The 72,089-nt window shown below is 42.6% G+C and overlaps 2 protein-coding genes across 3 annotated transcripts in view; one reads left to right on the forward strand and one right to left on the reverse strand.

The window, feature by feature from the left end:
- The first annotated feature begins 18,191 nt into the window (after positions 1-18,191).
- LOC126323049 (uncharacterized) lies at positions 18,192-31,521 on the forward strand. Its single transcript, XM_049994603.1, has 2 exons — positions 18,192-18,279; positions 30,278-31,521. Exons 1-2 carry the CDS (start codon positions 18,220-18,222, stop codon positions 31,109-31,111), a joined length of 894 nt encoding a protein of 297 aa, XP_049850560.1. The 5' UTR covers positions 18,192-18,219; the 3' UTR covers positions 31,112-31,521.
- A 17,973-nt stretch (positions 31,522-49,494) lies between these two features.
- LOC126323065 (uncharacterized) overlaps positions 49,495-72,089 on the reverse strand; it is a 27,649-nt gene continuing 5,054 nt past the window's right edge. Inside the window, exons 1-2 of one of the 2 annotated variants that reach the window (XM_049994605.1) lie at positions 65,448-65,495; positions 49,495-52,048 (exon numbers count right to left, since the gene is read on the reverse strand). In XM_049994605.1, coding sequence (XP_049850562.1) covers positions 51,416-52,018 — 603 coding nt within the window. In that variant the 5' untranslated portion in view covers positions 52,019-52,048; positions 65,448-65,495 and the 3' untranslated portion in view covers positions 49,495-51,415. Of the gene's footprint in view, positions 52,049-65,447; positions 65,496-72,089 lie in introns of those variants that run through there. The other variant, XM_049994604.1, reaches the window with a different exon arrangement.

Below are 72,089 nucleotides of genomic sequence, written 5' to 3' on the forward strand. Positions count from 1 at the left end.
AAATTAAAAGTACGTAGTGTGGAAAGCGATTTACGCCCGTGAAAATTTTTTCAAAGGTCAACATAATCGATCTAGATAAATTTAATATCGTATGCTACAATAGCGTGACGTTATGCGACGTTAACATATTGAGCAATGGTACGTTATAGCCACAAAAAAATGGGCCCAATTTTAAAAATAATCTGTTGCATGGTGTACGTATGCAATAAGAGTTCTATTGTGGTGTGAAAGGTAACCCATCTTACTACAACAAAACAACTAGTTATCGTTACGAAACAGTTATATTCACTGTGTGTGAAGAATTTTTCAGTGAGTTTTCGATAGCCAGAATACGTTTAAGCGTTTTTTTCATTTCAGAAATTTCGTATAGTCGTCCCCCTATCAAAAAGGGACGAAAGACTGCACACTCGTACAGTCTGTGCGTCAGTAATACTTTATAAAGCAACACAACATGCCAACGGTTTCTGCAGATCGACACTTGCTGTCGCCTGTTTCTACTTTTAAAAGAAGCGACGAGCGTCCTAGGGGCACGACCTGAGCAAAGTTTGTTTTGTGGGGATCAAATTTCAGCAGGCAGGTCATTTTATAGATAAGGAATACTGATGAATGTCGCGACAAGATGTGTTTTCTAAAATAGTACAAGATTACTATAGATTAGTTTTCATACCGTAATAGTTTTCGGGTGGAATGGTTCAAATGGCTCTGAGCACTATGGAACTTAACGTCTATGGTCATCAGTCCCCTAGAACTTAGAGCTACTTAAACCTAACTAACCTAAGGACATCACACCCAGTAATCACGAGGCAGAGAAAATCCCTGACCCCGCCGGGAATCGAGCCCGGGAACCCGGGCGTGAGAAGCGAGAACGCTGCCGCACGACCACGAGCTGCGGACTTTTCGGGTAACAAAACCTTGTCAGTGAATGAATAACATTGAACTGAAGAGTCTGCCGTTTACGGAATTACGATAAAACCAGGTGGAAGAAGATTGCCTACTGGTTTAGAGTTGCCACAGTCTGGATTTCTCTGGATTTGTCTTCACATTGACCGCAACCGATGCTGTCCGTTGCGGGGAGGGACTGTCTGTGATAATCTCGGACTTGTTTCTGTTGTCGGAGAAATTGGAATGATTGAAAACAACACATTAACAAACACACTCTGCTAAAAATTCACTAAATGATGACAGTTGTTCAACGGGCATTAAAAAAAGGGAGTGCCACGCACACTTAACCGCTCTCCTGTAAACGCATTTATTTCTCCAGTTACAGCGAAATATAGTTTTGAGTCCTGTTCACGTGCTTTATTAGTCTGTAACTGGTGCCAGAGACATCTTTGCTTTGTATATTTTTATACTTCGACTAGCTTTTACCCGTGACCTCGTTCATATATAAAAGACTCCGGCGCAGACGGCGGCTCACAGAGCTTTGCCATCCTGCAGGCACATTTGATTGTTTGCAGCAAGCGACAGTGTCCTACTGTGTGTAACAGCAAACAGCACATACTTTTATGGCAAAACTCAGACAACTTTTATTCTGCCCGGCGTGTCAAAATGAAATCAGTATCACATTTTAAGTTAGACCTTGCAAAAATACAACTGAAAATTGCACCCAATTCCGTGCATTAGTTTTTGCGTGGTGCGCGAACAGACATACACACAAAACTTCTAAACATAATTTTTTTCGCTTCGAGAGCTGTTATAAAACTCATCCTCATATTCAGCTTTCTCAAATATCTCATACGTACAGACATCTTCAAGTTATAATTTCAATCACAATGCAGTGGAAACCACTGAGAGTATCATTCAAAGAGTACCGTTTTATATGTTGAATGATTTTCGCTGCCAATGTCGTAGAGTAGCTGGGTGGACGTCACTCCAGATCACCATCCTTTGAGAAATTGTTAGAGGTACCGTTAAGGGAATTCTTCCTTCGCATTGTAAAGCTGACAATAGTAATGTGAAATACGGATTCAGGAGCTACACCATTCTTCCACGATACGGATTTGTAAATTGAAAATTATTAACCTATTACTAAAATAATTATGTAACCAATTAGCTGCGTTCGTGTTTCACGTTTTATCATGAAGAGGATACAGTGAGGTGGGGTGTCGCAACGTACTAAGGCTTAAAATGTACATCACAGATGGTCAAAGCTGCGCATTGTCAAAATTATTACTCAAATTTTGACGCAAAATCGATTGCAAGGTTGTTATTCCACCAGTGTTCTGTTTTCTTCTTTAAAATATGACTTCAAGTCGATGACGTTTCATTGTAGTCTAAACACTCTCAAGTCTATACCAGTACTAAGGGCGAACAAATTCTAGCGCTAAATAAATGTCTACAGTATTCGAAATCATCCATATAAAAACTACAGTGTTTTGTGATGATATCAAACACAAATAGCTGATTCCTACATAGTTACATACTGAGAACCAACATACTTTTCTATTGTTTAAACTTCGAGGTATATATGAACAGATAAGAACCTTACCTTATGCTTCAGTGGGTCCTTCTTTTCAGTCAGTAACTTCGGAATCACTATTCTTTTTCTTCTGACTCGTTTGATGCGGCCACCCACGAATTCCTCTCCTGTGCTAATCTCTTCATCTCAGACTGATTCTGCGTAGAACCTCCTCATTCCTTACCTTATCAGTTCACTTAATTTTCAACATTCGTCTATAGCACCACATCTCAAATGCTTCGATTCTCGTCTGTTCCGGTTTTCCCACAGTCCATGTTTCACTACCATACAAGGCTGTACTCCAGACGTCCATTCTTAGAAATGTTTTCCTCAAATTAAGGCCTATGTTTGATATTAGTAGATTTCTCTTGGCCGAGAATGCCTTTTTTTCCCATAGCTAGTCTGCTTTTGATGTCCTCCTTGCTCCGTCCGTCATTAATTGTTTCACCGCCTACCTAGCAGAATTCCTTAGCTTCATCTACTTCGTGACCATCAATCCTGATGTTAAGTTTCTCGCTGTTCTCATTTCTACTACTTCTCATTACCTTCGTCTTTCTCCGATTTACTCTCAAACCATACTGTGTACTCATTAGACTATTCATTCCGTTCAGCAGATCATTTAATACTTCTTCACTTTCACTCAGGATAGCAATGTCATCAGCGAATCGTATCATTGATATATTTTCACCTTGAATTTTAATTCCACTCCTAACCCTTTCTTTTATTTCCATCATTGTTTCCTCGATGTACATATTGAACAGTAGGGGCGAAAGCCTACATCCTAGTCTTACACCCTTTGTAATACGAGCACTTCGTTCTTGGTCGTCCACTCTTATTGTTCTTTCTTGGCTGTTGTACATATTGTATATGCCCCGTCTCTCCCTGTAGCTTACCCCTCCTTATTTCAGATTTTCTAACATGTTGGATAATTTTACATTGTCGAACGCTTTTCTCAGTTCTACGAATCCTGTGAAGGAGTCTTGATTTTTCTTTAGCCTTGCTTCTATTATTAACCGTAACGTCAGAAATGCCTCTCTCGTGCCTTTACTTTTCCTAAAGAAAAAATGATCGTCATCTAGCGCATCCTCAATTCTATTTTCCATTTTTCTGTATACTATTATTGTAAGCAACTTGGACGCATGAGCTTTCAAGTTGATTGTGCGATAATTCTTGCACTTGTCAGCTCTTGCCGTCATCGGAATTGTGTGGATGATGCTTTTCCGAAAGTCAGATGGTGTCACCAGACTCACACCAACTTGAACAGTAGTTTTGTTGCCACCTCCCCCCAATGATTTTAGAAATTCTGATGGAGTGTAGTCTATGTCTTCTGCCTTATTTGACCTTAAGTCCTCCAAAGCTCTTTTAAATTCTGATTCTAATACTGGATACGCTATCTCTTCTAAATCGACTCCCGTTTCTTCTACTATCACATGAGACATATCGTCCCCCTCAAAGAGACTTCCAATGTATTCTTTCCCCCTATCCGCTCTCTTCTCTGCATTAACATTGGAATTCCCGTTGCACTCTTAATGTTACCAACCATCCTTTTAATATCACCGAAGGCTGTTTTGACTTTCCTGTATGCTGAGTCTGTCCTTCCGACAATCATTTCTTTTTCGATGTCTTCACATTTTTGCCGCAGTTATTTCGTCTTAGCTTTCCTGCACTTCCTATTTATTTCGTTCCTCAGCGACTTGTATTTCGTATTCCTGAGTTTCCAGGAACATTTTTGTACTTGTACTTTGTATCAATCAACTGAAATATTTCTTCTCTTATCCATGGGGTCTTCGCTGTTACCTTCTTTGTACCTATGTTTTCTTTCCCAACCTCTGTGACGGCCCTTTTTAGAGATGTCCATTCCTCTTCAAATGTACTGCCTACTGAGCTACTCCTTATTACTGTATGTATAGACTTACAGAACTTGAAGCGTATCCCGTCATTCCTTAGTACTTCCGTATCCTACTTCTTTGCTTATTGATTCTCCCTGACTAATTTCTTAAAATTCAGCCTACTCTTCATCACTACTATATTGTGATCTAGGTCTATATCTGCTCCTGCGTACGTCTTACAATCAAGTATCTGATTTCTGAATCTCTGTCTGACCATGCTGTAATCTAACTGAAATCTTCCCATAACACCCGGCCTTTCCCAAGTATACCTCCTCCTCTTGTGATTCTTGAACAGGGTATTTGCTATTACTAGGTGAATCTTGTTACAGAACTCAATTAATCTTTCTCCTCTCTCATTCCTTGTCCCAAGCCCATATTCTCCTGTAACCTTTTTTTCTACTCCTTCCCCTACAATTGCATTCCAGTCCCCCATGACTATTAGATTTTCACTATAGAAAATCTGTCTAATGAGGAGATATTGGATAGAATTTGGAAGGGATCGGTTGGTAGGACATATTCTGAGACATCGAGGGATCATCAATTTAGTACTTGAGGGCAGCGTGGAGGGTAAAAATCGTAGAGGGAGACCAAGAGATCAATACGCTAAGCAGATTCAGAAGGATGTAGGCTGCAGTAGGTACTGGGAGATGAAGAAGCTTGCACAGAATAGAGAAGCATGGAGAGCTGCATCAAACCAGTCTCAGGACTGAAGACCACAACAACAACAACAACAACAACAATAGAAAATTGATATCACCCACTTAATAATCTGCTACTTTGTAAAAGAAGTTGACAATTGACAGTCAAGCACCGATTGGTAGACGTCTGTACCTCAAGGGACTTGTGTCGAGTGCTCTTTTTGAATCGCTGTTGCCAAAGTCAACAGTCCCGCGCTTTTACATTTCTAATTGTTGTGCTGTATGACGTTGGTTGCATACAAGGTCTTTATTGCATGAACTAAATGTCACTAAGAAACTATTGCTGGCCATCGCGGTTAGCTCCGACCCATCTATTACCCTGTTCTTCATCGTAACGCCAGAAACATTATTAATCAGTTGGCAGAATATTGCGTACTTAACCAAATGGTGAGATTATTCACCTTTTTCATTAGTCTACTTGCAACAAATAAATGCTGTACTTGAAATGACTGTCAGAAAAACAGAAAAAATCTCTAAATTGAGTTGAGTTTTTACGCAAGTCGCGGGGCCCTCAATGCCCGGGGCCCGTAGCATCTGCTGACTCCTGCTATGTGGCTAATCCGGCACTGTGGGTATGTGATACTTTTCAGTTAAGTAATAAAACCAAATGCTTAAAAATATAAACGTTCTTTACTGTCGTTTCTTGTTAAAAATATTACCTTATTCCCAAGAATTAACAGCTTTCACTCAGTTAATACTAGGCAGAATTCCAATCTGCATTTGGTTCGCACTTTCGTAACTCTTCTACAGAAAGGTGCGCAGTATACTGCTGCATCAATTTTCAATAAGCTACCACAAGGATTCAAAAATTAGAGCAAGTAATCGATTTGCCTTCATATCGAAACTGAAGAGTTTCCTCATGGGAGACTACTTATATTCTGTCGAGGAGTGCTTGGAAAATAAAGCTGATTCCTATGTTATATTGTTGATTGCGTTTACTTAAACTTATGACTGACTTCTTATGGTACATAAACATTTCATTTTATCTGTTATTATTTTTGTTGTAATTTCATGTACTGTCACGTTCCATGGCTGGCCGTTTTGGCCGAGCGTTCTAGACGCTTCAGTCCGGAATCGCGCTGCTGCTACGGTCGCAGGTTCGTATCCTGCTTCGGACATGGATGTGTGTGCTGTCCTTACTTTTAAGTAGTTCTAAGTCTAGGGGACTGATGAGCTCAGATGATAACTCCCATAGTGCTCAGAGCCATTTTTGAACGTTCCATGTTCTTGGAGATTTGCTCCGCAATTTAGTGCTACAGAACTACACGTGAATAAAAAATAAAACGAAAAGAAAAAATCAGAACTACTTTGGTTTAAACCACTAGTTGTTCGGAATTAAACTGAAACAGAACTCATCTACTCACTCAGTTATGTCAGCACAAGTACCCATCGCTCATACTTACGCACACACACCATTTTCAAAATTTTTGAGTCAGTAACGGTCAACATCCGTTATTACCAGCAATACTTCAGTACTGCTGTTACACTTTATACCTTATCAAGTGTTAAGAGCAATGCAACAGTAAACTTTATTATAAAGAAAATTACCTCTTGCATGAAATTGGAATCTTGCATGGCTGAGCTTAGGATTACTGAAAGTAACTATTATTCGTGACAGAGAAATTTTGTTGCTCCGGGTATAATGAATTTCACGAAACTATTTTCTATTTTGTATATGTGAAAATTTTTAAAGCTTCGCATAGAAAACCAACGTTATTAACGTACTACATCTTTATTCTTCGTGTCTACATTTTTATTTCTCAACATAGTCACTGGCGACGAAAACATTTCTCCCACCGAGAGAGCAGTTTGTTGATACCGTCACTATAGAATGTCTGAATGTAATGACAGATGGACAACCTGACCTTGGTTGGCACTGCTTCATCGCTATCAAAATGAACTCCTTGGAGGTGTTCTTGAAGTTTTGGAAACGGATGAAAACTACATAGAGCCAAATTGGGAGTGCATAGGATGATCGGTGACAGTGAACCCAAGGCGTCGAATGTTACGTATGTCGCAGCGCAAGTGTGGTCTGGCATTGCCATGCTGGAGAAGAGTGTGCTCCATGTGTGTATGAACTCTTTGAACCCTAATCTTGATTACAGCACACTGTTTCTCACGCATCGACACAGTTACTTTACACACGGCCATGATACACAACACAATTCAGAGCCCTCTAGCGGCAGAATGCTCAAATACATAAACACTAACAATAAAGATGTAGAATGTTAATAACGTTTCTTTTATTTAAAAAGCTTTAAAAATTTTCATTTAAAAATCTGGGCCATTAATTTTCAGCACGTCATCGTACGTACTTATATCCATCCGCCTGGATCTCTTCCGCAAATGAATGGACAGTTTCTGTAGTTACATATCAAAACTGAAAAGAGATAATTTTTAACTGTGAACTCGTTATTATCTGATTTAAAGTGAATGTATAAATAAAATTACACATAAAAACGACCTGTTGTAGGATACTATGTAAGAGGCTATAATGCAGAGCGAACAAATAAGTTTCCCTTTCTGGTTAGTGCCTGAAGACGGACTTATACACGCAGACGATTAGTAATGATTTCTCAAACCGACGATACTTGAACAGCGGTACAGTTATTATACATTCGTACGTGATCTCTATTTTTCAGCACTTTACCTTATTAGCATTTATAGGGACAATGTCGATCGGTCATATTCTGCGAATAATTACTTGATCACAAACTTGTGCATTAACGAAAACAAAAAGTATAAGAAATATCACACATAAATATTGTAGGAGAAAATTAGAACACAACACCAGGTACAACTTTCGTCCAGCTATTTAAGAGCATTATGTTACATGTTGGTACTGAGCTTTACTGTATCTCTTCCGAGTCACCATCAATAACAACAATACATGAGGCAGTCAGATATATTTTTTTAACCCTGTTCATATCACTACACTTAAAAACTAGGGCTCTTTTTTTTCTTCCTACTTCCTAATGCGTTGCATCAGGCCCCAAAGTTAAGGAAGTAAGTGAAATACTGTTTCTGTTTCTCCTCCAGGAAACAATGTTTTAACTAATCTGGGTTTCTAAAGATTCCCGACACTGGGGAGGCTATTTAAATATACAGCCATAACGTGTGCTGGACAATGAATTACAGACGACTGATATATTCTGTGACTTGTCAAAGACATTTTCTCAATTTCATGAACCCTTTTGGCTATCTTCTCTGGAGTGTGCGGTGTCATATGGGAGAGCTGAAACCGCTACCACCCTATCCTCTACTACCGTTGGCTTTTCGCGAACTTCGCCATATGGGAGAGCTGAAACCGCTACCACCCTATCCTATACTACCGTTGGCTTTTCGCGAACTTCGCCAATTTCGGCCTTTTGCAAATTCACCTGCAGGATTAATTCCTTGTTCACTCCCTCCCTTCTCCCTGTTTCTCTTTTACTTTTTCTGTTTGTTCGTTTACGTCCTTTCTTCATGTTATTATTAAGCTGTTAATTGTTCCCTTCGATACTACTGATGCCATTGGTGCCTGCAGTTCTTCAAAATTTTCCTTCATGAATTCGATGATCTGTTTGATAAAAACCTCTTGTTTTACTCTTCTTATTGGTGTTTCTACCACTGTACTGTAGCCTTCTCCCATTGTAACTACCATTTCCTACTCTACCGCGTTTTCGTTAAGGGTGTGTTTTGACGTTTTGCGCTTTTTAATTGCAGTGCTCCCATGTTTCCCACGCTGCCCATTTTCGCTCTGTTTCCTACCATTATTTTTGTAGAATTTCCAAACGGACTTTCCACTATACCCATGGACTTATTTCACTTTCACTTTCGGTTAAAGACTGATTTGAAATATTTCCCCCTTCAGAAAATCCATTCTCATCATCTGCTTTTCCCTTTTTAGCTATATATAAGGGAATGCGCGGTACCATTTTGTTTCAAAAACGTTAAACAACGAAAGAAACACTTTCCGATATTACTGAAAATGCTATGTTCGTCACACGAACTTTTCCTCACACGCCTTCCTATTTCAGCCCTATTGCCAAGTGCATTGCGCTGTGGTTAGTTCCTTTCCTAGCGTTTCACAAACTGTTAGTGGCCTAGGCATTTGTGGTACTTACTTTACGTTGTCTCCCGCCGGCTGCTGCTTTGCTATGGCTCCTATTGTTCCCGTGGTTGGCCATCCGCAATCGCTGGCGCCAATCCGTTCAGCTCGATCACTGGCGTTTACCCTGGCAGCAGTACTGCTGAGCTAAGCCGCAACGTGTAAGGTACAGTTACTGTGTCTGTAAACTTAAAATGTAGCATTGTTTTGTATTACTGAGATTGCAGTAACGAAGCTCAGATATTAGGATTGTTACATTGATTGCTCTGATAGTAAGATGAGATTCCCTTTCCTTACAGTTATTTCTTAAAGTGACGTTATGTAAATACTGTTGTGAACATTCATTAATTTTTTAAAGGGTTACTTCTGAATATAGAGTTTCATTCTAATTTTGCCAGAAGTCATTTCTTATAAGTTAAAATTATCACTTTTTATTCAGTTTATTATGTATGTACGGCAACGGCCTTGCCGCTGTGGTAACACCGGTTCCCATCATATCACCGATGTTAAGCGCTGTCGGGCTGGGCTAGCACTTGGATGGGTGACCATCCGGTCTGCCGAGCGCTGTTGGCAAGAGGGGTGCACTCAGCCCTTTTGAGGCAAACTGAGGAGCTACTTGATTGAGAAGTAGCGGTTCCGGTCTCGTAAACTGACATACGGCCGGGTGAGCGGTGTGCTGACCACATGCCGCCCTGTAGCCGCATCCAGTGGGCAGAGGATGACGCGGCGGCCGGTCGGTACCGTTGAGCCTTCCAAGGCCTGTTCGGAGGGAGATTAGATTATGTACGTATTCACATTGTACATCGTGATACGGAATTTTCAGTCGTAGGTTTTAATGTCGCTTTGCTGCTGTATACCGTGCGCTGTTTACGAGACATCTACAAATATGTTAGAGAGGACACAGGGTAAATTGATACATCATCATCTTAGAAACTTTGTAACACCAATACTGAATCACATTATCTACACGATACACACATTTGCAAGTACCAGCGGATGTAACCTTCATGATCTGTAGAGTTGGTTCAAATGATTCAAATGGCTCTGAGCATTATCGGACTTAACGTCTGAAGTCATCAGTCCCCTAGAACGTAGAACTACTTAAACCTAACTAACCTAAGAACATCACACACTCCATGCCCGAGGAAGGATTCGAACCTGTGACCGTAGCGGTCGCGCGGTTCCAGACTGAAGCGCCTAGAACCACTCGTCCACAACGGCCAGCGCAGCTGCAACTAATAACGATAATAATGAAAATAATAATAATGATGATGATAGTGACAGATATGAAAAGAATTCATAGACGTAAATAAGAGATATTTCCTGAAGCAGGGAAATTTTAAAGTACTCAGCACCTAAGAAAATTGGTTAATGAGGAAGATGTGGTTGGATAGAAGAATGTTCAAAGGTAATGGGAGTCGCTTCAGTAAATATGTCATTAAATATATTTTGAAACTAAAGATGTTACTCAGCTCTCTAATATAATGAGGGATATTATTGCAGAGTCAGCTTCCTGCTACTGATAATGACTTCGAGAAAGTGGTTGAGCGATGGAATGGGACAGAAAGGATTTTGCTTTGAGAGGAACAGGTATTCCTACCATGTTGTTCACACAAGAGCGTTAAGGTTAAGAACTGCTATGAGGAACAGTGTACGTTCATGAGACAACACAGGAGAGAAAATGTATGGAAATCTCTTCTCTTGTCTGCGCGCATGTGATGGTGAATTACGGTCGAAGAATCGAACATCACAGGTATGTCGAGCATAAACGTTCATAACCAATTCCAGAAGCCCTTAGTTTTCCTGAGAAAGACCTTTCAAGATAATATCGCTGTAATCAGTGGTTGGAAGTGTAGGTGTTTGTAGAACCTTTATCCGGTCAAGTGGGTAGAGGTTCTTAAATATTTTTGTAGGTAATGGAGAGATGCTGATGCCTTCTTGCACACTGTACTCAAGTGCTCAGTATAATTTAGATTTTTATCTATTATTACTCCTAGAGCCCTTGCTGAGGGAGAGAAGTTCATATTTGTCCCATAAGCACTGTCAAGTACCGGTTCAGTTCTTCTGCTGGTACAGTATGGTCAGCTGCAGATTTCCCATTTCCTATATCAAGACCACACAGGTTTTTCCGGAGGACAGCTGGTCTATGTCTGCTGTCGGTTAATGTATGAGAATACCTGAGTTTAGGATTTATCACAGCTTGACTGACTGTATTCCGCATCTGCTTGTGAGCAATATGATTATCAGGAGTAAATCTTGTGTGGTTTGAAAAGCCATTGTCACGGCGAAACGCCTCAGACGGGCACATGAGGAACTGATATCCCTGCCCTCTCTTGATTTGCCGACTACGAAAACATCGGAAATTTGGGTCAAATCGGATTACTTTCCCGGACACATCGACAGTAAGTGGGCTGACAACACGTGCGCGTGCTCGCCTCGTAGCAGTCGGCAGCTGGATGTAAATTACACGCGGAAGTAATAAGCGCGTTATCCAAACGTTCATTTCGATTGTGGGCGGATGCTCATTCTTCTCAATAAAGAAATATGGACAATATGTGTACGGGACAGCGTCTAAGCGGACTTCTCGATGTTCTTTTTAAAATTCATTTATTTATTTCTTTTTAATAAAAAGCGAACGCAACTACCTACACGTCAGTCCTCACTATGTGAAATTTAACTGAGATGTACTGAAATCTATTTACTTCCAATCAATCAGATACTTCCGAAGAAAAAGAATTAAATTACTCCGGACAGTTGTATAAGTATCTCCCCCCCCCCCCCCCTCCCCGGGCGCTCTCATAACTACGACAAATGCGGAGGAACAGCGTTAGGAACGGCTAGCTGTCGCCTGGCACGAGGACTGGATGTCAAACGACAACAGTACTACATGTAAATCTCTATTTACTGCGCTCTGTGTGTTGAACCAACACGCGGGGTACACATGTACATTTCAGTTTACGTCAAGAACTGCTGGAGCCCTTGTCTAATGTTTTGATGTTTAGGAGGTGCCGTCACCGTCCCGTATTCCTGACGAAACTCACGTGACGATTGTAAACGTTAAGACCGGCTCAGTGTTGGCAGTGACTCAAAATCAGAAGAAGAAATCGGTGAATACTAAACAAATTTCGACCATAAAGAGCCCCACTCTTATTCTTCTTATCGTTAATACCGTCTAATATGGCGTCCCCTGCACTCGGGATTTACCACATTTATTTTATTTTGGTAGTAAATTTATCAGGATTGATCACAAAAAGAAAAGATGTTTTATTTATGATGACCGATTTTAATCTGTTCAGATCATCTCCAGCCCGTAAGGAATCTACTTCAGTGATCCGTTTGTACGGTTGAAGAGTGCGCCTTCTAACATACAGCTCGTCCGTGGTCAGCGTGTCTGTAGACTACTAAAGGAGATGTCTTACGGTCTGAAGACGATCTTTATAGACTGAAACCGGTCACTATTAATAAAACATCTCTACTATTGTGCGATCATTACTTATTATTATGACAAAATCTCAGGAAACTACATATCGGTAGGTAAAAGCGTCCTATAGTTGATATTTCCAGTGTTACAGCTTGTGGGCTACGAAAGTGCACTGTTTAAGTGCTACGACACGATGATTATTTATCAAAAGCGCATCTTTTGGGTACAATTCGCGTATTAAATTTCAAATAATGACATTTGTAGATACAGTTTTCAGACAGTTAAAAGGAGCGTTAATTGTCATGTCGAAGTTTCAGCACAGCTGACAGCGTCACGAGCTTAGAGTTGTGAGGAGGAAGGTGACATCTTCCAGTCCACCACGTTTCAGATTGTTTTCGCCGCTTGTTTTCTTACAGATTCTGTGTCTTTGTTATTCATTTAATAGAAATATTATGACAAAAGTTGATATCATTTGTTATAAATAATGCATTTGCTGGAATTCTTGTTGCAAAGGCCTGAAATCTTAAAGTGACTGTCTATGTCTCAAAATAAACACAAGCTACACAGTTGACGTTTTTGATCGAGCAATGTAGTGCAATGGTTAATACACTTGACTTGCATTCAGGAGGTCGACGGTTCAAACCCGCGTCCGGCCATCGTGATTTAATTTTCCCGTCTTTTTCCTAAATCGCTTCAGGTAAAAGCCCGGGTGGTTTCTGTGAAATGGCACTATCGACTTCGTTCCCCATTCTTCCCTAAACCGATGGGACCGATAACCTCGCTGATTGGTCCCTTCCTCCGAATCAACCATCCGAAGCTTTTGCTATTACGAAAGTTTCTATAAAAGGCTCATGTTTGTATCTTGCCTGTAAATGTGTTTTTCAGTGAAGGTGAGCAGCTATCGAACAATCTCCTCTTCCATACGAATGAAATTACGAAACGTATCCCCGTCTGGAAATCGATATGAAGGTAAGTTTGAGAGTGTTGGTGGTCAACGCAACATCGAGAATGTGGATATTACGCATGCACAGACTGACATTACACACTATACATTAACCATATCTAATTTTAATCCGGAAATGGCATGAAAATTAAATTGAGTTAAGGAATAACTTGGTTCAAATGGCTCTCAGCACTATGCGACTTAACTTCTTAGGTCATCAATCGCCTAGAACTTAGAACTAATTAAACCTAACTAACCTAAGGACATCACAGACATCCATGCCCGAGGCAGGATTCGAACCTGCGACCGTAGCGGTTGCGCGGTTCCAGACTGTAGAGCCTAGAACTGCACGGCCACTCCGGCCGGCAAGGAATAACTTGTACAGTATCTATCTTAGATCGTTGTACCGCTCTATAAAGTGTTCCTCCACCAGCAATTCGCTGTTCAAACCATCGACGAGTCAGAATCTTCTTCGTGATTTTCTCCGCTCTTCTTCGCTAAGTGCTAACAGAATTAACGCAGTTGTTTTACGTGCGGCCATTTTCTTAAGGAAACTGTGGTTCACGAGCCAAATAAAACCCACAACGGCTGCTGGAGAACGCGTGAGGTCGGATGTTACGTCCGCGTCCACGTCCACGTCAACGTTAGCTGCCTCGTCCCATGTGAGGACGGCTTAAGGGAGGGAAGCCGTGCGCGCCACCTGGCTGTGACTCGTGTAAACTGTATGATCTCATTTTAACTGTCGGTGTACCTGAGGCGGAAATTGCGGAACAGCCCTGAATTTGCCTAAACGAGCGTGAGATACCGCCTAGGAGCCACAGTCATGCTGTCGGGTGCAATAGTCCCTGCTGTTAATCCGCCGCGTTAATTCGATCCGGGTCTGTCTCACCATCCTGTCTCGCAAGCAAGCGCGCTGTGTATTACGCTATCCTAGCAGATCACGATGAAGTACCACTCTGGAAGCTATAATGATATGTTTATGAAGTATATCTATAAATAGGATGATGGGTCTGCCCGTAGCTTGGATGAATCGATTTGGAACGTCTCTTGAAAATTATATATCTCCGAGATGAATCACTGCCCTCCTCGTCGAATCCTAACGTGTTGCAAACGGAAGCAGTCGACAAGCAAGAAACTGTTATCTCCAAAGCGCAAATCAGTTACCTTAGAATTTTATGCGTGCTTTTCTATCGCACCAAACAGTTTATTCTCTAGGCGAATTATCTGACTTGAAAGGGGCAATGTCCGAAACGACTCTAACAACGGCTGTAACAATTCTTTATCTCAGCAGCGAGTGCAAAGACATTCGCTACGATAAGGCAGGCTCTGTTTAAGGCATCCTAAACACGTACGGAAAAATTCCACGTGACATGAGTTCGATGAACGATAGGGCGGTTTCTGTGTGAGACCAACATTCCACGTAAGTCACTGCTCTTACGGAGGCAGAGTGCGGCAGAACGGACTTGCACAGTCTTCTGCGACACATCGTCAACACCATTTTCTTTAATGCACTAATCTGCAATGTAAGTACTCGACCTTTCGAAATGTGCGGCTATTTGTTAAGTGTCGTACGGTTTCCTTATGCTGAATATATGTGTTTACAATTGCGGAAGACTGATCTCATAATTATGTGGAAAGAAGGCAATTGGTAATGCAATGCCCATTATTAGGCGTCTTTGTCTTTGTTTTTTTTTTTCTTTCCTCACACTCTAGCTAATGCTCGTGTTTATATGTGAAACCACTTGAATCATTTCTGTGTCGATCTATATATTGTGTTTCATATGCAACTGCAGCGAAGATGATTGGCAGCTGAATGTAAAGGTTAGATCGAATTCGACGCGTGATCAATTTCCATATTTTTAACAGCGTTAGTTCCCCTTTCGTCCCAACTTGCATTATATTACATTGATGTCATACCTGATGATTAAAAATCAAACAATGGAAAATCCTAGTTGGAGTATGACAATATTATGACAAGGAAAGTTGCTACTCACCATATAGCAGAGATGCTGTGTCGCAGATAGGCACAGCGAAAAGACTCTCACAATTATAGCTTTCGGCCGTTAAGGATTTCGTCAACAAAAGACAGACATGCACAAATACCCCCCCCCCACACACACACACTCACACACACATACACACACTCATATGCGCGCAGACACGCAAACGCAACTCGCACACTCGACTGCAGACTCAGGCAACTGTGACAGTCTGGTTTCAGTTGCCTGAGACTGCAGTCTTGTGTGTGAGTTGTGTATGTGTGTGTGTGTGTGTGTGTGTGTTTTGTTGACGAAGGCCTTAACGGCCGAAAACTATAATTGTGAGAATCTTTTTGTTGTGCCTATCTGCGACTCAGCATCTCTTCTCTGCTATACGATGAGTAGCAACTTTCCTTCTCATAATATTGATGATTAAAAAGTAGATTAGCACGTGCAGAAAACATAATATCTGATTCTAGATCATAACAATGAATGACGGTATTTGGCAACAAATACTTTTTAAATTATTGAGATGAACAAACGGTAAATGATAGTACAAACATAATAATTCGTTTTGAACAGACAATGCGACTTAATCGTCGCACTATATAGCGGTCTCTACGACTATAAGAGGAGAGCTATCGGCTGATAGTATATGGGATGATACAGAAGTTCTCCGTGTCTGTGCACTCTGTCGTGTGCCCTAGTTATGCTTGCTTAAAATGTCCGTGACGCTTCTGTAAGTTGATATATTTTCTGAGAGGGATGACATAGGGGATTCAGTATTATAATCAGAATTTACAAGGAATTCGGAAGACTTAAGATCAAATAAAGCAGAAGCGATAGATAATATTCCATCGGAATTTCTAAAATCACTGTAGGAAGTGGTAACAAAAAGACTACCCACGTGGGTGTGTGGAATGTTGAGACTGGCGATATACTAGCAGACTTCCGCAAAAACATCATCCACGCAATTCCAAAGACAACGAAAGCCGACAATTGCGAGAATTGTCGTACGAACAGCTTGACAGCTCATTCGTCAAAGTTGCTGATACAAGTAAAATACAGAAGAACGTAAAAGAAACTTTAGGATCTGACAGATGACGATCAGTTTGGTTTTTGGAAAGGTAAAGGCACCACAGAGGCATTTCCAACGCTGCGGATGATAACAGAAGCAAGACTAAAGAAAACTGAAGATACATTTATTAGATTTGTCAACCTGGAGAAAGCGATGTAAAATGGTGCAAGATGTTCGAAATTTTGAGGAAAGTAGGGGAATCAATAGGGAGAGACAAATAATTTACAAGAATCAAGAGGGAACAAAATATCGGAAGACAAGAACGATTTTCTCTGGTTAAAAAGGTTATAAGACAGTGATGTAGTCTTTCGCCCCTAATGTTCAATCTCTTCATCGAAGAAGCAATGACGAAAATAAAATAAGGTTCAAGAATGGGATTGATAAAATTCGGCGATGACATTGCTGTTCTCAGTGAGAGTCAAGAAGAACTGCAGGATCTGTTGAATGGAGTGAACAGTCTAATGAGTACAGAATATATAACGGGTCAGATATCACTAAGATATCGTTCCGAGCTAGTGGCCTGAGGACATGGAGAGGTTGCCCGACAGCCACCGCCAGTTTTATAAACACAGGCAGTGATGAATAAGTCAACGGCAAATCGCACGCCTGTATGAAGCATGATTCTGTCAAATACCGCCTAAAGGATCATGAAATTTAATGCCTTAAAAAGTCGCATATATTCAGAGAAACTGACAGATTGATGGTAGAAATGAATAAATTCTTGTCTTCGCCAGTATAAGGGTGCTGATTAACCTCATGAAGAGAGATAAAACTGTTCAAACTATTCTTGTGTAGTAGATATAACAAGAAATATAACAAGAAATAACTGTTGCGGCCGGTTAATACGAATGAAACTCGTTATGAGTTTTCGAAGTTGTAAGACCTATTTCTTTTTTCAGGCAGCTTTGACAGGTTATCAGGCTACAAAACTACTAATCCTACTTCTCCTGTACCCACTCCCTCTATTCTACTGTCGCCCATTACTGATTTACTGATATGGAAAATTCAAAACACATAATCGCGAATGATCTCTGTTAAGAAACGGTGCCGGAATTCGTTCCTTCTGACTAAAAAGGCCAGACTGTTAAGAATAGACATTTTTTTATAGAATATGCGACCAGGTTGTTGCCTGAAATTTCCTGGCAGATTAAAACTGTGTGCCGGACCGAGACTCTATCGCGGGACCTTTGCCTTTCGCGGGCAAGTGCTCTGAGCTACCCAAGCACGACTCACGACCCGTCCTCACAGCTTCAATTCTGCCAGTACCTTGTCTCCTACCTTCCAAAGTTTCATATCAGCGCACACTCCACTGCAGAGTGAAAATCTCATTCCAGCTTTTTGACTGTCTAACTGCCATCTGTACATGCGTAACAGACCAACGGAGTTTCGAAGCAAGCTGTTGCGGCAGCAGAAAACCGAGGAAGAATTCCATTCTCTGCTCTCCCATTGTTACCGGAACTGTCTCCATTGATATTAGAACAAACCTACTTCAGTTTTTTTCTAAAATTGTTAACGCTGCAACTGTGTTTCTGTGGACAACATTCTTTTTGTAGTGACATTTATGTTTCCTAATTAGCCAGCCGTCTACAGTACACTGACTGGTGTTTGCTGCTGTGTTCCTCCTTGTAGACCCGGTGCGCTGTTATCTGCCAGATGTCACACTATGAAGACGTCCGTGGCTCTGTACGTGCTGAGCGCTGTTACCATCACTACTGCCAACCAGGTGAGGATGTTAACCTTGTTTCACTCACTGTCTGTGACCGTAAGAAAACTGTCGGTCTACAAATGTAAGAGCACTCTCAGAGGTGTACCTCTTACTCTCGTCTTGTCTTAAGCTAGCTCTAAAGTTTCCCTTAAAGTGTGCACTCTTATACACAATACACTCATAACAGATTCTGCTTGCTTGTTTCTTTGCCTCGCTAACTCCAGTAGGTGAAAAATCCCATTTTCCATAAGTGTTCAAATTTGCCTTTGTGTTAACAGTATCGCTAGCTAAGAAATCCAGCGAGAAACGAGTTAAATTCTTAGAGGATTCTTGTGTATTTTCTTGTTTGAGGATAGCTAATTACATGTACTCTATAGACAAATTTAATGAAACGAGTGTCTACAGATTAAAAAAAAAAAGAACGACTTTGAAACAAGAAAAGCCACACTAGAGAAAATATTAAACGTTCGTTCATAAGAGAGGCGGTTGGCCGAACACAAAAAGTGTGGTTTTCGTGTACCTGCAGTGTTCGAGTCATCGTTGTTCATGTCCTCCAGTTGTGGTTGGAGAAGACACGGAGCCTAGGAAATAAAATTTCAGAATCAAATATGACAGTTTTCTGCTCTGTAGGACTACATACACTATGTGATCAAAAGTTTCCGGACACTCCCAAAAACGTACATTTTTCATATTAGGTGCATTGTGCTGCCACCTATTGCCAGGTACTCCATATCAGCGACCTCAGTAGTCATTAGACATCGTGAAAGAGCAGAATGGGGCTCTCCGCGGAAATCACGAACTTCGAACGTGGTCAGGTAATTGGGTGTCACTTGTTTCATACGCCTGTACGCGAGAATTCCACACTCCTAATCATCCGTAGGTCTACTATTTCCTATGTGATAATGAAGTCGAAACGTGGAGGGACACGTACAGCACAAAAGCCTGCAGGCCGACCTCGTCTGTTGACTTAAACAGACCGCCGACAGTTGAAGAGGGTCGTAATGTGTAATACGCAGACATCTGTCCAGACCATCACACAGGAATTCCAAACTGCATCATAATCCACTGCAAGTACTATGACAATTAGGAGGGAAAAGAAAACTTGGATTTCATAAGCCACACATCACGCCGGTAAATGTCAAACAACGCCTCGCTTGGTGTAAGGAGTGTAAACATTGGATGACTGAACAGTGGAAAAACGTTGTGTGGAATGACGAATCACGGTACACAATGTGGCAATCCGATGGCAGGGTGTGGATATGGCGAATGCCTGGTGGACGTAATCTGTAAGCATGTGAAGTGCCAACAGTAGAATTCGGAGGCGGTGGTGTTATGGTGTAGTCGTGGTTTTCATGGAGGGGGCTTACACCCCCTGTTGTTTTGCACAACACAGGCTTACATTGACGTTTTAAGCATCTTCTTGCTTCTCACAGTTGAAGAGCAATTCAGGCATAGCAATCGCATCGTTTAACACGATCGAGCACCTGTTCATAACGCACAGCCTGTGGCGGAGTGGTTACACGACAATAACATCTCTGTAATGGACCGGCCTGCACAGAGTCCTGACCTGGGTCCTACAGAATACCTTTGCGATGTTTTGGAATGCCTACTTCGTGCCACGCCTCACCAATGGACATCAATACCTCTCCTCAGTGCAGCACTCCGTGAAGAATGGGCTGACATTCCCCAAGAAACCTTCCATCTCCTGATTGAACATGTGCCTGCGATAGTGGAAGCTGTCATCAAGGCTAAGGGTGGGCCAAAACCATACTGAACATCAGTATTACAGATGGAGGGCGCCACGAACTTGTAAGTCATTTTCAGCTATCTGAGTGGATAGTTTTGATCACATAGTGTATTTGTCTCCAAAAGATCCGAGATAGTTCAATAACACTTTAAAATCTCGCGTGATACCCAAACATTCTTGTACATAGTTTAGGAACAGCAAAACAAAAAAGAAATGGTTGATTAAAGTGAAGTATTTACTAAAATAACACAACTGTGCATTCTGAATAATTTTAATCAAAATTTAGATTACTGTTTATATAAACTTAGAGAATATTCTTACTTAATGAGGCTGTGAATTAAACAGTATTAGTGCTAGTATTATATTTTCTGTGAATTGTCGAATGTGACAGTAAGTATCAACCACTTATTCTTATAATGTAGTCAGTCAGGATACGCTGCGAAATGTTTATCGTATTCTTTTTACAGAAAACTATGTCAATAGAGACAACTCATGTGTTTAAAAACAAATCTTCTGATATGGAAGTAATGTCAGCGCCTTTTCGTTGCCTTTTCCAGTGCGTATTAATGTCCTTTCCATAATAACATTCCTAGGCGATACAGTAATTTACTTTACTTGGAGTGGTACAAATATCGTTATTGATAGGAGACCAATGACAGATTTAGAAAGACCTAAAAATGAAGTTTTCTTGAAAGTTGAGATGTGGTATGTGACCAATTCAGCGTTATCAAAAGTTTTTAAGGACTTGCTATATGTGGTTGAGAATGTGAAAAATGTTTCTACCAGCTTTTGAATAAAAACACGAAGGCATGTATTTACGAGAAGCAAATAGCTTCAAAATTATTCAGTGTACAACTTCATAGGTCCATAAAAAAGAAATACTGAAATATTTAAGCAAACCACTACTTACAATTGCGAATACTGTCAGACATATTCGATCGAATCTGGCATACTTAGCTTACTTTCGTACCATCATATCATATATTCTCAGTTCCATGAGGCTGCTCATAATATCACTGCCTTTAACGACAAGTACAGGGAATGTCAGTTAGTATTGGAAACGTATTTTTTTCGAAATTATAATATTTTCTGAACGATGTATTGGAATATTCTTCAATGATATGATGCGTGAGAAAGGGTACTTAACAGCATTATAAAAGTCGGTGCCATAAAAATACACGTTCTTCGACTTTTTAAATACCTTTCCATACATACTTGTTCTGTTTTGTTTGGGCATAAAGACCTAAAATCACTTACCTTGGTCCAAAAACGGCTCCAATATTCAAGAACATATATTTTCAATACGTTGCCAGCAACCAGCAACTTGGTTTCAGATAAAGCGCAGTTTTAAACAGATTTTGAAAAATATTTTGGTTCGCAATTCCTTCTACTCTGTTGATGAACATCTTAACAAGGACTATTAGATCAGCTTAAGTAAAAAATGTCTGTTAGATTTCAGTCTTGACAGCACTTGGTCACAGTAGTCAAGGTTAGTTATTTTGTGTATGATACATTTAAAAAAATCCATGACTATGTTTCATTCTGACTGCGTATTAATTCTGTACCTTTTAGCAGTTTCAGTTTAGTGTAACGTATTCACGTACGTGTATTCACAATCGCTTGACAGATGATCAGGGAAGTGAGTATTTGTTCAGACGTTCTATGTTTTTTATGTTATACTTTCTGACATGTTCCACAACCCACGAGAATCGTCTCATATGGCCTATGGAACGAAAACTGAAAATAATATAATGTAATCAGTAGACCCAGAGATATGAGCCCCTGAAAAATTGCATACCGCGCGGTGTTTTGGAACGTTAGTATTGTGCACTGTTGTACAAAGAGCAATTCCCTTTGTTATTACTTGAGGCGGGAAGTGTCACAGCCTAAAATATAAGTATTAGTTTTATATAAAGACAGAATAAAAATTTAATATTACTTATTTGAAATCAAAATACAGCACCGAAAAACACACTAGGACAGATAACTTATTGCCACTTTTGAAACATACTTTTTTTTACCTGAAATCGTATGAGTGCCGTTCCTTCAGTGTTAAATCCGAGTGGTGCTCTTAAGTTTTCCCGCTGGCGCATGAGTTTAGAAACAGCTCTTGTCCAATACAATACGCTGTCCGATACTGTCTGTCATTTCTCTATGTACAGTCCAAGTGAGAAAGTATCTGACTTTAGGAATAAAAACAGAATTATGAGAAATTATGAACAACGGGGATACTGCTGACAGACATTTTAAGTCAAAACTAACTCCTGCACCCCACGAAGACTACAGGGTACAGCAATGTCTTCTTAAAACCAAAACCAGAGGCGTTCATTCAGATGTGAGAAACGGTATGAGCCCTGGTCCTAGTCGATCACCATGTTGCAATAAACTATCATCCGCCCGCCTACAAGTCTAACGTAGACATTCTACGACGAAAACATGTAACTGATACAGAGGAAAGCGAAGCAGTCTTACAAGCGAATGTTCCAGAATGTTGCAGAAAGCATAACACAAGACTTACCGCACAAGTCAGATTTTTTCTTTGTGGGCGGGATACATTCCACTGAACAAAATGGAGAACAGTCCTATGCATCAGCAAGGAAAAAACCACAAATGCAAGTCCTCACTGAATTTGAAGTCTTGGAATATGTTTTCCCGGAACAACTGACGGCTGTTTCCACTCTTTCAAACTATGCAATAAATATCAAATCAAATTTCTTGGACATCATAGCACGAACTCTGCTTTAATTAAAGTCACTGGTGATCTCACATAAGCCATAAACAATCATATACCGTGATATTGACGTCAACAAGACATTTGGTGCTCGTACAGTATGGATATGAAAGCAAGTTCTTTTAGAAGCGTGGTAAGATGAAGACATCTACACGGCGTTTGTTCATGTCAATAACAATTTATGTTCATTATTCAGATAGACACAGGGCCTAGGTTAAAATTAAGCACATAGAGATTTGGCAACACCTATTAAAACTTGTTCAAGAAAACAGGGAAGAATCTCTGTGGGAACCACAAGTGAGGAGAAAAGCACTGTGCTCACACGAAGTATGATTTCCCCTTGTTTCTGCCCTCATAAGGTTTTGTAACATAATCCTACGGGATGTGAAACAGAAACTTGTGCTGTCACTCGTTCTGTCGAACCTCCTCTGTTAAGATCCAAAACAGCACGACTAGCGAAACCTGTGCAGGCTTGGCAGCATATTTATTACGCCTGCTACAGTCCCCTGTTCGATCATTTCTGGACCACACACGCCAAGTTCGGGTGACTATGATCAAAAACTACTACTCACTGATCACACAAAATCAAATACAAATAAACATACTCGTGTTACATCTGAAGACGTGAAATACGAATATCCATTCCACCTACCAGCTGTATATTCAACAGCATTCATGTTAAGAGTAAGAACAATCGACATACGAATTTTAAAGGGCATTCTGTAGTCCCAGCATATCGCCATTATTCAGGAACAAAGATTTGCATTGACTTCCCAGCAACAATAATAATATTAGTTACTAATAAAATCCAGTTTAAGAGAAGAGGGAACAATGCATTGTTAGACAACTCTTTCTACACCATTTTAAAAATTATTATTATACGTAACACAAATGATGATGTGAGTATATGTAATTAGCAACTTTTCATTTTGAGTAGCATGATTAGTGTAAATGAACAGCGTACAGGTTTTCTAAGGGGTAACTAGAATTTATTTTGCAGAATTTAATATGTATACAGCTAGATGTTTAAGATGATTATTGCATCGATTTTTAAACGAATATGCTTTCGTACTCTGTGATTTAAAGCTCATCCTTACTCTTTCCATGTAGGATATGCGTAACGGATAGTAAATGTAAGCGTGTCAGTTCTTGCTTAGTAGTTTGTTTTGATCCTTTTAAACATCAGTCTCGTCTATGTGCGTTCGTAGAATGAGCAACGTATCTAATTCCTGTATCGGGTAGCGCGGAAGTTGAATGCCCGCCGGGACAAATGGATCTCGATGGCCGACAGAGGACAGTATCGCCGTAGCGTTGCACACGCAACCGTCCCGACGCGTGAATACATGACCAATAGTGTCCCTCTCAGCTGGCATAAATATCGCAGCACATTAGCCCCTTATCCATTGTGGCTTCCGGCCTTCCTTCTCAGCCGACGACCAGCTCCTTAACCTTACCAATCTTCTTTCCCTCCAACTTAACTCCCGTCGCTCCGCTATCTTAAGTTTCCCGTGAACTCCAGAACGCCTATGACCGTGTCTAGCATCCCTATCAATTTCGTCCGTCTCGCTTCCTTCTTTTCTCCCGTCGTCCCTCCTACGTCACTATCCCCAACTCCAACACCCGTACCTTCTATGACTCCGCCGGCGTGCCCCAAGGCTCCGTCCTTTCCCCTCTCCTCTATCTCCTGTACACTGCTGATATGCTCAAACCTCCCCTGCCTGTTCATCGCCTCGAATTTGCCGATGTCACCGCCTTCCTAGCCCTTTATCCTACCCTTTAGCGGTCCCAACGTACCCTCCAAACCCACCTGGACCAGTTCACGACTTGGTGCAACCAGTGGTTCCTTCATATCCACGCCTCCAAGACCCAGGCGATCATCATAGGCCGCACCACCCGCTCCTTCTATCTTCAAGATTTCTACCTAACGGTTTATGGCTGTCTTATGCACCTCACTCTTACAGTCAAATACCTTGGCCTCAACCTCAACTGCCACCTCACATGGACTCCCCATCTCATTACAATCCAACACAAAGCCCACAATGGAATCCGCCTCCTGAAACTCCTGTCCAGCCAGACATGGGGACTGCATCCTTCCACCATCCTTCACACCTACAAATCCTTGATCCGCCCCATCCTTTGTTATGTCAACATTGCTTGGATTTCAGCCTCTCCCAGGTTCTATAACGCCCTCCAAATCCTCGAGTGCAATGCACTCCGCCTTGCCTTCCGTGTCCTTATTCCGCCCCCACATGCATCTTCTACGACCTCATCCCCTTCCCCCATCTTCTCCTTTTCCTTGAACACATCCACACCCTGTATATTGCCCACCAACTCGGTTCGCCCCCACCCCATCGTGTCCCCCTTCCTCTCCATCCCCAGCCTGTTGCTACGCCCTTACCATTGTGTCACACCCTCTCTCAATCTCCACACCCTCCACCTCCTTTCCCAACACAACTTCCAGCAGCTACCCTTCCTGGATGATGAACTTCGCCCTGATGTGTAACCCTTTTCTTTTTTTGTTTGGTCATCAGTCTACTGACTGGTTTGATGCGGCCCGCCACGAATTCCTTTCCTGTGCTAACCTCTTCATCCCACAGTAGCACTTGCAACCTACGTCCTCAATTATTTGCTTGACGTATTACAATCTCTGTCTTCCTCTACAGTTTCTGCTCTCTACAGTTCCCTCTAGCACCACGGAAGTCATTCCCTCATGTCTTAGGAGATGTCCTATCATCCTGTCCGTTCTCCTTATCAGTGTTTTCCACATATTCCTTTCCTCTCCGATTCTGCGTAGAACCTCCTCATTCCTTACCTTATCAGTCCACCTAATTTCCAACATTCGTCTATAGCACCACATCTCAAATGCTTCAATTCTCTTCTGTTCCGGTTTTCCCACAGTCCATGTTTCACTACCATACAATGCTGTACTCCAGACGTACATCCTCAGAAATTTCTTCCTCAAATTAAGGCCGGTATTTGATATTAGTAGACTTCTCTTGGCCAGAAATGCCTTTTTTGCCATAGCGAGTCTGCTTTTGATGTCCTTGCTCCGTCCGTCATTGGTTATTTTACTGCCTATGTAGCAGAATTCCTTAACTTCATTGACATCGTGACCATCAATCCTGATGTTAAGTTTCTCGCTGTTCTCATTTCTACTACTTCTCATTACCTTCGTCTTCCTCCGATTTACTCTCAAACCATACTGTGTACTCATTAGACTGTTCATTCCGTTCAGCAGATCATTTAATTCTTCTTCATTTTCACTCAGGATAGTAATGTCATCAGCGAATCGTATCATTGATATCCTTCCACCTTGTATTTTAATTGCACTCCTGAACCTTTCTTTTATTTCCATCATTGCTTCCTTGATGTACAGATTGAAGAGTATGGGCGAAAGGCTACAGCCTTGTCTTACTCCCTTCTTAATACGAGAGCTTCGTTCTTGATCGTCCACTCTTATTATTCCCTCTTGGTTGTTGTACATATTGTATATGACCGTCTCTCCCTATAGCTTACCCCTACGTTTTTCAGAATCTCGAACAGCTTGCACCTTTTTATATTGTCGAACGCTTTTTCCAGGTTGACAAATCCTATGAACGTGTCTTGATTTTTCTTTAGCCTTGCTTCCATTATTAGCCGTAACGTCAGAATTGCCTCTCTCGTGCCATTACTTTTCCTAAAGCCAAACTGATCGTCACCTAGCGCATTCTCAATTTTCTTTTCCATTCTTCTGTATATTATTCTTGCAAGCAGCTTCGATGCATGAGCTGTTAAGCTGATTGTGCTATAATTCTCGCACTTGTCAGTTCTTACGGTCTTCGGAAATGTGTGGATGATGCTTTTCCGAAAGTCAGATGGTATGTCGCCAGACTCATATATTCTACACACCAATGTGAATAGTCGTTTTGTTGCCACTTCCCCTAATGATTTTAGAAATTCTGGTGGAATGTTATCTATCACTTCTGCCTTATTTGACTGTAAGTCCTCCAAAGCTCTTTTAAATTCGGATTCTAATACTGGATCCCCTATCTCTTCTAAATCTACTCCTGTTTCTTCTTCTATCACATCAGACAAATCTTCACCCTCATAGAGGCTTTCAATGTATTCTTTCCACCTATCTGCTCTCTCCTCTGCATTTGACAGTGGAATTCCCGTTGCACTCTTAATGTTACCACCGTTGCGTTTAACGTCACCAAAGGTTGTTTTGACTTTCCTGTATGCTGAGTCTGTCCTTTCGACAATAATATCTTTTTCGATGTCTTCACATTTTTCCTGCAGCCATTTCGTCTTAGCTTCCCTGCACTTCCTATTTATTTCATACCTCAGCGACTTGTATTTCTGTATTCCTGATTTTCCCGGAACATGTTTGTACTTTCTCCTTTCATCAATCAACTGAAGTATTTCTTCTGTTACCTATGGTTTCTTCGCAGCTACCTTCTTTGTACCTATGTTTTCCTTCCCAACTTCTGTGATGACCCTTTTTAGAGATGTCCATTCCTCTTCAACTGTGCTGCCTACTGCGCTATACCTTATTGTTGTATCTGTAGCGTTAGAGAACTTCAAACGTATCTCGTCATTCCTTAGAACTTCCATATCCCACTTCTTTGCGTATTGATTCTTCCTGACTAATGTCTTGAACTTCAGCCTACTCTTCATCACTACTATATTGTGATCTGAGTCTATATCTGCTCTTCGGTACGCCTTACAATCCAGTATCTGATTTCGGAATCTCTGTCTGACCATGATGTAATCTAATTGAAATCTTCCCGTATCTCCCAGCCTTTTTCAAGTATACCTCCTCCTCTTGTGATTCTTGAACAGGGTATTCGCTATTACTAGCTGAAACTTGTTACAGAACTCAATTAGTCTTTCTCCTCTTTCATTCCTTGTCCCAAGCCCATAGTCTCCTGTAACCTTTTCTTCTACTCCTTCCCCTACAACTACATTCCAGTCGCCCATGAATATTAGATTTTCGTCCCCCTTTACATACTGCATTACCCTTTCAATATCCTCATACACTTTCTCTATCTGGTCATCTTCAGCTTGCGACGTCGGCATGTATACCTGAACTATCGTTGTCGGTGTTGGTCTGCTGTCAATTCTGATTAGAACAACCCGATCACTGTACTGTTCACAGTAACACACCCTCTGCCCTACCTTCCTATTCATAACGAATCCTACTCCTGTTATACCATTTTCTGCTGCTGTTGATATTACCCGATAATCATCTGACCAGAAATCCTTGTCTTCCTTCCACTTCACTTCACTGACCCCTACTATATCTAGATTGAGCCTTTCCATTTCCCTTTTCAGATTTTCTAGTTTCCGTACCACGTTCAAGCTTCTGACATTCCATTCCCCGACTTGTAGAACATGATCCTTTCGTTGATTATTCAATCTTTTTCTCATGGTAACCTCCCCCTTGGCAGTACCCCTCCTAGAAACTCTAATCCAAACTTCCTCCTGCCTCCTCTTCAGGGCTCCCTCCCTCCCTTCCCCTGAGTGGCTTTCCCCTCTCTCTCCTGTGCTCCCCTTCAGTGACGCTGCACTCCCTCCTGCCTTACCACCCCTCTTCACCTCTTGCCCCACCTGTCTCTTGGTTCACCCCCTGACCTCCCTATTCCTTTCATCCCACCCCCACTGCACTGTGCCCTCCACTCTTTTTGCATCCCCTTAGGGCTCTCCCTTGGCAGGTCCCTCCAGGCAGGTTTTATTCTTTGTCATGTGTGCTTCATCTCTGAAAGTGGTTTTAAGATGTCTTTGTTGTGGAGTGTTTTAATACTGTGGCCAACTTTTAACATGTGTGTGTGACTTTGGTGTCTTTTTTGTGTTCTACGAATTGCCAATTGTATTTTTAAACTTTGTGTAGACTTTTTTAATTGTTCCCCCAATGAACGTCTCATTGTCAGTGCATATTTTCCCCTCTATTGTCTCCCCTTATTCTGTTTTCATGTCCCCCTTTTTACCACCTTTGTATGTATAATTTTCTTGTTTCATTAGCTGTCATGTCACTTGGCTGAATAGTGGAGGATTATGCCACTGCCAACCCATATGGGGCAGGGGAATGAAATCACAACAAAGGGGGAAAAAGTGGCTCCACTCTCCATTCCCTTGGGCTCCACCTTTATCCTCCCATCGTTCCCCAGAGCGACTTTTAATCGTCCCCCCCCCCCCTCCCAAGCCCAGAATCTCTGAACTCCCTCCTCAGCTCTCTCCTGTCGTTCTCTCCCCACCCCCCACCCCCTTCTCCTCGTCTCCACCCTGTCGCCCCTTCTTCCCCCTCTAGCACCCCCTTTCTCCCCTTTCTTTCTTTCTCCGTCGTATTTGTACCCCTGCCAGATCCTCCCAGTTCGTTCTTCCTCATCAGTGTGCTACATCATGTTGTGATCGGTGCCAATTTACAGTGATGTCTAGTGCCGTGGTTTTAATCGTATGTCTGACTTTGTGCTCTGGCTGTACTTCACCTTGTGTTCTTTTAATCGTCCAGAGTGTGGTTTTTGTTTGCGTAATATGGTTTTTAGATTTTTATCTCCATTTTTACCTTCACCCCCTTTTGTAAGCTCTCTTTTATTATGTTCCTTCTTTTTATATCTATGTTCCGCCATATTTTGTCCTTTATGTTGTTTTAAATGTCTTCCTTTCATGTACGTTATCGTCTCTCGGCTGATGAGCGGCGCCTGTGCTGCTGTCAGCCTGCCCCGGGTGAAATTAAAAAAAAAAGAAAGGTCGCTCAGTCAGTCATTTGCTGGTCCGACAGCGTTCGCCACTATCTCCACTGTACCAGTGACTAGTCGCCGACGGCTTCGCTTTGATATTGGTTTTCCTGTTTGGTCTTGATTTGGATTGTAGCTCATACTTAATTTCTTGACAACGTTGTGTCGAAAGTTTGACCCACTTCGTTGTAACCTAGACAGCTATTGCCTTGCTCTTGTTGTGTCGCGCCCACCATTTGTCTGTCATAAAGCTTGACCCCGGCGTGGGTTTGAGGCCCGTCCGCAGGCAGTCTTCTCGCTTTGCGTCATCACAGTTTCTCGCTTGTTCTCTGACATCTGCACCGGTATCCACCGACACGCAGACATAGCACTAATCGAACACAGTCTATTCTACTATACCCCTCAGACTCTGTAAAACGTCTAACCATTCTCAAATTTCTGTAGACGTTAGTTTCTTTCAAATGATGGAATTTAAGATTGAATATCTATCAAGAATGCAAAGAAATTACGACATTATCTGTGCATTGTGTTGTATTCATTGGACATCCACTGCCTGAGTGAAATGGAAATTTACTTTTCTCATCATAAAGCACTATCTTGTACGTTTTTGTGAAATGGTTCTCTACAGATTAGGTGTTAGAATGATTACCTTTGTCGAAGCTATATGTCTGTAGGTAAATGAATCCAAGGTGCACACTTACGTTTCAAATGTACTGTGTGTTCGTTGTGTTTACTACAAGTATTACAGAAAGCAAACTTCTTGAACTGATTTCAGGAATTTTAAAGTTTTCAAACTTATATCTTCCTTTTCTTGTTTGTGTACAGGCTCCAGTGTCTCACAAACGCTTCATCATTGACGAAGATGATTTCAGCAGTAATCCATGGAATCCAACGCGTGAGAATGCGGGAACACAAATTTGGGGTATCAACCCTGAAGACACTGATATCGCTAATGAATGGAATATTAAAAGAATAGCGGTGGAACGCAGTTGGGATGACGATCATGACAAAGGAAGTGACACGGATTGGAGATACCAAGATGAGAATGTGTCCCCTGGACATAAGGACAGCATTTACAAAGGTTCTAGAGTAATGCATTCTGGTACCAGAGACGGAGAATGGGGGCTCAGAAAAAATGGAAATACAGACAGTACGCTGTGGAAGCCTGTTAACGAAGAACTTGACGACTTACGCTCTCAGACTAAAAGTTGGATAACTAATGACAGAAACGTAAGGCACAACAATGAACTGAACTCTGATGGTCGGAGACTTGTGTCTGATAATTGGAGGAGCCTCGCAGGGAATGTTGTCCGGAAACCTGATCATAAGGACGGTTTATGGGCTCGGAATGGTGATGACAGACGCTCTAACATTAACCCTCAGAGAATCAGGGATGAGGCACAGTGGCTTTACAGACGCGGCTTTACCCATCAAAACAATGACTACTGGTACACCGATGACGCACACCCTGGCTTCGCTTTTGTACTGACTGGAGTTTCGATGGCTGGTCCACAGGTTGCTAAGCTGGATGGTGAGTGGTTGAAAAACACAGATACAGGTGAGATGGAAGACGGACCCTGGGAAAGGCATGACGAATTTCGAGACGGCTCTTATGAACAATTTGAGGACATCGCTCTGAAAACCAGGAAATCCATGTAGGATATTTATTGTGAAGGAGTCTTATGAAACTTCGTGGTTGACTGACACTGGAATCAAAGTTCTCTAAACACTGGCATCTTCAAAATAAGAACTAAAACACAGGCGTGAATCAACCATGAACGAAAGCATTAGATCAATGACGACTAGGTAGTGGTGCAAGTAAAAAACATATATATTGGCATTCCGGTTGTGAGAAATCTGATTGTTTGTATACAGAATAAGCCAACAACGCCATATACTTACGCGGAGCGTGTCAACAGAGTGTATGTATGTATCACCAAGATGTGATCGAGTTTCTAGATGAAATTAGACCAGTGACAGATATCAATAGACACATGGAGACTGTAACACTTTGTGTTCTTTGTAAGATGTAAATAATAATGTAAAACGTTAATAAAGTGCTTATACAAGAGAATTATTATTAACTTTTTTCATTATGTGTTACCTTAATTGTAGATGAAAATTATTACTTTTGTTTTTATGTATCCCCATTGTGACGAAGCAGCAAGGGAGTGGAGTGGTAATATTAGGTTTCACAATATTTATGAAAAACAACAACGTAGTATAAAATCAGCCTTGCAGTCACTTAACTCCCGAATACACCTGAAAGATAATAAACAGACAAAGCGGGTGAACAGAGTAGTAATGTGAATGTTGATGTATAATATTTATGTATGTGATTAATACTTTATCAAAACTAATGTTAATAGGTTTAATAGGAATTCTAGTTTTCAAGAGATGATCCCTCATAAACTATACTTTTCGCAAAAATTAGAGCTGACTGAAGAAAATAATTTAAATAAGAACAGTAACACATTTATGGGAAGAAATTGCAACACCAAGAAGGAGGTGTGCGACATAAACGAAATATGGTGGGCTTATTTCTATATCTAAAAGATGGTGTCTATTCAAATTTCGCACCAGTAGCAGAAGAGTAGCGCTATATGGTAGCACCACTGTGAGGATAAAAATCAGGTTTGCTCTGTACATACGCTGTAACATTCATGAGTGTATTTTGTATGTCCATCCTTTTAGCAGGAGGTCTCTGGGACGACGGCCATTTACTATCGTGACAAATAAAAACACCTACAGCCGTCCTTAAGATCTTATTTTATTAATAAAATATAAAATCTTGAGGACGGATGTAGGTGTTTCTATGTGTCACGTCATGAGTGTTAGTTACCTTTGACACTGCACGTCGATGTTGTGAGTTGATTCAATCGAAAATGCCGACAAAGGTGCCTTTATCAACACCTCACTGAGGTTGAACGAGGTCTTGCAATAGGGCCACGAGAAACTGTATGTTCCTTCTGCGATATTGCAGGACTACTTGGCAGGAACGTAGTCGTTCGGCATGACTGTTGGCAGCGATGATCACAAGAATGTACGGTCACAAGATGACCAATTCCCTGACGGTGACGTTCCATTACAAGGAGCGACGACGATCGTGTTCGGCGTATTTCTCTGTCGCATGGTACTGTATGTGCAGCAGCAGTCTGAGCAACAGTTGACACCACAGTGACAAAACGAAACAACACAAATCTGTTACTTCAAGTACAGTTCCGAGCCAGACGCCCTGTATCGTCCATTCCACTGAACCCAAACCACCGTCATTTTTCGTCTCCAGTAGTGTCATGTGAGAGTTTATTGGAGGGCAGGATGGAGACCTGTTGTGTTTTCTGATGAAACCTGGTACTGTCTCGGTGCTAGCGATGGGCGTGAGTTGGTTAGGAGGAGGCCAGTTGAAAGCCTGCAACCACTGTGCCTGCATCTGGGATTATGGTGTTGCCTGCTATGTTGTATGGTAGCAGGAACACCCTCGTTGTTATTCCACACTCCCTGAGCGCAAACCTGAACGCCAAGCTGATGACTGTGCTCCCATTCACGAACAGAATTCCAGAGGACGTTTCCAAGAGGATAATGCTCTCCCACATGCTGGTTTTGTAACGCAATATCCTCTACAGAGTGTCGACATGTTACCTTGGCCTGCTAGATCATCAGATCTGTCTCTAGTCAGTTAGATACGGGACAGCATCCTCGACCACAATCAGTCACCGGAACTCAGACCTTATGGTTGCTATTCCTTCTAAATCGGGCTAAAGACGCCGCAGGCACGGCGCGTGTCCTTTTACCTTGAACAATGCGGGGCAGATGCCTCCTCTCCATGCCCCAATAGTGTCGATCACCACTGCAAATCTGCAAATCCATGCCGTCAGTACCAGTTCGGGGTCGTGTCCGTCGCGGGTCACTCGTCATTCTAGAAACGATCCATCATAATGGGGATAATGATCCTCTGACTATAACGATCGATCAGGGGTGCACAGGACTGCCACACACAATAGTGCCAGCCCAGATGTCTACTGGATTAGCATGTACACAGGCCATGTGGCTGTCCGTCACTTACTAATGTATTACAGGGAACCCATTCTTGGGAAACAAATTGCACGTAAGAGTCTGCTGAATGACGTCTAATCTCTTTCCTGCCCAAATAACTTTGGCCATTGGCTCTGAGCGCTATGGGACTTAACAGCTATGGTCATCAGTCCCCTAGAACTTAAAACTACTTAAACCTAAGGACATCACACAACACCAGGTCATCACGAGGCAGAGAAAATCTCTGACCCCGCCGGGAATCGAACCCGGGAACCAGGGCGTGAGAAGCGAGAACGCTACCAGACGACCACGAGCTGCGGACTAACTTAGGCTGTTGATGAAGAGAACAGCACTCGAATTAACTTGGTGTAGTCTCGTTGCAGAAGAGTGAATATTACCAGGTAACGATATTATAAAAAGACTGAGATGCCTAACAGGAATTTACACTGCTTGAGAACTGCAAAGGAAGACGGACATTGTTGGGCAGGGAAAATCACAAGCAATGATGGACCTCATGAAAAACAGTACATATGTAGTAGAGGTGCAGTTGTATATCTACATTTATAACGAAAAATGGTACAGATTTCATCACATGGGAAAGCAGGATAACAGACATACCGTACACTATCTGATCAAAAGTATCCGGACACCCCCAAAAACATACGTTTTTCATACTAGGTGCATTGTGGTGCCACCTACTGCCAGGTACTCAATATCAGCGACCTCAGTAGTCATTAGACAACGTGAGAGAGCAGAATGGGGACATGGTCAGCTGTCACTTCTGTCATACGTCTGTACGCGATACTTTCACACCCCTAATCATTCCCAGGTCCACTGTTTCCGATGTGTTAGTGAAGTGGAAAAGTGAAATGAGACGTAAAGCACAAAAGCGTGCAGGCCGACCTCGTCTGTTGACTGACAGAGACCGCCGACAGTTAAAGAGGGTCCAGACCATTACACAGGAATTCCAAACTGCATCAGGATCCACTGCAAGTGTTATGGCAATTAGGTGGGAGGTGAGAAAACTTGTATTTCATGGTCGAGCAGCCTCTTTAGCCATACATCATGCCGGTAAATGCCAAACGACACCTAGCTTGGTGTAAGGAGCGTAAACGTTGGACGATTGAACAGTGAGAAAAAGTTGTTTGGAGTGACGAATCACGGTACACAATGTGGCGATTCGATGGCAGCGTGTGGCTTTGGCGAATGCCCGGAGAACGTCATCTACCACCATGTGTAGTGCCAACAGTAAAATTCGGAGGCGGTGGTGTTATGGTGTGGTCGCGTTTTTCATGCAGGGGGCTTGCACACCTTGTTGTTTTGCGTGGCACTATCGCAGCACAGGCTTACATTTATGTTTTAAGTACCTTCTTGCTTCCCACTGTTGAAGAGCACTTAAGGAATGACAACTGCATCCTTCAACAAGATCGGGCATCTGTTCATAGCGCACGGTCTGTGGCGGAGTGGTTACACGACAATAACATCCCTGACCTGAATCCTATAGAACATCTTCGGGATGTTTTGGAACGCCGACATCCTCTCCTCTATACAGTACTCTGTGAAGAATGGGCTACCATTCCCCAAGAAACCTTCCAGCACCTGACTGAATGGAAGCTGTTATCAAGGATAAGGATGGGCCAACACCATACTGAACTGCAGCATTACCGATGGAGGGCGCCACAAACTTGTAAGTAATTTTCAGCCAGGCATCCGGATAATTTGATCACATAGTGTAAATAACTTTCATGTTTGTTGCAGGTCAGACATAAAGGTCCTCGGTCACTAAGACACATTTTGCACCTATTATTCATGCTAGCTACGAAACTTTTGAGGAGTCCTTGGGAGATGTTGTCCCAATCCTCTCTCAAGGTGGTTTTCAGCTCTTGCGTCTTACGAGGAGGGGGATTCGTCGGATAGCATCACCCTGGACCATTGTTTCTGACCCCAGCCAGAATGCTCCTTATACCAGCGAACTCTTTCTCGACGATGGCATGATTGAAGTGGGTTGCATTTAACATGCTTCTGAGAATGTAACCCAGCTTGATTTAATCGCCGCGAAATGCTTCTGGCTTTGACACGAGTCCCGCTTGCGGTTGCAAGGTTTGCAGCGATCTGCCTAGGAGTGAGATGTCAGTTCGTTTTCTCCTCTAGGTCTACGTATCGATCCTCCTGCGATGTGGTGGAGCGTCTACAACCACCAGCATGCTTTCGCATAGCATTTTTACCTTCAAGGGCTTTTTTTTTTAATCCCGAGATGGCACTGTTATATACACGACATTACTGTGGTCACAGTAGCGATACGTTGACCGGCTTCTAACCATCCAGATGCTCGTCCACGATCGTAAGTACTCAAATGATGTCTTGTAAACATGTAGGGATCCCATACGGAAAGTCGGACTAATCGCTTCTACAACGAACTCTGTCACACACCGCAAGCATCAATCGTCGAATGCATACAGAGCGTTGGTACGCAATATTCGCTGCAGTTAACATGTCCCACCCTCTACATGTCCTTTCAGTATCATTGATCAGGAACAATGGTACGTTTTTTCATTAGTACTTGGCAATTGTTCCTTATCAAATGTCAGTAATTTCTTAGCAAGTGTATTACGGCGTCCAATACCGCCACAGAATGACATCTCCGTATCCATACGATAAATCAAAAGAATATGATACAAATTACTGGCAAAATTTAAATTGCAACGAAGGTGATAGACGGCCACTCCTTATCTCTCAGTCATGATCTTGTAGAAATTTGTAGAATATTGACAAAAATCAACTGAATTAAAGTTATGTCGTTAAGAGACGTTCCCACGTTCATATTTGTTTATTAAAGAACTAATATTTATTAACTGAAGATTCGGCGAATCTTTTTTGCGTATCTGCCAATACTTCCGGGTTGGAAATCAGGACTTCCCAGACAAGTGTCACGAGACTAGATGATAGCATTTCCTGTGAGGTGGAGCTGCAGATGACGTTCAGTTGCCCTTTCTGAGCACCGCAAAGATCCATCTTTCACTTGTGGACATGCAGTAAAGTACATAAGCAGAGAAAAAGAAACTGATCGATGACTGAGACCTCACATGTTGAGTAAAATTTCTCTAAGAGCACATTTATGCTTAGCCTCGCTTTTCGCACATCTCAGGCATGGCAGTCCAGTTTGTGTTACTGGCGACAGCAGCACTATCCGCTGCGATACGAGCCAGGCGAAAATATCAAGCTCGTCTATGTTTCGAGAATCGACCATTGTCGGCAATCCTAAGCCTTGTGCTGTGATTGGCTGCTTCTTGGATACTCTAGCTGTGCCGTTGTTGAGTGGACTGCACGCTTCGAGAGAGAGTGAGCGAATATTTAAAACAGGCACTAACTTTACTCGATTTAAACTCAAAGTTATTGGGGATCAGAGGCATATACTGTACGATTCAGCTATGGTGTTCACGTCAAATATATCATAATCCTGTTTTCACCCCGGTAAATTGTGAGACAGTTTTTACTAAACGACATTTCATTTTGTCATCAGTTTTCTGACTGGTTCGATGAGGCCCGCCAACGATTCGTCCCCTGTGAAGAACTTTTCACTCAGAATAGCACTTGCAACCTACGTCCTCGATTCTTTGCTGGATATATTCCATCTCTGTTTTCTCATACAGTTTCTTACTCTCTGCAGCTGCCTCTAGTACCATGGATGTTATTCCGTGATCTCTTAACGTATGTCCTACCACCCTGTCCTTTCTTCGCCGGCCGGCGTGGCCGAGCGGCTCTAGGCGCTCCAGTCTGCAACCACGCGACAGCTGCGGTGGCAGGTTCTAATCCTGCCCCGGGCTTGGATGTGTGTGATGTCATTAGGTTACTTAGGTTTAAATAGTTCTATGTCCAGAGGACTGATGACCTCAGATGTTAAAAAGTCCCATAGTGCTCAGAGTCATTTGTCCTTTCTTCTTGTCAGTCTTTTCCATATATTCCTTTCCTCCGCGATTCTGCGCAGAACCTCCTCATTCCTTACCTATCAATCTAGCAAATTTTCAAAAATATTCTGTAGCACCACATCTCAAATGCTGCGAATCTCTTTTTTTTGTCCCACTCTATGTTTCACTACCATACAATGCTGTGCTCCAAATATACGTTCTCGGAAATTCCTTCTCAAAATATGGCCTAAGTTTGATATTTGTACACTTATCTTCGCCAGGTATGCCCTTTTTGTCAGTGTTAGTCTGCTTTTGGTGTATTCCTTGCTCCGCCTGTCATAGGTTATTTTGCTGTCTTGGTAGCAGAATTTCTTCACTGTATCTACTTCCTAATGTCCTAATGTCAAATTTTTCGCTGCTCACGTTTCAGCTACTTCTCAGTACTTTCGTCTTTCTTCGAGTTAACCTAAATCTACATTCCGTACTCATTAGACTGATCATTCCCTTCAGCGGGTCCTGTAATTCTTCTTCACTTTCACTGAGGACAGCAGCATTATTAGCGAATCTTGTCATTGATATCCATCACCTTTAATTTTAATTCCACTTGTGAACCTTTCTTTTATTTCCATCACTGCTTCTTCGAATTAAAAATTGAACACTATGGGTGGAAGACTGCATCCCTGTCGTACACCCCTTCTAATCTGAGCACTTCGTTCTTTGTCTTCCACTCTTATTTTTCCCTCTTGGCTGTTGCACATATTGTGTATTACCCGTCTTTCATTATAGCTTATCCCTATTTTTCTCAGGTTTTGCAACATCTTGCACCATTTGGCACTGTCGATCGGTTTTTCAAGGTCGACAGTTCCTTTGGACGTATCTTCATTTTTCTTCACACTTGCTTGCCAGAACTACCTGTATGGTGCCTTTACTCTTTCCTAAAGCCATACTGTTCGTCATCTAATAGGTCCTCAATTTTATTTTCGATTATGTATTTTATTCTCGTCAGCAACTTGGATATATGAGCTTTTAAGCTGATTGTGCTATAATTCTCGCTCTTATCGCCTCTTCCTATTTTCGGAATTGTGTGGATGATGTTTTTCCGAAAGTCATATGGTATACCGCCAGACTCATACATTCTACAAACCAACGCGAATAGTAGTTTTGTTGCCACTTCCCAAAATGATTTCAGAAATTCTGATGGAATGTTATATATGTGAGGGAATGTTATGAATTCCCCCTGCTTATTCTGAATCTAATACTGGATCCTCTATCTCTTCTATATCGACCCCTGTTTCTTCTCTTATCAATTTATTAGACAAGCCTTTTCTCTCATAGAGGCGTTCTGTGTAGTCTTTCCACCTATTCGCTCTCTCCTCTGCATTTACAGTGGGATCCCCATTGCACTCTTAATGTTATCACCCTTGCTTTTAATTTCACGAACGTTGTTTTGACTTTTCTATATGCTGAGTCAATCCTTCCCCGCTTTCTTCACTTTTTTGTTACAGCCAATTCTCTTTAGCTTCCCTGGACTTGCTGTGTATTTCATTCCTAAGTGACTTGTATTTCTGTATTCCTGATTTATCTGGACATTTTGTACTTCCTTCTATCATGGATAAGCTGAGGTGTGTTTTATATTACCCACAGTTTGTATGTAGTTACCTTCTTTGTACTTAAGTATTTTCCCTGTGATTCTCCTCTTTAGAGAGGTCCATTCCCCTTCAACTGAAGTTCCTACTGAGTTATTTCTTATCGTAATATGTACAGCCTCATAGAACTTCAAACATATGTTTTCATTCCTTAGTACTTACAAATCCCACTTCCATGTGCATTGATTCTTCCTGACTAGTCTCTTAAACTCGTCATCACTCCTGCATTGTGATCTTAATATATATTTACCTCTGGGTATACTTTACAGTCCACTACCTGATTTCGAAATCTCTGCCTGACCATGATGTGATATAAGTGAAATCTTTCTCTATCTCCCGTCCTTTTCCAAGAATACCTCGTCCTCTTGTGATTCGTGGAAAGTGTGTTCACTATCACTAGCTGAAATTTCTCCCCTCTTATTGCTAGGAGCAATCCGATATTCTCCTGTAACCCTTTCTTGTACCCCTTCCCCTACAGCCGCATTCTAGCCCACCATGAATTTTCGATTTTCATCCACCTTTACTTTCTGAGTTATTCATTCAACATCCTTGTACACTTTGTATATCTCTTCATCTTTGGGTGAACTACTGTTGCTGGTGTCGGTTTGCTGTCGGTTCTGTCGAGAACAACTGTCTCTGAACTGTTCACTGTAACTCACTCTCTGCCCTGCCTTCCTACTCATACCGAATTCTTCTCCCATTATTCCGTTTTCCTCTACTGTTGATATTACACTCTATTCGTCTGCCCAGAAATCCTCGTCTTCTTTCCACATCACTGACTGCCTCTATATCTAGACTGAGCCTTATCGTTTTCCTTTTCAGATTTTTTAGCTTCCCTACCAAGCTCAAACTTCTGACATTCCACCCCGCCCCAGCTTTGTTCTGTAGAAAGTTACCCTTTCGTTGTTTATTCAATCTTTTTCTCATGGTCACCTCCCCTTCCGCCGTTACAGGCCGCATGTCCTCTAGATACACATTATGTGTCTTTGATGCAGTGGCTTCCATTACCTTCTGCGTCCTGTTGCTGTTGATCATTGTGATTCTTCCGTCTTCAGGGCCAGTTCTTATCCCAAGGGCACAAGATTGCCCTGAGCCTCTTTCACTCCTATGCCCTCGTTGACAATGCCTTTGGCTATACTAAATACAGTCTCTTCTTAGAGGTGCAGCCTCGCCTCTAAATGAATTCAACACATATTTTGAACAATCCTCCTTGGCCCTCCTCTGTTGCCATCTGTTCCCCCCTCTTTCTGTCCACTTCATTCTTCCACTTCCAGCTGACTGTCTCCTCTTCACCACTCTGTCTCTTCATCTCATCCTGCCTCTCTGTTTATCCATTCCCTCCACCCTCTCTCTGACCACACCTTCCTCCTCAGCCATTCTCATTGGCACCTGTATCCCCTGCAATAGAGGTTGATAAATCAGGACAGCCTACATGTCAAGCACTTGAAAACCATTTCTTTCTTCCGATGTACAGGTAGATAAGGGAGGCCGATACTACCCCAACACAACATGCCTGTCATGCAGAGTAACCAATAAGTCAGGATCCAGCCAGCCATATCTTATCCCTAACATATAGGTTGCCCAGAAAAGCACATTGATCTGGCAGGCCAATACATTCCCACACAACATGACTGTCAAGGAGGGCAGCCTACACATCAGGAGCTAAAAACCACGTTTTTCCTGCTGGAGCTAGGATGTTATAAATCCTACACACACACACACATACAAGATGTATACAAAAAACAGATCAATTATGAAGCTAATGGTATCAGTTTCATTTTTTCAAAAGGAATGATAGTAATTTCTGTTGCTAGTATCATGGTTCTGAAATAGATGAATTCAGCAGCACAACCTCCTCAAATTAAATTAGCAATAATTACAGTATTAAGAATTTGGGATGTATCCATTTTGACTGTGAAACAGTTTACTGTGGTTTGGCAGATGTTCATGATTTCATACTCATATAAGGAAATACATCACGTTGGATATGGAGAACACAGAGTGTTACACAACTGTGATATTGGTATAAAAGGTGCCCAGAGCAAATGTAGCTTTCATTCTGGCTGCACCCACCAGGATAGCTGGGTGTGTTAATGTGATTGCTTCTGGGGTGGGAAAGTAAACTTGCCCTGGCTTGAATCCTCCTCTTGGATTAACAATGTGGGGTGGAATTGCTGGCCAGACTAAGTGAATATTGAGCTGATTGCCATGTTCCTTAGATACACGATGTGCATATAGTACACTACGTCATACTTGCACTTAGAATTACTCTATATGCGGATAGATGCTGTGAATTATAAGACTGATGACCTCAACATTTACTCAGCATCAGCAGTCTGTCTGTGTCATTCATAGGTGTTGAGTGTTAGTTTGAAAAAAATATGTATCTTTCACAACCCAACAACAACTATATATCTTCTTCTTTGCGCATAATGCAGAATGAAGTGGAGAGAACAATTTATTTGTACATTTAAAGCTATCCCGACGTTGGCATTTGACAAGAATGACAAGCGCAGAGTGAAAATCTCATTCTGGAAACATGCCTCAGGCTGTGGCTAAGCTATGTCTCGGCAATATCCTGTCTTCCATGTGTGCTAGTTCTGCAAGGTATGCAGGAGAGCTTCTGTGAAGTTTGGAAGGTAGGAGACGAGGTACTGACGGAATTGAAGCTATCAGGACGGGGCGAGAGTCATGCTTGGGTAGCTCAGACAGTAGAGCACTTTCCTGCAGAAGGCAAAGGTCCCGAGTTCGAGTCTCGGTCGCTCCAGAGTGAAAATCTCATTCATGTGACATTGTTGATTATCATCTGTCCGTCGGATAGGGACGTTAAGGTTGCCAGCTGTAGGCTACGTGCCAGCACTGGATTTCACCTTATCCGTAACCATCATCATCGACATACAACGCAAACATTACATTCCACTCCACACACACACACACACACACACACACACACACACACACATTCACAATACATCCACGTATTATTACAAACGGAGCATGTTGTAAATAAATGAACAAAAAAAAGTGAAATTGTTATGAGTCGGCTCACGTATCCCTGACATGCTTGGTACGACTGAAAACTCCTGAGAGACGAAAATACTTAATATCTCTGTTTACAAGAAAGTTGTTATTCTATGGAAATACCCAAGGCACAAATATTTTACGTTTCTCAGAGCTGTTATTTTTTCTATTTCCTTACCTTTTATTCTGATTGAGAAACTGTACATGTATAATGTTAGACTTTGGGAGCTGAGCCAACAGTCAGCCACAGCGCGTTCGATGGAACGATATTACCGCCACGAGACTTCCTTAGGGACAAGGGCAGACATGTGACACCACGCTGGGAAGGGAAGGGGTAACAGTTCTGGTCATCTGGTCAAGCTAAACTGCCGACTCTTATTCTTCTGTTCATCGTCTCTTGGCGGCTGCCGCACACTTTTTGATGTGTCCTACGTAGTAGCATACACTCACCAATAGGTAGTCCCAGGTTGTATGCAGTTAACTTTTACTCTGAAGCGCTAAATAAACTGGTATTGGCACGATAATTCAAATACGTAAATAGGCAGACTACGGGGCTGCGGTCGGCAATGCCTATGTAAGACAAGTGTCCGGTGTCCGGCGCAGTTATTAGATCGGTTACTGCTGCTACAAACGCTGGTTATCAAGATTTAAGTGAGTTTCAATGAGGTGTTACAGTCGGCGCACAAGCGATGGGACCCAGCAACTCCGAGGCATCGATGAAGTGGGAGTTTTCCCGTAAGACCATTTCACGAGTGTACCGTGAATATCAGGATTCCGGTGAAACATCAAATCTCCAACATCGGTGCGGCCGGAGAAAGATCCTGCAAGAACGGGAGCAACAGCATCTTAAAAGAATCGTTCAGCATGACAGAAGAGCAACCCTTCTGCTAATTGTAGCAGATTACAATGCTGGGCCATTAACAAGTGTCAGCGTACGAACCATTCAACGAAACATCATCGATATGGGCTTTCGGAGCCGAAGGCCCACTCGTGTACCCTTGATGACTGCACGACACAAAGCTTTTCGCCTCGCCTGGGCCCGTCAGTACCGACATTGGACTATTGATGACTGGAAATACACTCCTGGAAATTGAAATAAGAACACCGTAAATTCATTGTCCCAGGAAGGGAAAACTTTATTGACACATTCCTGGGGTCAGATACATCACATGATCACACTGACAGAACCACAGGCACATAGACACAGGCAACAGAGCATGCACAATGTCGGCACTAGTACAGTGTATATCCACCTTTCGCAGCAATGCAGGCTGCTATTCGCCCATGGAGACGATCGTAGAGATGCTGGATGTAGTCCTGTGGAACGGCTTGCCATGCCATTTCCACCTGGCGCCTCAGTTGGACCAGCGTTCGTGCTGGACGTGCAGACCGCGTGAGACGACGCTTCATCCAGTCCCAAACATGCTCAATGGGGGACAGATCCGGAGATCTTGCTGGCCAGCGTAGTTGACTTACACCTTCTAGAGCACGTTGGGTGGCACGGGATACATGCGGACGTGCATTGTCCTGTTGGAACAGCAAGTTCCCTTGCCAGTCTAGGAATGGTAGAACGATTGGTTCTATGACGGTTTGGATGTACCGTGCACTATTCAGTGTCCCCTCGACAATCACCAGAGGTGTACGGCCAGTGTAGGAGATCGCTCTCCACACCATGATGCCGGGTGTTGTCCCTGTGTGCCTCGGTCGTATGCAGTCCTGACTGTGGCGCTCACCTGCACGGCGCCAAACACGCATACGACCATCATTGGCACCAAGGCAGAAGCGACTCTCATCGCTGAAGACGACACGTCTCCATTCGTCCCTCCATTCACGCCTGTCGCGACACCACTGGAGGCGGGCTGCACGATGTTGGGGCGTGAGCGGAAGACGGCCTAACGGTGTGCGGGACCGTAGCCCAGCTTCATGGAGACGGTTGCGAATGGTCCTCGCCGATACCCCAGGAGCAACAGTGTCCCTAATTTCCTGGGAAGTGGCGGTGCGGTCCCCTACGGCACTGCGTAGGATCCTACGGTCTTGGCGTGCATCCGTGTGTCGCTGCGGTCCGGTCCCAGGTCTACGGGCACGTGCACCTTCCGCCGACCACTGGCGACAACATCGATATACTGTGGAGACCTCACGCCCCACGTGTTGAGCAATTCGGCGGTACGTCCACCCGGCCTCCCGCATGCCCACTATATGCCCTCGCTCAAAGTCCGTCAACTGCACATACGGTTCACGTCCACGCTGTCGCGGCATGCTACCAATGTTAAAGACTGCGATGGAGCTCCGTATGCCACGGCAAACTGGCTGACACTGACGGCGGCGGTGCACAAATGCTGCGCAGCTAGCGCCATTCGACGGCCAACACCGCGGTTCCTGGTGTTTCCGCTGTGCCGTGCGTGTGATCATTGTTTGTACAGCCCTCTCGCAGTGTCCGGAGCAAGTATGGTGGGTCTGACACACCGGTGTCAATGTGTTCTTTTTTCCATTTCCAGGAGTGTATGTTCCTTGGTCGGATGTCTCGTTTCAAATTGTTTCGAGCGGATGGACGTGTACGAGTATGGAGACAAACTCATGATACCATGAGCTCTGATTGTCAGCAGGGGGATATTCAAGCTGGTGGAGGCTCTGTAATGGTGTGGACGTGTGCAATTGGAGTGATATGGGACCCCTGATACGTCTAGGTTCGACTCTGATAGGTGACACGTACGTAAGCATCCTGTTTGATCAGCTGCATCTATTCATGTCCACTGGGCATTCTACCGACTTGGGAAATTCCATCAGGACAGTGCGACACCCTGGCCACCAAACGCCACAGCTATGAACGTTATTGTGCATATCTGGGATGCCTTGCAACATGCTGTTCAGAAGAGATCTCCAAACCCTCGTACTCTTACGGATTTGCGGACAGCCCTGCAGGATTCATTGTGTCCATTCCCTACAGCATAACTTCAGACATTAGTCGAGTCCATAACACGTCGTGTTGCTGCCCTTCTGTGTGATCACGGGGGCCGTACACGATATTACGCAGTTGTACCAGTTTCTTTGGTTCTTCAATGTATTTTCATTCTACATCAAAAGTGCAAAATACAACTAAAGGCTTCTTCTTGACTAACTGTGCCATACGAGTACAGATAAAAGTTACTATGAGTTAATAATTGATAAAAAATAGTCATTGTCCACGTGCCAACGCTTGGAAGATAAGTTCTACAGAAGGTATGACTGTAGTCACTGAACTAGTTTATGACTGGGGTCATAAACCGTACGTTTATATGGCACCGGCTCTTACTGATGGTAAGTCAAAGTCCATTCGGTCATATAATGACGGCAACAACTGAGCACAGATGATAATCTAAGTTCCGCGCAAGAATGTGAGTCTTGGTTCAGTGGTCCCAAAGCCAGCTCGGTGGAGACGAAGTTACTCGACAACATCTGGCTGCTCGTAGAATCTGTAATGAGGTATATTACAGATTGGATGGCTGCTGGAATCACGAGGTGCAGATCTTGGTGACCGCTGAGCGTTGGAACCGCTTGATGTTGGTCAGCGATAAGAATTGCCGGAAAGTGGCCGAGTGACACCCTAAGTAGGTGCCTGGCGGAGTGATACCTGTTTGAAGCTTGGATAGCACGTTATTCACGGAAGTGAAGTAGCGCTGCTGATTGTGACTCTGTTGCTAGGCACTCACGTGTCAACGACGACATCTACTGTGCTGAGGCTAGCATTACATTTTTCTGTGGTGCCAGATGGTGTCCTACTTCAAAACAGACTGGCGTCTTTAGGTCACAATCCAGCTTTTTGTCACAAATTTTGTAATGCGGGCAACCACAGCCGTTGAACTTCATAATGAATGGAAGTAAAATGAAGCGGCACGACAACTGGTGCTTCTTTATTGTCACAATCTATTCCTAATGCAACACTGTTGTAAGTATGATGTTTTAACGTATCAGAACCGGATGTAACAATAAAGAAATCACGAATTATAACTGTCTTGCTGTTCATTTTACTTCCATTCTTTACCAGCTTGTTGTGGTTGATAACCGAAGTTGCTTTGCTATTGACGTCTGCGTCTTCCAAGGGAGTGTCCCCTGCAGAGTCGGGGCACAAGCAACTTGTTCACCATGTCTGTAATGCGGGTAACAGAGAGTGCAGGCGAAGGCTTTGGATACTGCGCTTTCCCATGAGCTGTAGGAATACAATCCACAACGTACGAGTCCAACTGAAACGTTAAAACTAGGAACTGGGGAGGCTTACCCGTAACAGATAAATGGCCACTTTTATAATTAGGGCTAGGAACGGCAAAGCGCTCAGCGACTGGCATCGTGCGCAGTCCAGTGACACCTCGGAAGGCAGGTAAAGTAAGGGAACCACTTGAACTGATTCTTCTCTTTCTGCCAGAGGCAAGGAAAGCCAAGCTATTCATCTTTGTTTTCTGTGCTTTTCCGCCACCAGGTGCAAGTGTAGTGCGTCCAGCTGGCGTCTAGCCCTGGTAGGACGAGGAAGTCTTCAAATACGTCAGGACATGAGCTTATTGGGCACTCTTAGAAATACTGTTGAGAGTGGGACGTTTGGAGCCGTCTTTCTGAAATTTGAGTTCGGGGAGTTTCTTCATTGGTGGGCTAATAAGGAGAATCAGTGACGTAGGTTCGTGGTCCAGAATGTTCTCAGAAAAATGTAGGCGGAAAACCGGCTGACTAGAGAATGCTTTTCTTTGATAGGAGAATAACAGCTAACTAATAATTACACCATTGTCCACTGTTGTACGCAGCTCTTCACTGTCGAGTGACTCTTTTGGTGTGTATACATGACGATAGTATCTGTCCCCCAAAGAACAGTTACCGTAGATGACCATGCAGCTTTGCTAGAAATGTGGGTCTCACGGGTTCGAGTTCCGATCGGGGCACACATTTTCAACATGTCCCTAATGAAGTACATCAACGCCTGTTTGCAGCTAGGGTGTCCATTTATTTATCGATTCTTTTGGTGTGGCCTCTGGCCTGAGCAGAGACAGGAGACGCAGCTTTCAGTCTACTTCTTTCTCAGGCTTAGACCAATACAAACACTTTTTTTCTGACTACACGCAGTAAACTTCGATTCCAAAGTTAGAGCAGACCTTTTGTCCTCGGTATGTAGACTGGCAATGGCAAGGAAAGAGTTTCTGAAGAAGAGAAATTTGTTAACATTGAGTATAGATTTAAGTGTCAGGAAGTCATTTCTGAAAGTATTTTTATGAGTGTAGCCATGTATGGAAGTGAAACATGGACGATAAATAGTTTGGACAAGAAGAGAATAGAAGCTTTCGAAATGTGGTGCTACAGAAGAATTCTGAAGATTAGATGGGTAGATCACATAACTAATGGGGAGGTTTGTGGCACAACTTGACAAGAAGAAGGGACCGGTTGGCAGGACATGTTCTGACGCATCAAGGGATCACAAATTTAGCATTGGAGGGCAGCGTGGAAGGTACAAATCGTAGAGGGAGACCAAGAGATGAATACACTAAGCAGATTCAGAAGGATGTAAGTTGCAGTAAGTACTGGGAGATGAAGAAGCTTGCACAGGATAGAGTAGATGGAGAGCTGCATCAAACCAGTCTCAGAACTGACGACAACAAGAACAACAACATTCGAAGGACGCAATGCACAGCAAGGAGACCTCCAACATTGAGAGGCATTGTCTGCTGAGTTCCACTAACAGCTGTTGAGCTAAAACGTGATGACCACTGGCCGCCGCGAGACTTACAAGGGAAACTCGCCATTGCACCTCATTCAGAGTTGGTGGTTAAGAAGACCCGGCGTACAGCCCGTCAAAAACTGAACACAGATCAAGCATGAAAAGAGGAAGATGGTGTACTGAACTGAGAAAACAAAGAAAAATAGAAACAGTGGACGGTCCAAGAACTTGAATTGAAATACAGAGCAACCTAAAACAGCAACGGCGTTGCGGTTGCCACGGTGTTGGACTGCCAAGCGGGCGAGCCGTGTTCAAATCCCTCCCTCCCCTTTTGCCAAATTTATTTATTTGTTTATTTCGTTGTTCGCTGTATTCTGATTTGTGTCCGTGTCGTGGTTTAACGTCCATTTGCAACAGTGAGGTGTAAGGTAAGGACCTATAATGACAGTTGATTCTGCACAACTGCTCTGTTAGGAGTCGAAAGAAAGTGGCTTTCGAATGGGAACTGCAAACGTTCGATGATAAGCTGTAATTTGCATGAAAATGCTGTGAGACGGCGCGGCCATTTGGATGCACTTGTAATACTTTTCTTACGTCTAGCCCAGACTTTTATTTTTCCAACAACTTTCGCGTGTCAACATTCCCTCATTTTCAAAGGCTACAAAAGACAGCCTCTGAAAATGACGGAAAGTCGGAATGCATAAGGTTGTTGGAAAAATAAAAGTGTGGTCAAGACATAAGAATAGTTATTATATGATGAGGCGACAAGTCAGCTGAATCCTCCACTAGACGATACATCTAGTGAGTCACACACGGCGTTAGTGACAGTACGTGTGTCATGCGATAGGAATCTCTTAACAACGCACTTCATTTTTGCGCCTCGTAAGTGTGTGAGATATGCCTCATTGCCCGATTTAGGTGGTCGTATGAATGTGAGTGTGATCACTCCCAAGGAAATGATGAAAACACAATAGTTTGTCGCACAATCTGCAACAAATTGAAACGTCCCCTTTGAAAAGTTATACATGACTGTGCTTAAACTGACACACAATATTTTTAGCACAACGCAATCTGACTTTCAAAAATCCCTACAAAAGAATAGCCCTGACTAACATTAACCTATACGTTTCACATATCACTTACCTCACATAAATCTTGGTTACTCGAACTACTGCAATACAGCGAGCACCATTACTGCCAGCTAAATAAAAGATTCAAACTACGGAAGGCACTAACTACTGATAGGTATAGTTATCAAATGAAAGATTTTAATAGAGATCAAACAATGTATTTACCTTAATAGTCATAATATATATAGCAGTTCATGACATCCATTCTTACAAGTACATCCACCACTGCTGGCAGCTCACCTCCAACTGCGTAACGCTACGCGCTGTTCACATCCTTCTGCCCAACGCTACAATGGCAGACAACAATGCAAACCAGCCACAGACTGCACACAGCACAGCCAGAGATTTTCGTACAGAGCGCTACGTGACGTTACCAATAAGAAAACCTAAACAGCCTGCTTACATATGTAAGAGATAAACACGACATTCAGAGACGGTTCGTCTAGGTAACCTCAACAACTCTAAAAAGTGACAGGCAAAAAGCAATTTGTTACACTGCATACTAGTAGGAGTCCTCTGGTTTACTTCTTCGATGCTTCCCCCGCTGCCAAAAATAGTAGAAAAGAAAGAATGCACAATAAATCTGTTCTGTTTGCAAAGTAATACATATTTTAACATTCAATGATAAACGGGAAAGTCATGATTGCACCTTTTCTTTATTTTCGTTACACATGACATGCTTCAATAGCTACCTCCTGCTTTAAGCATACGACATGACTGAGCCAGGTAACAAAAAATGAACGAAAACAAGAAATCAAACATAAAGAAAATAACCATAAACAGATACATTTACAGAGTCTATAGCTCGGCACGGATACATGATAAAAATGGTTAATTAATCTTGCATTTATGATAAATGCTAGTGCCCAGTGAACTTAGCAGAAAGAATAAAGCGGGGAAGAATTTATTTATATTTATCGTCGAATGGCCAAAGCATCAGCGATTCTCATTTACCAAATACATTAACTCTCGTTTATCAATTGGAATCTCAGTTTTTGGTAACACTACCACTACTCGTGCTGGAAAAAAATACATGAAGAAGAAACAGAATTGGCGGTATATCAGTAATGAAGCAAGAAGTGATGGTCTTCCATCCTACTTTATACAAGGAAAAAAAGAGCAGTTGATTTGAGCATCATAGCGCTTTACAAGGCGTGGTGCTATTGGAAATGATATGTAATTGCACTCTTGTAATCGTTGAACTACCTAAAGCAGTTAGTTGTAGGGGGGACGTAAAGATTGACTATGCACTTTGAACCACGATGCAACGCGGAATTTTTCACTTTAACAGAGGAAAATCTATAGGTTTATTTAATTTTAATATTAAAACTGTGTGCGCTTTTGTCTGCACTTCCTGTGGAATCTAGAATACACATCTCAATATTGACCGATTGTTGCCTAGGAAAATGACGCAAGTTCCAGTCGCTAAAACTTCGCTAGTAGCCGTTACAAAGAGCTTGTCTTCATCAAAGGATACAATTGGCCATTTTAGTATACCTTTGAGTTTATTTTAAATATAAGAACTAGGGTGTTTTCAATATAGTTTTGTAGTAACAACCTGAATGTTGACTAGTACTATCCAATAGCAAGGTACGTAGCTGGCTATGCCACTACTAATTCAAATGAACGTGTCCGTACGTGCGAGACCACTTGTATAGTAACGGAATCTGTTCTTAATCAGCATTTCTTCAGCTGCTTCTTATCGTATGTCTTTGAGCGGGTCATGGCACGTCTGCTTCATTACTGGTATACTTCAGATATTATTTCAGTTCATTCATAAGCTATTTGTTGCTTCATTATTTAATGAGTTTATAGTGACGCTTAGATTTGATGTTATTGTAGAAGTCAATAATTTTGAAAGCTGTTCGATGCAATGTGAACAAAGAAGGAAGGAAGATTAGCACTGAACGTCCCATACAGGAATGATATTATTAGAGACGACGCAGAAGCACGGAATGGAGAAGGGTGAGAAAGGGAATCAGCCGTACCGCGCCCTTTCACAGAAATCATCCTTTGGAATTCTCATTAAACGATTTGGGGAACTTACGGAAACGTAAATTTTGATGAAAAAAAGTCATATTTCAAGACTGTCAAGAGCTTTTGTTAAAGAATTCTTTATTTGCTATCTTCTGATCATCTTCAGGTATCACAAAATTATTTACAGTAGCCACCGTGACGAAGTTCTTGCTGTGGTGTCCTATTGAAAGTATGCAACTCGTTTCACATGATATGCTTCAGTAGCCATCTTCTGCTTTAAACATACAACATGACTGAGCCAGGTAACAAACGTAATATTTTTGGACACCCCAAAAGTAAAATTATGGTGGGCAGATGGGAATTTGAAGCAGTGTCCTCCCGAATGCACGTTCAATGTCTGAGAACTGTGCCACCATGGTCAGAGCAGTGGAAAGAAAGAGCGGTTGTTACCGCTAAATAAAAGTGAATATAAGGAGATGATCACGGGCTGCGAAAGATGCGAGCTGGTTGTTGACTACTGGCGAGAAACGCTGGTGTCCGGCTAATAGTTAAGCTTGATACTTTGTGTTCTCCCTGTAGGTTTAGTAGCCGCCAATATTGACAGTGGTATTGCCGCCGCTAACGCTCACAGTAATACCGTTGCTGCCAACATTCACACTGCAGCCGTTAACACTTAAATTGATTCCTCTGCCGCCAACATTCACACTGCAGCCCTCAACGCTCACAACGCTACCACTGCTGCCAACATTCACGACGGTACTGCTGCCAACATTCACAACGGTACTGCTGCCACCCGGCCACACCAAGTCATCCAAGTCATCATCTGTGTCATCGCCATCTTGCACATTCATCTGCACGCTTCTGTTCATCACACAATTGTTGACCTGCACATTATTGTTGAATTGCACACTACTGGTGACTGCCGTGCTTTGCAGTACGACGCCGCCGGACTGCACCACAGTGCTGGAGAACTGGCTTCTGCCATTGCGCACACCCACTGCCACGGAGCCGTTCTGCACCATTGTGACTATGCGGCCGTTACCCTGACGGGTGACGACACTGCCTTCCCGCACCCTCACATCGATCAGGTCTTCCTCTAGAGAGCGTCGTCGTAATGCTCCACCACCAGAGGTAGACACACACTGCTTCGTAGGCTGGCTGTTAGTGTGGAATTGTTTCTCCATCTCCGGGATAATGAGGTCAACGATTCAGATCTGGCAAAAAATGAGAACGCGAATTAGTGATTATGTAAATATAATTTTGAATTGCGGACAGTCTCATCCAAATGTCCACAGTTTATAAGATACAAAAAACATAGCTCTGGCTGTAGAAAGCTTTGTAATGAAACCACGATCGGTTTCACGCCAATTTAGGCGTGTGTTCAGGTGATTTAAGCAGTGAGCTAAACAGGGATTAGAAAGTAAGTGGGACGAGATTAGCTTTCCACATTGGGTACGTCCATAAATTGGAGTAGATTAGTCCTGCACGTTAGGTGCTTACATAAATCGTGTCTACAACTTTATTTTAAGCTGTCATAAGGCCTCTCCCCATTCTTTATGTCAGTGATAAATTAAAACCTGTTGATAAAAATGTGCCCATGCCTAAAACAAAATAAAAAGACTATTTTCTTTTATATCACCTGCTGTTTTAAATTTGCAATTTACTATGTGTACAGCACCTCCCCCTCTTTCACGCTTCGCCGTTCGGTGCACGAGCCCCACTTCCTCTAGCGCCATCTCGCTGGGTTTTCAGATGCCACGGCCAATGTTGTTTTCCTCATGGCTGCTTACATAGGGCTCTAGCTAGTTCAGTGTCCCTTAAGGCGGTGCTAGCATCGTCTCCTGCTGATAATATGGTTTTTTTAATGATACTTACAGTGAGGTGATAAAAGTCAAGGGACAGTAAAAAGCACATATACAGATGGCGGTACTATGCACAACATGTAAAAGGACAATGCAATGGCGGAGCCGTCATTTGTGTTTAGGTGATTCATGTGAAAGGATTTCTGATGTGATTATGGCAGCTCGACGGTAATCAACAGACTCTGAACACGGAATAGTTGTTGGAGCTAGATGTATGGGACATATTATTTCGGAAATCCTTAGCGAACTCAATATTTCGAGATCCACAGTGCCAAGAGTGCACCAAGAATACCAAATTGTAGGCTTACCTGTCACTACAAATAATGCAGTAAAAGTAGGGCGACAGGGCATTAGGAGAATTTGTTAGCGCAAGTTCCCTGTAACAGGGGTAAGTATTCATTCAGGAACAAAGCCATTGTTCTCTTTTGACTGACAGGTCCTTAATCTATTGTTCTGACAAGTAAATTATGACCCCTTGGGGATAAACTGTCCTTCCGTGAAACCTCCCCCCTCCATCCTCCACTCCAACCCCTCTGGAAGCTTCCAACCCTTTCCCCCTCCCCTTTGCCGATACAAGTACTCTTTCAAGCCAGAGTTACTCGAATAGCCCCCTCCCACTCTATCGATTTAATTGACTAATTAATTAAATTGATCATTTAATTAACTACTCGCCATCTGGTAAATCCACCAGCCCTCCCCTCCCAGGACCCTCTCCCCCCCCCCCCCCACCTGAAATTGGTGGGTCTGTGCTGGAGAGAGGGGAACTCACGACAGAAAATTTAAATACAATGCAAAGGCTATATTGTTTATTCATAAAATTCAATTTCCTCTTCATCATTCTGTGCTGTACTGGAGGATATAGGTCTTGTAAAATACATAGAAAAGAATTAATTACATCAATCGCCTTTTTTATTCTGATCACACAAGGAATACTGTCATGAAACTCTCATCACATGTAATTACACTGTCAAAAATCTTTCGATAGTGAAGCACACGCTGTCCAGTGTCTGCCAGGCCACATGATGTGCTGGTGCCCAAGAGACCTCACTACACCCGCTCTGGACCCGGCGACCACTGTCATTTTGCTGCCGCACAGCCAGTCGACTATTGCAATGCGTAGACTGGAAGTTGCACTAAACCCCCAAGCAAAAGTTTAAGATGGCGCCAACCCTCTGATATTTGATATCTGAGAAATTCCCGTTGAAACAGATGCTCTCTCTCTCTCTCTCTCTCTCTCTCTCTCTCTCTCTCTCTCAAGCAGTCGCATCCTGTAGTGCACCACTGCTGGGCCTGAACGAACTGTCAATCGTGGTCGGACCAAGCCACAAATCAAGCAGCATTTACCTGCTGAACACCTAGTTGCGGATGTTTTGGGAATGTTCCCTCACTCTAATCAGATTGATTGGCAATTTAACTAAATCGATGAACTTTGTTTGGAACAGTTTTTCCTTTCTTCCTACTGGTAGATAGGAATATATATTTGGTGACAATCTATCCTGCAACCACCTGGCTTCCAAACACTACTGGATATTTTTTCCCGAGCCTCCTATCGGTGGATACTGGCACATTTAGGTCATTTCGTAGGAAGCCCATCATGTTGCATGCTGTGTCACTAAACAATTTGCGGGTGGGCCTTGACAGATCTGTGCTCACAATACAACAATTGGAAACAATAAATTGATCCATCGGGAATTTGATGGTGCGAATGGATTTAAACTGTTTTTTTCTGCTACATTTGGAAGGAGGAGGAAGGCTCTACCATGCTATGGGATAGTGCCAACAACAACAAATACCTCTGCAAGTCAGAGTCGACTGCACTGTATTGAGGAGCACTAAACACGGCACACTTAAAGTGCGATCCAGTCTGCAGTAATAAGTTGTTCATCGACAGATGTCAAAGATTGCTATCAGCTAGGAATCTGACACCGGGATTGGGTTTTTGATGCACTATAGAATTCCGGAATGGTTTTCTCTGCCATATTCAGAAGGAGAAAGGGCCTACTGTGTCACAGGATGAACAGCGAATACTACTGCATGATGAAGTCCACTGCGATGTATTGAGAAGCACTTAAACCGACCCACTTAAACCACGATACAGTCCATAGCAATAGTAGTGATGCGTAGATGAAACACCAGCACATGCTGTGCGTTCATGTCTCCGTGACCACACGCAGCGCGCCAACCCCTCATATGCTACCAGAATGTATACCAGAGAATGTATGCCAGAGCGTGCAGGGTGTGCAAGGTAGTTGTTTTATCACATTACAGTATGGCATCATAGTTTATCATACAGAAACGGGCAAGGAGAATGTATGTCATTCACTGGACATTAATTTTTTGCTTTTGAACAGCGTTGCATTCCACAGGATTAATCAGTCAGAAACCACACTGCTCTAACATATGGCGTATTTAAGTGCAGAACTGTATAACCATTGGCATGTGCTTATGCTCCACTGTCATTTGTCTGTTTCCAATGTTTTCTTTGTATGGACACCAACCTACCCCATGAATCATAGACCTTGTCGTTGCTGGAATGGCTTGAGTGCCTCAGCGATAGAGGTAGCAGTGCATTAGGTGCAACCACAATTGGGGGGGAGGGGGGGTATATGTTCAGAGGCCAGACAAACATGTGGTTGCTGAAGAAGGGTAGCACCCCTTTCAGTAGTTGCAGGGGCAACGTTCTGGATGAATGACTGATGTGGCCTTGTAACACTAACCAAAACGACCTTGCTGTGCTGGCACTGCGAACGGCTGAAAGCAAAGGGAAACTACACCAGTGATTTTTTTCTGAGGGCATGCAGCTTTACTGTGTGGTTAAATGATGATGGCGTACTCCTGGATAAAATACGCCCGAGGTAAAATAGTCCCCCAATCGGATCTCCAGATGGGGACAACTCAGGAGGACGTGGTTATCAGGTGAAGCAAAACTAGCCTTCTACGGATCGGAGCATGGAATGTTAGATCCCTTTATCGGGCAGGGAGGTTGGAAAATTTAGAAAGGGAAATGGATAGGTTGAAGCTAGAGATAGTGGGATTTAGAGAAGTTTGGTTGCAGGAGGAACAAGACTTTTGGTCAGGTGAATACAGGATTATCTATACATAATCAAATAGGGGTAATGAAGGAGTTGGTTTAATAAAGAAAAAAAAATAGGTAAGCTACTACGAGCAGCATAGCGAACGCAGTATTGTAGCAAAGGTAGACACGAAGCCCACGCCTACCACAGTAGTGCAAGTTTATATGACAACTAGCTCCGCAGATGACGAAGAGATTGATGAAATATATGATGAGGTAAAAGAAATTATTCAGGTAATGAAGGGAGACGAAAATTTAATAGTAATGGGGGAATGAAATTCGATAGTAGGAAAAGGAAAAGAAGGAAAAGTAGTAGGTGATTATGGACTGGGGGTAAGTAATGAAAGACAAAGCCGCCTGGTAGAATTTTGCACAGAGCATAACAGTTGGTTTAAGAACCATGAAATAATGTTATATACTTGGAAGAGGCCTGGAGACTCTGGAAGATTACAGATAGATTGTATAATGGTAAGACAGAGATTTAGGAACCAGGTTTTAAATTGGAAGACATTTCCAGGGGCAGATGGGGACTCTGACCACAATCTATTGGAAATGAACCGTAGATTAAAACTGAAGAAACTGAAAAATGGTGAGAATGTAAGGAGATGGAAACTGGATAAACCGAAAGAACCAGAGGATGTAATAGTTTCAGGGAAAGCATTAGGGAACGACTGACAAGAACGGGGGAAATACCATAGAAGAAGAATGGGTAGCATTAAGAGATGAAATAGTGAAAGCAGCAGAGGATCAAGCAGGTAAAAAGGCGAGGGCTAGTAGAACTCCTTGAGCAACAGAAGGTATATTGAATTTAATTTATGAGAGAAGAAAATATAAAAATGCAGCAAATGAAGAAGGTAAAAAGGAATACAAACTTCTCAGAAATGAGATCGGCTGGAAATACAAAACGGCTAAGCAGGGATGGTTAAAGGACAAACGTAAGGAATAGAGGTATATATCACGAGGGGTAAGACAGGTACTGCGTAGAGTAAAAAAAAAAGAGACCTTTGGAGAAAAGGGAACAACTTGTATGAATATCAAGAGCTCAGATGGAAAAGCAGTTCTAAGTAAAGAAGGGGAGGCAGGAAGGTAGAAAGAGTATATAGAGGCTCTGTACAAGGGCGGTGTACTTGAGGGCAATTCTATGGAAATGGAAGAGGACGTAGATGAAGATGAAATGGGATATATGATTCTGTGTGAAGAGTTTGACAGAGCACTGAAAGACCTAAGTCGAAATAAGGCCCTGGGAGTAGACAACATTCCATTAGAACTACTGATAGCCTTGTGAAAGCCAGCTCTGACAAACCTCTACCATCTGGTAAGCAAGATGTATGAGACAGGCGAAATACCCTCAGACTTCAAGAAGAACATAATAATTACGATCGTAACTAAAGCAGTGTTGACAGGTGAGAGAATCAGCGAACTATCTGTTTAGAAAGTCATGGCTGCAAATTACTAACACGAATTATTTACAGACGAATGGAAAAACTGGTAGAACCCGACATCGGGGACGATCACTTTGGATGGCGTAGAAATATTGGAGCATGTGAGGTGGTACTGACTCTACAACTTAACTTAGAAGATAGATTAAGAAAAGGCAAACCTAAGTTTCTAGCATTTGTAGCCTTAGAGAAAGCTTTTGACAATGTTGACTGAAAATTCTAAAGGTTGCAGGGGTCAAATATAGGGAGCGAACCGCTATTTACAATTTGTTCAGGAACCAGATGACAGTTATAAGAGTTGAGAGGCACGAAAGGGAAGCAGTGGTTGAAAAGGGAGTGAGACAGGGTTGTAGCCCATCTTTGATGTTATTCAATCTGTATATTGAGCAAGCAGTAAAGGAAACAAAACAAGATTCCTTGACTTGCGCCATAGGGTGGTGGGGTTTCGGGTTCCGCTGAATAGGTCAGGAGTTCACTACACTCAGCTGGCGGCTACACGGGTAGCGGAGGCTGTGTGGCGTGGACTGGGCGGTTTTTTAGGTTAGAAGGCCTCGGGAAAGTGCGGGATGGGCTGCAATGTCAAAGGGTGCTTGGCAATTACAGGACGTGCTTGGATCAAGGAACAGTCGGAATTATAGTTGTAAACTGTTGTAGTTGCGCTGGAAAAGTCCCTGAGCTTCAAGCGCTAATAGAAAGCACAGAAGCGGATATCGTTATAGGTACAGAAAGCTGGCTAAAGCCTGAAATAAGTTCTGCAGAAATTTTTACGAAGTCTCAGACGGTGTTCAGGAAAGATAGATTAGGCAGAATTGGTGGTGGAGTGTTGGTGTCTGTCAGTAGTGGTTTATCTTGTAGTGAAGTCGAAGTAGATACTCTGTGCGAATTGGTGTGGGTGGAGGTTATACTTAACAGCCGAATTAAGTTAATAATTGGCTCCTTCTACCGACCCCCAGACTCCGATGATACAGTTGCGGAACAGTTCAGAGAAAGTTTGAGTCTCGTAACAAATAAATACCCCACTCATACGGTTATAGTTGGTGGGGACTTCAACCTACCCTCGGTATGTTGGCAAAAATACTTGTTCAAAACCGGTGGTAGGCACAAAACGTCTTCCGAGATTGTCCTAAATGCATTCTCCGAAAATTATTTCGAGCAGTTAGTCCACGAACACACGCGAATTGTAAATGGTTGCGAAAACACACTTGACCTCTTCGCCACAAACAATCCAGAGCTGATAGAGAACATCATGACTGATACAGGGATTAGTGATCACAAGGTCATTGTAGCTAGGCTCAATACCATTTCTTCCAAATCCATCAGAAACAAACGCAAAATAATTTTATTTAAAAAAGCGGATAAAGTACCACTAGAAGCCTTCCTAAAAGACAATTTCCATTCCTTCCGAACTGACTATGCGAATGTAGACGAGATGTGGCTCAAATTCAAAGATATAGTAGCAACAGCAATTGAGATATTCATACCTCATAAATTGGTAAGAGATGGAACGGATCCCCCGTGGTACACAAAAAAGGTCCGAACGCTGTTGCAGAGGCAACGGAAAAAGCATGCGAAGTTCAGAAGAACGCGAAATCCTGAAGATGGGCTAAAATTTACAGACGCGCGAAATTTGGCACGTACTTCGATGCGAGATGCCTTTAATAGGTTCCACAACGAAACATTGTCTCGAAATTTGGTAGAAAATCCGAAGAAATTCTGGTCGTATGTAAAGTACACAAGCGGCAAGACGCAGTCAATACCTTCGCTGCGCAGTGCCGATGGTACTGTTATCGACGACTGCGCCGCTAAAGCGGAGTTATTGAACGCAGTTTTCCGAAATTCCTTCACCAGGGAAGACGAATGGAATATTCCAGAATTTGAAACACGAACATCTGCTAGCATGAGTTTCTTAGAAGTAGATACCTTAGGGGTTGCGAAGCAACTCAAATCGCTTGATACGGGCAAGTCTTCAGGTCCAGATTGTATACCGATTAGGTTCCTTTCAGATTACGCTGATACTATAGCTCCCTACTTAGCACTCATATACAACCGCTCGCTCACCGATAGATCTGTACCTACAGATTGGAAAATTGCGCAGGTCGCACCAGTGTTCAAGAAGGGTAGTAGGAGTAATCCATTTAACTACAGACCTATATCATTGACGTCGGTTTGCAGTAGGGTTTTGGAGCATATACTGTATTCAAACATTATGAATCACCTCGAAGGGAACGATCTATTGACACGTAATCAGCATGGCTTCAGAAAACATCGCTCTTGTGCAACGCAGCTAGCTCTTTATTCGCACGAAGTAATGGCCGCTATCGACAGGGGATCTCAAGTTGATTCCGTATTTCTAGATTTCCGGAAAGCTTTTGACACCGTTCCTCACAAGCGACTTCTAATCAAGCTGCGGAGCTATGGGGTATCGTCTCAGTTGTGCGACTGGATTCGTGATTTCCTGTCAGGAAGGTCGCAGTTCGTAGTAATAGACGGCAAATCATCGAGTAAAACTGAAGTGATATCAGGTGTTCCCCAGGGAAGCGTCCTGGGACCTCTACTGTTCCTGATCTATATAAATGACCTGGGTGACAATCTGAGCAGTTCTCTTAGGTTGTTCGCAGATGATGCTGTAATTTACCGTCTAGTAAGGTCATCCGAAGACCAGTATCAGCTGCAAAGCGATTTAGAAAAGATTGCTGTATGGTGTGTCAGGTGGCAGTTGACGCTAAATAACGAAAAGTGTGAGATGATCCACATGAGTTCCAAAAGAAATCCGTTGGAATTCGATTACTCGATAAATAGTACAATTCTCAAGGCTGTCAATTCAACTAAGTACCTGGGTGTTAAAATTACAAACAACTTCAGTTGGAAGGACCACATAGATAATATTGTCGGGAAGGCGAGCCAAAGGTTGCGTTTCATTGGCAGGACACTTAGAAGATGCAACAAGTCCACTAAAGAGACAGCTTACACTACACTCGTTCGTCCTCTGTTAGAATATTGCTGCGCGGTGTGGGATCCTTACCAGGTGGGATTGACGGAGGACATCGAGAGGGTGCAAAGAAGGGCAGCTCGTTTTGTATTATCGCGTTATAGGGGAGAGAGTGTGGCAGATATGATACACGAGTTGGGATGGAAGTCATTACAGCATAGACGTTTTTCGTCGCGGCGAGACCTTTTTACGAAATTTCAGTCACCAACTTTCTCTTCCGAATGCGAAAATATTTTGTTGAGCCCAACCTACATAGGTAGGAATGATCATCAAAATAAAATAAGAGAAATCAGAGCTCGAACAGAAAGGTTTAGGTGTTCGTTTTTCCCGCTCGCTGTTCGGGAGTGGAATAGTAGAGAGATAGTATGATTGTGGTTCGATGAACCCTCTGCCAAGCACTTAAATGTGAATTGCAGAGTAGTCATGTAGATGTAGATGTAGATGTAGATGTAGAATCTGGAGTAGGAATTAAAATCCATGGAGAAGAAATAAAGACTTCGAGGTTTGCCGACGACATTGTAATTCTGCCAGAGACAGCAAAGGACCTGGAAGAGCAGTAAAACGGAATGGACAGTGTTTTGAAATAAGGGTATAAAATGAACATCAACAAAAGCAAATCTAGGATAATGGAGTGTAGTCGAATTAAATCAGGCGATACTGACGGAATTAGACTGGAAATGAGATACCTAAGTAGTAGATGAGTTTTGCTATTTGGGAAGCAAAACAACTGATGATGGTCGAAGTAGGGAGGATATAAAATGTACACTGGAAATGGCAAGGAAAGCATTTCTGAGGAAGAGAAATTTGTTAACACCGAGTATAGACTTAAGTGTCAGGAAGTTCTTTCTGGCAGTATTTGTATGAAGTGCAGCCATATATGGAAGTGAAACAAGGACGAAAATTAGTTTAGACAAGAAGAGAATAGAAGCTTTAGAAATGTGGTGCTATAGAAGAACGCTGAAGATAATGGGTGGATCACGTAACTAATGAGGAGGTACTGAATAGAACTGGGGAGAAAAGAAACTCGTGGCACAACTTGACAAGAAGAAGCGATCAGTTGGGAGGTCACATTCTGAGGCATCAAGGGATCTTCAGTCTAGTATTGGAGGGAAGCGCAGAGGGTAAAAATTGTAGAGGGAGAACATACTAAGCAGATTCAGAAGTATATAGGTTGCAGTAGTCACTCGGAGATGAAGAAGCTTGCACAGGATAGGGCATGGAGATCTGCATCAAACCATTGTCTGAACTGAAGAGCGCAACGACAACAACAACTACAAAAACAACAACATTGACACCAACGCCGAACCAATACTTCAAAACTGATAGAACAGTTGATTTTCTTTAAATATTTGAAACTACGTCTGTCTGGTGCTCCGTCATACATAAACCTCACTTTTTTCATAAACATCTGTTACAATATCACAATGCTCTCATATATACACACATCAAAAACAGTTTTGCATCACCCTGCTTCCCAGAACTATTGAAGACAGACGTTGATTGTGGATATTGTATCACAGACACAGTCCCTTTGACTGTTCAGAGATATCACTAAACCTACCCAAAGATGTAAACAATCATGCATGCATGAGCTGCGCCTATTACGCGGAGGGCGTCCGACAGCCAATCAGTTCCAGTCATTCCACCATTAAGGAGGAACACGGCTTGTGTTGTCTGTAGTTCAACCATGTCTAGGCGGTCAATACCGCGGTTCGATCCCGTTCGCATTGTTACACTGTGCCAAGAAGGACGTCTCGGAGTGAACAAAAGCGATGTTGTTCGGACATGGAGGAAATACAGATGGACAGGAACTGTCGATGACATGCCTCGCTCAGGCCACGCTACCTTTGGATTATGGCTCGGAGGAACCCTCACAGCAACGCCACAGGACGTCGTGTTATGACGAAAACTGTGCACAATAGGCTGCATGATGCGCAATTTCACTCCCGACGTCCATGGCGAGGTTCCATCTTTGTAACCACGACACCGTGCAGCGCGGTACAGATGGGCCCAACAACATGCCGAATGGACCGCTCAGGATTTGCATCACGTTCTGTTCATCGATGAGTGTCGCAAATGACTTCAAACAGACAATCGTGGGAGACGTGTTTGGAGGCAACCCGGTCAGGCTGAACGCCTTAGACATGCTGTCCAGCAAGTGCAGCACGTTAGAGTTTCCCTGCTGTTTTGGGGTGGCATTATGTGGGGCCGACGTACGCCACTGGTGGTCATGGAAGGCATCGTAATGTCTATACGATACGTGAATGCCATCCTCTGACCGATAGAGCAACCATATTGGCAGCATATTGGCGAGGCATTCGTAATCACGAACAATTCGCGCCCCCATCATGCACACCTTGTGAATGGCTTCCTTCAGGATAACGACATCGTTCGACCTGAGAGGCCAGCATGTTCTCCAGGCGTGAACCCTATCGAAGATGCCTACGATAGATCGAAAAGGGATGTTTATGGAAGACGTGACCCATCAACCACTCTGAGGTATCTACGTCGAATCGTCGTTGAGGAGTCTGACAACCTGGACCAGCAGTGCCTTGATGAACTTCTGGATAGTACGCCATGACGAATACAGGCATGCATCATTTCAAGAGGACGTGCTACTGCGTATTAGAGGTACCAGTGTGTACAGCAATCTGGACCACTAGTTCTGAAGGCCTCGCTGTATGGTGGTACAACATGCATGTGGAGACAATCTTTCAATCTCGTACTTTATCCTAAGAATGCGAGAATCCTTTCTGAGTCCCAGCCACACAGGGAAAGATGGGCAATCGTAATCATAACTTACGGACTATGATTGAAATGATAGAAATATATAGATCGGTATAGGATGCTGCCTGGTATAGTTTGATGTATGTATGTTAGAGAATTAACCGCGAATGAATGTTTTGCAAAGTCATCTATCTACATTCTAGTATATGTTTCACGCAAAGTAGTGGAGGGATGATTTAGCGATGATACAGAAACTGGGAATCATGCTTCCATGGCACTGATTGGTGCTGAAATTACTGATAAACTGATAAAATTGCTACCAACTTTGGTGCTTATTAAAGTGCACTGACGGTGTCTTTTGCATCCAATTTCATCCATTGGTACGCTGTTGATTAGCACATAATGATTGACTGACATCCCTTTTTTGAGATACAGAAAGTATTGGTTGGAGCAACAGCTTCCAGGGATGGCCAGCACCGAAACAGTGATTAGGTATATGGTTGCAATATAAGAAATCAATGCTCTTGGTCTTTTTGAAGTGGAAAACCTACACATGTGCAACCCCGTCACTGTGGAATATGAGATTATATGTAATGCCATCCCCTTTGGGCACCTCGTATTTAAAAAGCTTTAAGAGTTTTCACATAAAAAATCGGAGACACCACTTTTCAGCAGACTCTCGTCAGATAGGAAAAAGTATAGTATTTATTATTTGCCATAACTGTCAATACACTATAACACTGTATCACAAAAATTCTAAATTCCTTCATGGAAAAATATTTGCAGTTGCTTACGGAACCATGATTGTACCCAGGCGTGCATCTCCTCGTCCGAAGCGGGATGGACGACCACGAATATCTTTCTACAGGGCTCTACAAATATGGAAATTGCGTGGGGAGAGGAGTATAAAGAGCTCTGTAAGGGTTTTCTAGCAAAACTTGTGCAGCGTAATCAAACAGACTTGTAAACATGTGGCCATTTACAAATCCTCCATACAGCCCCTATCTCACTCCACGCGACTTCCAAATTTCTCTGTGAAGCCACTTATCGTCTTACCACACAATGGGATAAGCGTATAAACAGTTATGGCGATTACTTTTGAAATAATAAGAAAATTACTTACTTTGTTTCTTCTGTTTCGTCTTTATTTGACTGTCCCTTATCCGTTTAAATGTAGAAAATTGTTTCATTACTCTTACTAGGAAACGAAAGAAAAGTTCGGAGTAGGTATTAAAATCCATGGAAAAGAAATAAAAACATTGAGGTTCACCGATGACATTGTTATTGTGTCAGAGACAGCAAAGGACTTAGAAGAGCATTTGAACGGAATGGACAGTGTATTGAAAGGAGGGTATAAGATGAACATCAACAGAAGCAGAAGGTATTAACATTTTTAATAAATTATGCTGGTAAAAGAAGGCCACACCTGCCAGTGGGTTACATTGATAGGTTCTGGCTCAGCCCTGGCTCACTAGCTCACTCACGTAGTTCCATCACTTTCGAGCCACAACTTACCCAGAACCTATCAATGCAATCTTGGCTTGCTTCCCCACACCATTATCTATGCTATCGTTCCAGTTTACGTTATTCGTAGTTGTAATCCCTCAATATTTAGTTGTGTTTACAGCATTTAGATTTGTGTGATTTATCGCGTAATTGAAATTAGCGGATTCTTTTTAGCGCTCGTGTGGATGACTTCACAGTTGGCGTGATTTAGTGTCAACCGCCACTTTTTTGCAGCGTACAGGTATTTTGTCAAATCATTTTGCAATTCGTTTTTCTGATCTGATGACTTATCATGACGGTAAACGACAGCATCATCTGCAAACAATGTAAGAGGACTGCTCACATTGTCTCCTAAGTCCTTTATGTAGATCAGGAACAACAGAGGCCCTAAGACACTTCCTCGGGAACGCCAGATACTACTCGTACTTCTGTTTTACCTAATGACTTTCCGCCAGTTATCATGAACTATTGCCTTCCAGACAAGAATTCAGGAATCCACTCACACAACTGAGACGATACTCCATAGGCACGCAATTTAATTAGAAATTGCTTCTGAGGAATGATGTCAAAAGCTCTCCAGAAATCTAAAAATATGCAATCAATTTGACGTCCCCTGTTGATAGCACTCCTTACTTCGTGAGGATAAAGAGCCAGTGGTGTTTCACAAGAAGGATATTTTTTGAATTCGTGTTGACCATTAGTCAATAAATCGTTTTCCTCCAGGCGATTCACATTGTTCGAGAACAGTGTACGTTCCAAAATCCTATTGCAAATAGACGTTTATGATATGGGTCTGTAATTCAGCAGATTACTACTATTTCCATTCTTGGCTTTTGGTGTGACTTGTGCAACTTCATGTCTTTAGCTGAAGCTAAAAATGACACGGAAAGTAACTCACAGTCAGCTCACAGCGATGTATTGTTCCTACTACTGCTGCTAAGAGAGCTATCCCGTGTATTAATATTATGTGATCATAAACGATAGTCGTAAAATGCCATGCCTCGAAACTACACTTACCAGAGCTTAGCACCGTATTCCTTCAGCGACATTGCACCAGAAAGTGGCAAATTCTTCAGCAAGGAAAAGCTATATCATCTGCCCGATAGCGGTTTTGCACGATAAGGCAAGACTAAATCATCTACGTCAGTACTATCGAGAGGAGCAGATTCTAAGCTAATCGTATCACTTTGATGTCATAAAAAACGTTTCCTTATCTTGGGGTTCGGAGAGAGTGGTATACGAGTCGCATGTATTCATCGTTATATTGAATGCAGCCACAATAAGGCAGACACTTAGAGGGAATTCTAAGTAATTTGTTATCTGTATAGCAGCGATCTGAGCAACAAAAAGGTATCGTCTAAATCAGTACCAACACAGCAACGAATACCCACAGTGCTTTGTTTCAGGAATCAGGTGCTAATGTTTGCCTCGGTTTACGCTTACAACACTGAAGACATACGTAATGGAAGAAATTCAGATGGAACAGCCTGCCTAAAATGTGCACCTTCACACCCCGTTAGTACTCCTTTAACGTCAGCTTTTGTCTAACTACATCAGCGGCGTACTATCATAAGTAAAACGCGGAAAATTTTTGAAATCAGATTCGCTAGCACCCACTATTTGTAATAAACATGAAAATGGTTAATTTATTTCTCTGGTTTACGTAATATAAGAAGCGTGAATGTCACACACCATTGATACCTCAAAATATGTGATGCAGTTCAAATGAAAGGCGGCGCAAGAGAAAATATTCCGTGTCTTTTTTTACTATTCTCATCTGTAATCACGCACTTCAGTGTGAACGTAAACGTAGCTCATACTCTTTCTTTTCAGACCAATGTGTGTTTCTCCTCTCCTGTCGCGAGCAGATGGGCTGATGATGCCGTCTTTTCGTCTTTTCAGGTGGTCCTGTCATAGATTCCATCAAGATTTGGCTAGCATCTTAAATTTCTTAACCAACTGCATACGACTGATCTCTGTACGACATTTAGTTTGTTTCAGCCAAACCACACCCAGCGTTTAGGGTCTAGAATGGGATTTTCATTTTGCAGCGGAGTGTGCGCTGATATAGAACTTCCTGGCACATTAAAACTTTGTGCCGGACCGAGAGTCGAACTCGGGACCTTTGCCTTTTGCGGGCAAGTGCTCTACTATGTCAGCTACCCACGCACGACTCACGCCCTCTCCTCACAGCTTTTCTTCTACCAGTACCTCGTCTCCTACCTTCCAAACGTTACAGAAGGTCTCCTGCGAATCTTGCATAACCAGCACTCCTGAAAGAAAGGGTATTGCGGAAACATGGCTTACCCACAGCCTAGGGGATGTTTCCAGAATGAGATATTCACTCTGCAGCTGAGTGTGCGCTGATATGAAACTTCGTGGCAGGAAGTAGGAGACGAGGTATGGGTAGAAGTAAAGCTGTGAGGACGGGGCGTGAGCTGTGCTTGGGTAGCTCAGACGATACAGCACTTGCCCGCGAAAGGCAAAGGTCCCGAGTTAGAGTCTCGGTCCTGCACACAGTTTTAATCGGCCAGGAAGTTTGATATCAGCGCACACTCCGCTGCAGAATGAAAATCTCATTCTGGAAACATTCCCTAGGCTGTGGCTAAGCCACGTTTCCGCAATATCCTTTCTTTCAGGAGCGCTAGTTCTTCAAGGTTCGCAGGAGAGCTTCTGTAAAGTTTGGCAGGTAGAAGACGAGGTACTGGTAGAAATAAAACTGTGAGGACGGGGCGTGAGTCGTGATTGGGTAGCTCAGATGGTAGAGCACTTGCCCGCGAAAGGCAAAGGTACCGAGTTCGAGTCTCGGTCTGGCACACAGTTTTAATCTGCTAGGATGTTTTAGGCTCTAGTTCAACTCCCTCTGCCGATTACAACGTTTGATGCGTATTTCAATTCCTGCACTCGTCACTCCGTGAAACTGGCGTCCCATCGGTCTCTCTGCTTCCGGCGGAAGTAGTGACGGGCGAGATGTTAGTAAACTGAGAGCTGGATCTAAAACTCCTTTAAATTGAAACCTACCTTGCTTTTTATTACATTTTTATGACGCCCGCTTTCCAATAAACTCCTTAATTTTGTACAGCGCGAGGTGGTTCAGTTGTGAGATACTGTATAATATATTACTGCTGGAAACAAATTACAGCACTAGATCTACTTTTTCACTGATTGACAAAAAGTGAAGCAGCCAGTGGATGTGGTCAGATGTCAGTGTAACTTCGTACACGCACACACCATAGGCAGTACATAATTAGAGTTGCTATTCTCAAGCCTAGTACGTTAGTGTTGTTCGTGTTTAGTGTTGGTACCGTGTCTGACAAGGTAGATAATAGACACGAACAGCGTCAGATGCTGACTGCTCACGGTAAATGATGCAGAGATGCCGCCTACCCTTGTGAGACAGTGTTATCTGCACATGGCAGAGTTTGAAGGAGGCACAGTGTGAGTCCCATTTTGGCCAGCTGGTCGAGTCACTCAATATTTTTAGGGTACTGTGATGCCACAAGGTCCAATATTGAACTTTACGAGAACGTGAGGGATGGCGAGGCTCCACCTTACCTTGCATCTAAGGCTCATACCTGCTTCACATTTGCGACTGCTATCCAACAAGAAGTAATCGACTCCCCGCCACACTCTGAGCCATCCGTCGGTCGGAGACTTGCACCAACGGAACTAGGGAATTAAGGTCGTATATGCTGCCTTTAATACCACAATGCAAATGGCTGCGTTTGGGAAGCTACAGCGACCGGGAAGTATGGACTGATGGTGAATGGTGTTGCATTGTGTTCAGCGATGAATCGTGGTTCTGCAGTATCCAGGATGACCATCATCGGAAACTTAGGAAGAGATCCACACCTCCAATGTTTTGGAGCCGGCACAGCGATGTTAGTCCTGGCCTCGTGGTGTGGGGAGGCATTTTGACGCAATAATCACGACAACAGATTTTAAGCCAATCCCTGCACATAAGAGATCAGCCACCGCTTGGATATTCGTCTACACAGCGGACGCCATCTTCCACCTGCGACACGCTGGGAAATTACAATTTCTAACTTATGTACAGGACCTACATTTTAAAAAATAAGGAAAACGTCAACCTTTAAAGGAATTTTTATGAATTTCGCAATAATGGTATTAGACACAGCCATTAAAAAATTTGTCGAGTGTCAGTAGAGAGGCCGGCTGACAAATTAACAACGACGGGCTGCTGTCAACATCGAGATGCAGCAACACAGTGTGTCAGGATCGGGCAGGAAGCTGTGGCAGACGAGCGTACGTCGCATCTTGCTATATGGAGTCGAGTGTCCCAACAACATCCAGTCACAACGAACGTCCAACTGCGAATACCACCAATGGACAACAGTCATGGGTATGGACACCGAAAGACTCCTCATGAGTTACAGCAAATATATATATGTTGTGGTCTTCACTCCAGAGACTGGTTTGATGCAGCTCTCCATGCTACTCTATCCTGTGCAAGCTTCTTCATCTCCCAGTACCTACTGCAACCTACATCCTTCTGAATCGGCTTAGTGTATTCATCTCTTGGTCTCCCTCTACGATTTTTACCCTCCACACTGCCATCCAATACTAAATTGGTGATCCCTTGATGCCTCAGAACATGTCCTACCAACCGATCCCTTCTTCTGGTCAAGTTGTGCCACAAACTTCTCTTCTCCCCAACCCTATTCAACATTTGCTCATTAGTTATGTGATCTACCCATCTAATCTTCACCATTCTTCTGTAGCACCACATTTCGAAAGCATCTATTCTCTTCTTGTCCAAACTATTTATCGTCCACGTTTCACTTCCATACATGGCTACACTCCATACAAATACTTTCGGAAATGATTTCCTGACACTTAAATCTATACTCGATGTTAACAAATTTCTCTTCTTCAGAAACGCTTTCCTTACCACTGCCAGTCTACATTTTATGTCCTCTCTGCTTCGACCATCATCAGTTATTTTGCTCCCCAAATAGCAAAACTCCTTTACTACTTTAAGTGTCTCATTTCCTAATTTAATTCCCTCAGCATCACCAGACTTAATTCGACTACATTCCATTATCCTCTTTTTGCTTTTGTTGACTTTCATGTTATATCCTCCTTTCAAGACACTGTCCATGCCATTCAACTGCTCTTCCAAGTCCTTTGCTATCTTGACAGAATTACAATGTCATCGGCGAACCTCAAAGTTTTTATTTCTTCTCCATGGATTTTAATACCTACTCCGAATTTTTCTTTTGTTTCCTTTACTGCTGGCTCAATATACAGATTGAATAACATCGGGGAGAGGCTAAAACCCTGTCTTATTCCCTTCCCAACCACTTCTTCTCTTTCATGTCTCTCGACTCTTATAACTGCCATCTGGTTTCTGTACAAACTGTAAATAGCGTTTCGCTCCCTATATTTTACCCCTCCCATCTTTAGAATTTGAAAGAGAGTATTCCAGTCAACATTGTCAAAAGCTTTCTCTAAGTCCACAAATGCTAGGAACGTAGGTTTGTCTTTCCTTAATCTTTCTTCTAAGATAAGTCGTAAGATCAGTATTGCCTCACGAGTTCCAGTATTTCTACGGAATCCGAACTGATCTTCCCCGAGGTCGGTTTCTACTAGTTTTTCCATTCGTCTGTAAAGAATTCGTATTAGTATTTTGCAGCTGTGACTTATTAAACTGATAGTTCGGTAATTTTCACATCTATCAACACCTGTTTTCTTTGGGATTGGAATTATTACATTCTTCTTGAAGTCTGAGGATATTTCACCTATATCGTACATCTTGCTCACCAGATGGTAGAGTTTTGTCATGACTGGCTCTCCCAAGGCTGTCAGTAGTTCTAATGCAATGTTGTCTACTCCCAGGGCCTTGTTTCGACTTAGGTCTTTCAGTGCTCTGTCAAACCCTTCACGCATTATCGTATCTCCCATTTCATCATCTACATCCTCTTCCATTTCCATAATATTGTCCTCAAGTACATCACCCTTGTATAGACCCACTATATACTCCTTCCACCTTTCTGCTTTCCCTTCTTTGCTTAGAACTGTGTTTCCATCTGAGCTCTTGATGTTCATACAAGTGGTTCTGTTATCTCCAAAGGTCTCTTTAATTTTCCTGTAGGTAGTATCAATCTTACCCCTAGTGAGATAAGCCTCTACATCCTTACATTTGTTCTCTAGCCATCCCTGCTTAGCCATTTTGCATTTCCTGTCGATCTCATTTTTGAGACGTTTGTTTTCCTTTTTGCCTGCTTCATTTACTGCATTTTTATATTTTCTCCTTTCATCAATAAATTCAATATTTTTTCTGTTACCCAAGGATTTCTACTAGCCCTCGTCTTTTTACCTACTTGATCCTCTGCTGCCCTCACTACTTCATCCCTCAGAGCTACCCATTCTTCTTCTACTGTATTTCTTTCCCCCATACCTATGAATTGTTCCCTTATGCTCTCCCTGAAACTCTGTACAACCACTGGTTCTTTCAGTTTATCCAGGTCCCATCTCTTTAAAATCCCACCTTTTTGCAGTTTCTTCAGTTTTAATCTACAGGTCATAGCCAATATACGAATTCTTCTCGTGTGCCAGGCTTTTCATCTCCGAGCAACACGTGTTACCTACGTTCTCAAATATTTGCTAAATGTATTCCAATCTACGACTACCTCTATAGTTTTCATCCTCTACATTTTCCCCGAGTACCAGAGAAGTTTTCCCTGACGTCTTACAGATGTTCAAATGACTCTCAGCACTATGGGACAACATCTGAGGTCATCAGTCCCCTAGAACTTAGAACTACTTAAACCTAACTAACCTATGGACATGACACACATCCATGGCCGAGGCAGGATTCAAACTTGCGATCGTTTCGGTTCAGCGGTTCCAGACTGAAGCGCCTAGAACCGCTCAGCCACACCGGCCGGCCTTACAGACGTCCTATAATACTTGTACCTTCTTCTTGTTAGTGTTTTCCAATATTAATCTCTTCCCCGGTTCTGCGGAGAACCTCCTCATTTATTACCTTATCGGTCCACCTAACGTTCAAACTTTTTCTGTAGCACCACATCTTAAATGGTTAGATTTTATTCCGTTCCGGTTTTCCCACAGTCCATGTTTCACTGCTATACAATGCTTTGGTCCCAACGCACATTCTCAAACATTTCTTCCTGAAAGTAAGGCCTATGTTTGATACTAGTAGGCTCTTTTTGGCCAGGAATGCCATTTTTGCCAGCGCTAGCCAGTTTTTTTTTTAGGTCCTCCTTGCTCCACGCATAAGCGGCTCATTTGCTGCCCTTACTTCGTCTACTTGATGAACCCAATTCCTTTAAGTTTCTTATTAATTTCTTCTTTCTTCGATTTCATCTCAATCCATATTCCGTAGTCTTTGGACTGTTCATTACTTTCAACATACCCTGTAATTCTTCTTCACTTTCACTGAGAATAGCAATGTCTTCAGCAAATCTTCTCATTGATGTCCTTTCACCTTGAATTTTAATCCCACTCTTGCACCCTTCTTCGAAGTAAAGTTTGAAGCATAGGGATGTAGACTATATCTGTTTTATGCCCTTTTCAATCCAAGCACTTCATTCTTGGCCTTGCACTCTTATTGTTCTCTCTTCGTTCTTGTACATACTGTATATCACTCGTCTTTCCCTCTAGCTTAACCCTGTT

This window comes from Schistocerca gregaria, chromosome 2 (assembly GCF_023897955.1).
Source record: "Schistocerca gregaria isolate iqSchGreg1 chromosome 2, iqSchGreg1.2, whole genome shotgun sequence".
Classification (NCBI taxonomy): Eukaryota; Metazoa; Arthropoda; class Insecta; order Orthoptera; family Acrididae; genus Schistocerca; species Schistocerca gregaria.

Bases quoted from the DNA above. Each gene is read 5' to 3' on its own strand.
- LOC126323049 (XM_049994603.1), top strand. From the start codon at position 18,220: ATGAAGACGTCCGTGGCTCTGTACGTGCTGAGCGCTGTTACCATCACT. The intron at 18,280-30,277 runs GTGAGGATGTTA...GTTTGTGTACAG, and splicing joins CCATCACTACTGCCAACCAG to GCTCCAGTGTCTCACAAACG.